The 54,946-nt window shown below is 39.1% G+C and overlaps 1 protein-coding gene across 4 annotated transcripts; it reads right to left on the bottom strand.

The window, feature by feature from the left end:
* Positions 1–8,886: 8,886 nt before the first annotated feature.
* On the bottom strand, positions 8,887–51,328 carry LOC124127637. 4 transcript variants are annotated; one of them, XM_048386283.1, is made up of 6 exons: positions 51,278–51,328; positions 43,776–44,037; positions 43,543–43,570; positions 41,637–41,837; positions 11,298–11,416; positions 8,887–9,168 (listed from the first exon to the last, which is right to left on the bottom strand). In XM_048386283.1, the coding sequence occupies exons 2-6, from the start codon at positions 43,977–43,979 to the stop codon at positions 9,031–9,033; spliced, it is 690 nt and encodes a 229-aa protein (XP_048242240.1). In that variant the 5' UTR covers positions 43,980–44,037; positions 51,278–51,328; the 3' UTR covers positions 8,887–9,030. The 4 variants fall into 4 exon arrangements, with proteins under 4 accessions (XP_048242240.1, XP_048242244.1, XP_048242231.1 ...); XM_048386287.1 differs by having other exon boundaries at positions 51,294–51,325; XM_048386274.1 differs by lacking the exon at positions 51,278–51,328 and adding an exon at positions 47,370–47,468.
* Between the last annotated feature and the right edge of the window lie 3,618 nt (positions 51,329–54,946).

Here is a 54,946-nt window from a genome sequence, read left to right on the forward strand (position 1 = left end):
TTTCAACTATCCAAATTTGCATATCTAGTTGCCATAAATCAAACAGTTACTGACCCAGTTGAATGTTGCCTGCTGTAAGAGCCATGATCTTGTTTGGAATGACACAAATTGTTATTAATGCTATTTACTTCAGTTTCTCTGGCAGCTAAGTGTCATGTTTGTCCAGCTCACATCTTCAAAACATGACAAACCTACGAGATTAATCTTCTTCATCTGAGTCTGTATCACTTTCACTACCAAATTGTGACTCATGCTTGCATCAGCATCTTTTACTTTTAAAGCATCGGGGATGGTTGTCAGTTCCTTTGACATGAGGCAAAGTTTGTTCATTTGATCTTCTCAACCAATGATCTCATGGATGTCGGAAACACACATGGTTCACACTCTCGAATCCTGTCAAGTGGAGCATACCTCTGTTTAAAAATAATACATCGAATGTTATTTATGTTATATATCTCTAGTCTGGAATATAAGGCGCACACAAACTTCTCAGTTCCAGAAACAACGTTTTCTGATAGTACATTTAAATGTTGACTTGAAGTCTTCTGATGACTGGACCATTTACAAGGGTCGACACTTTCCCTTTCTGATGAATGTAGCTGTATAGTTGCACCCTGTGAAAGCGTGTACAGACGGAAGTACTTGACACATGTCCTCACCAATTACAGAAGCAACTGTATTGATGTCGATGTAGCGTCTTGTGTTGTTGCTGCTGTTCCCTGTATCAATCCAAACATGTACCCCTTTCAGGTGTTTATAGTGATGAAGCAGCAAAACAAGTACATCTGTATCTGATGCCCTAACAGATATGTTTGGGGAGTCAAGATCTTCACAGACATTACACAGATGAAAGATAGTTCTGGTGTCAGCTTCTTCACGGGAGGAAGGTAGATGAGGTTCTACAGCTCTAACAATGTTTCCACCTCTTGCTGTGTACACATAACAAAAGGTTTTCAATGGCACCACAGAGTGTGTGATCACCTGGGATAGAACTGAAGTCATCCTTTGCCCATTCATTGGCAAGAAATTTAAGGAATGATGTTTTAAAGGATGGAGATCTTAAAGCCTGATGGAATTCCTTAGGTCTTGTTTGTAGCGATCCAGTCTCAACTGTTTCAATAACAGTTTCACCACGCTTCTATCTTTCAATGTCCTTGATTGTCGGGTTTGTCACACACAAATTCTATGCGTGGAGCATTTTCTACACAGGATACTAAGTACAAGTTTGGCAGGAGAGGGAGGTTTGTCAGAGACTCAACAAAGTATACGTACATCCCATCGATAATTATCACATCAACTCTGTCAGGTGATGAGTGTGATTTAATTTTGCTTTCAAGAAACATGGGCAAATTTGATTTGTCCGTTGATTTGACCCATCTATCTGACCTAGACAAGGTGGAATTGGTGTCAACGGATACCTGAAAACTTCTTTCAAATCCACACTAGTTGATGAGGCCAAGAATAGTAGTTGCCCAAACTGGTCACGAGAGCATTGCAGTTCTCTTATTTTCTTGTCTTTGGTGTGGATTTCCAGAAGAAACACATCAAAGTGTCTGGTGGTTTTGCTGTTCCCTCAGCAATAATGCTTGGTGAAATGGGAGTACATTTGATGATGTTTTGAGCATCGTTGTTTGTGGACTGCTGGTATGTGATCTTTGAAACGTTTGAAAATATTTCATTCTAATGTGTCAGCCCTGTAATTATCTGTCAGAAAAAAAGTAAGTAAGTATTGTGTAATGAGGTGAGCATCTCTGCATCATTCCCCTCAATGATAGTTGTTTGAATATAACCCGAAAGCTGCTTGAAGCCTTTGTCATGCTCTACCTGAAGGTATATTTTTTCTGGATCACTTGAACATGGAGCAACATGATAATTTAATGACAATTCTTCTGCTTTCTTCACATAATGTCGTTTGCATCTGTGATGATATTTTAAATCTTTAGTTGGTTGGTTGGTTTGTTGTTTAACGCCACACTCAGCAATATTCCAGCTATATGACGGTCTGTAAATAATTGAATCTGGACTTGACAGTCCTCCATATTACCAACGATAAATGCATAAGTCTCTAAGTGAATTCAAAATGGGTTATCACCTCAATTGCTCACTATTTTCGTAAAGGAGCAATTGACAAATTTAAGAAATCACCAGTCATCATGAGGCTCATGGAAGCAGACATTACGGTGAGGGAGATAACTCCCATTGACATCTCAAAGAGCCAACCACCAAAAGATACATGACAAGTTGAATGAGTAAATAAAGCATTTGTATCTAGAACAATTCCTATTGATCTATCTAAAGGACATTTAATTTGTAGGCTTAGTACTGCTCGTTTGATTCGTACATCCTCATTGAAAGGTGTAAGTTACCCTAATGGTAAATTATCATAAATTGAAGCTGCTGTAAAATAACTCTTTTGATTGAAATTTAGTGAGAAATGTATTTGTGCTCTCCTTTGTAGAACGGAACTTGTTTAAACTTATAATCCATTCACTAAAAACTCTTATCTTAGGTGTTTTTATTTTTCTTAAGATGTATCCCAATGACAACGTTTATGAAAACCATTGTAAAGAGTTATCTCCCTTGTGTCAACATTATCCCGATCACTTATTTCGTAATAATCTTTTAATTACTTTTAATGGAATGGTACAAAATCTTAATTTCCAACACATTTCTGTTACAGAAAATACAATTTATGCAATGTTACTTTTTAAAGTGAAGGAAGGAACATGAAAGAAAAGTGTCAATAGTGATTATTTTGGCACCTCGTTATGCCAAACAAGCATTATTGCTGTATGCCATCAAGCATAGTTGTATTGAAGTATGACATAGTGGGTTCATAAATTATATGCTGATGATTTCAGCACAAAACGTTGGGCTATAGATGTTGGCTTGCACTTCTACCAAGTGTGTTGTGCCAGTTTGTTAGATTGCCCCCCCACATCATGCTTCTCTCATTTCGCATTATTTGACGCTAATACTAGTAGATGGACACTTAAGCTCGGGTGACTTTGCTCTGTTTCGGCTTACGTGTATTGTTTCACATTAACCCCCTTCATTGGTGGCTTTCAAACTACCAAGCTTATCCCGTTATCGTTCCATTAAAAAGTGTTATATTTTCCTACTTAATTCAGTACCAAGAGCTTTAAATCAGTGCTTACAAATCTAACATTGAAAGGTCTTTTGCCTTTTCCTTGATTGCCAATATGGCGGGCAACTATTTTGTCTTGGGACATAAATAGTTCTGTCGCTTTGACTGTGTCTTTAATACGGTATGTACACACAGTAAATGTTCTGTCTATGACCTCAAAGACACTACGCCTGTATATACTATGTCACGTTGTCCCACCAACTGAAAGCATTCAGCCTATCAACACCTTCCAATTGGCCTTGGATGTTGGATGTCATGTTTGAATGTTAACGCTATGTGAGTCTTTTGCACATTGTTTTGTTGTTTTTTTAAACTGGATCGATGTCCCTGATGGTGGACTGAGGTCCCCGGACTCAATATCATTTATCAATTGTAAAGTACAAAAAAATTGTTTGGGCCGAGACATTAAAACTTTGATAAATAGAAACTGCCATCCACTGAATTGCAAAACGAACACATTTGCTAAACGTTTATCTTTACATACAAGCAGCTGCATGTACACACCAGACATTATTCAAAAACAAATATTATCTTTTTGTTTCAAGAAGTTCAGTAAATGCGCCATCACCTTAGACTTCGTGGGTAGACAGTCTTTAGATATCTTTGTTTGTTTTTTAACTCTACGCACAACAATATTCCAGCTATATGATGGCTACCTGTAAATAATCGAGCAGAAACAAGACGGTCTAGTGATCGATATTGCGAGCAACGATCCCCGCCCTCATCAACTCAGCGAGACTGAACACCTGATCCATTTGGTTGCATGTTACGACCATCATAGGTTGTTGGTGACGTATTCAAACCCAGCATCCTCACGGGTTGTAAGATGTCTCGTCACTATGACAACCACCATGGATATTTCTTGCTCCCTAAACGTGTAGTTTGTTCTTGGCATGCAGAATAGGGATTTTGAAGTTGATATGTGTTTTGAGTTGTTGTTTAGCATGAGTGAGTGAGTGAGTTATTATTTAAGGTCACATGGGCAATATTTCAGCCATATCGTGACGAGTTGTTTAGCATGAATGACAGTACGCTAGAGTTTAAGTGTGTACAATGTGTGAAGCCCATTTCTGGTGTCCCCGCCGTGATATTGCTGGAATATTGCTAAAAGCGGCGTAAAACCAAACTCACTCACTCACTCACTCATGGTGTTTCTAGAAATGTGTCTAAAAATGTGAATATTTTATTGTCTCAATAACTTGGAATGAAAGATATAGGAATTCAAGAAAAGGGGTTTCAATATAAGGGGCCTCAAGATAAGGGGGTTTAAGATAAGGGGATTCGTGATAACAGGGTTCAAGATATGGGGCTCAAGATATAGAAATTCAAGATAAGGGGGTTCAAGATATAGGAATTCAAGAAAAGGGGGTTCAAGATAAGGGGGTTCTAGATAAGGGGGCCCAAGATAAGAGGGTTCAAGATAAGGGGGTTCAAGATAAGGGGGTTCAAGATATAGGAATTCAAGAAAAGGGGGTTCAAGATAAGGGGGTTCTAGATAAGGGGGCTCAAGATAAGGGGGTTCAAGATAAGGGGGTTCAAGATAAGGGGGTTCAAGATAAGGGGGTTCAAGATAAGGGGGTTCAAGATAAGGGGGTTCAAGATAAGGGGGTTCAAGATAAGGGGCTCAAGATAAGGGGCTCAATATAAGGGGGTTCAAGATAAGGGGGTTCAAGATATAGGGGTTCAAGATAAGGGATTTCAAGATAAGGGGGCTCAAGATAAGGGGGCTTAAGATAAGGGGGCTCAAGGTAAGGGGGTTCAAGATAAGGGGGTTCAAGGTAAGGGGGCTCAAGATAAGGGGGTTCAAGATAAGGGGGTTCAAGATAAGGGGGTTCAAGATAAGGGGGTTCAAGATTAGGGGGCTGAAGATAAGGGGGCTGAAGATAAGGGGGCTGAAGACAAGGGGGCTCAAGATAACAGGGTTTAAGATAAGGGGGTTCAAGATAAGGGGGCTCAAGATAAGGGGGACCCAAGATAAGGGGGTTCAAGAGGACTTCAGAAAGCAAGCACCCACAATCTTTAGATCAATAATTTAGCTGTCATTTAAAAACAATGCATAAAATCCTTACATTTTATAATACTCAAAATTAAAAGGTTTAAGAACACAATATTACCCAATAACTCAAAGCCCTTAGAATACATGGTGTCATGTGAAGATTAAGGCAAGGCAATATTATGCTACAGTCCTGAAAGGAATCTGCAAAGACATTTGAAGTTATATTGGCCATATAACTGAAATACCTTTCAAAGCGATATCAAACCCGATCCAGCCCAGCTGACGTCAACACTGAAGTTGAGTAAACATGGTTTCATTGTTAAATGTTGTCATCTATCATGATATAAAATTGAACATTAATTTATTATATTTATGATATTTGTGAATCTTTTTTTCACAAATTTTGAGACAAAGCCTTGTTCAAGGAAGAGTTGGACCAACCGGTTTTAATTTGTTGTACATTGGTAGGTATATTCTTTGACACACTCTCCCTACTTAGGTGAATGCATACAGATGTAACCTATGTTTCGTCTGTAGAAAGCAAGGTGAGGTGAAATGGGGTTTAACGTCGCGTTTTAGATTATAGCATTTCTATAGGGACGTGCATGTACGTGTGTGTGTTTGTGTGGCTGCTTGTACTAGTCCGGACTGATGCCGATTTATAGTGCTAGCTCACTGAGATACCATGCCGCAGTTTAACATGAATCCCCAACACAGACACAGTATACTGACTCCGAGGCAACAAGTCCTTGTTTTAGCCTCTTAATGCCGAGCGCCAGACAGGGTAACAACAAGTACCATCTTTTAACGTTTTTTGGTATGACGCGGCCAGGGATCGAACCCCGGACCTTCTGCTCTCCGGGCGGACGCTCTACCACTAGACCACGGAGGCGGTCCTAGAAAGCAAGAAACGATGACACGAAAAGATGGTTATGATTTATCGGTTATATGTGGGATCAAAGAGTCCAAAGGTTTTTTATGAGCTTCACGGCCCTCATCTGAAAAGAGGATGTTAGCCCCAAAGAATTTATCCCGAGGATGAGGATTTTAAATAAAAAAGAACCCGAGGGAAAGTGATTTATCTTATATAAACCGGGAGACGAATATGAAACAAGGTTTATCAACAATTTCATGTTCCAAACATACTTTCAATGAACCTTTGGAAACAGGCGTAAAATATCTCTTGCTGTTGTACATATCCTTGAAAGAATGGTTCTTAAAAGAGTTTAGATTTGTCAGCGCCTCTTGGAGTTTTACACTCACAGGGCTACAGATATGAATGTTGTAAGTTGCGCCACTGAAGTATGAAGAAGACATTTGTCGTTGGATTTTACATGAGTGAGTATGGTTTTACGCCGCTTTTAGCAATATTCCAGCAATATCACGGCGGGGGACACCAGAAATGGACTTCACACATTGTACCCATGTCGGGAATCGAACCCTGGTCTTCGGCGTGACGAGCGAACACTTTAACCACTAGGCCACCCGACCGCCCCGGATTTTACATGATGTTACCGAGACGTTACAATATCACATCGGAACATAAAATCACAGGGATATTGTAACACACCCACGTATCAGACTTACCCGCTTAAAGAACAATCAGGATGACGTCGCTTAAGGTTTCTAATGATAATATAATGTTATAATAATGTATTATATTAATGCCATGCATTTATATGGTTTAGTCATGACATAGCAAAAGAAAAGCTGAATGTTTTAAGGAAATGGCCTGTTTTCTGAAGTGATTGAGAGATGTTATGATTTTGGTGTACAGATGTGTTTGTTTTGACAATTGTGGATGATGAGTATTTGTGCTACTGATCCTGTTATGACTGTCAATCTGTATGTGAAACGCATATCATTATGTTGTACATTTCATATGCTGGTACACACGTGGATGTTTGTAAATTTGTAATGTATTGTATGATAAATATGTGACTTGAAGCTAGATGTTTGTCTTGATTCTTATTCGAGAAATCTCGGTCGAGTTGGCCACCGGGCTCTTCCAAAGGGGTAGAATAGTTCTTCAGCAACCCATGCTTGCCTTAAAAGGCGACTATGCTTGTTGTTAGAGACGACTAACGGAGTCGGGTGGTCAGCCTCGCTGACTGGTTGATACATGTAATTGTATCCCAATTGCGTGGATAGATGCTCATGATGTCAATCATCGGATTGTCTGGTCCAGATTCGATTATTTACAGACCGCCGTCATATAGCTGGAATATTGCCGAGTGCGGCGTTAAACAACAAACCAACCAACTAGTCCTTTGTTTACTGTTATTAATGAAAAACGGATATACAATAAATTCGATATTCATGTTGCCGTCATATAGCTGGACTATTGCTGAGTGCGGCGTTAAACATAAAACAAACAAACAAACATGTGGAGATTATATCCGATCATGTTAATTAGACGTCTGTCAGTCGTATCGCTGGGTTATAGCTAAAACGGCACCGAGCGAAAAAGGCACCGATTAGCGAAAATGGAAGCTCCCCTAAAGCGAAAACGGCACCTTAATTTTCACCTTGGTTTCTAAAAACAAGAAATAAATTCAAATATGCTCAAATTTTCACTTGCAAGCACAAATAATTAAAAAAAATTAATCGCCTTAATACATGTTTACAATAGCCACTACTCCAACTTTCTCGCCAACTCTGTTTGGGAGACGCTACTAAACTTGTTCACAAAAAGGTGAACCATTGACACTATTGCTTAAGACTTTGGTGAGGCTATTAATTTTGATGATGTAAAGTGTGACAGATACGATACTTCCTTGAGGGACGTCCTGATCCTGATCGAAATGATCAGACAGGGTAGACCCTACACGCACTTGAAATTGTATGTAATTTAATATGAGATATGAAGAGTGGTGATCTGCCCCGCAATACAAATCCATGCACATCGTTTAAAATACCATGTTTCCACGTTGTATCATATGCCTCATCTAGGGCGAAAGAGATTGATACAGTATGTTGTTTGTTGACAATGGAATTTTTAATAAATGGTCTAAACGCACCTAGTGGTAAATGGTCCTCCTGTTTTTTTTTCGGAAACCACATTGGATGTTATACAGGTTATTAGTCTCCAAGTACCAGACTACTCGATTGTTGACCATGCGCGCCATGGTTTTACACAGGTAGTTAATGATATTGGACCGTTAATGGATGTTTGGTTTGTTTGTTGTTTAACGCCGCACTCGGCAATATTCCAGCCATATGACAGCAGTCTGTAAATAATCGAGTACGGACCAGACAATCCAGTGATCGATATCATGATCATCGATCCACGCATTGGGATCGATGACATGCATCAACCAAGTCAGCGAGCCTGACCACCCGATCCCGTTAGTCGCCTTTTACGACAAGCATAGTCGCCTTTTACGACAAGTAAGGGTTGCTGAAGAGCTATTCAACCCCGTCTCTTCACGGGTCGTAACTGGATGTATCCCTGTGGCCCCGGTCAGTCTTTGGTATGGAAATGATAATGGCATTTTGCCATGAAGGTGAGAAATTTCCTGTGTCCATATTTCATCAAATATATAAAGCATTGTTTCCATACATGACTCTGGCAAGCGTTTCAGGAACTGATAATGTATGTTGTCGGCTCCTGCAGTTCAAGCTAGTGATGTGCACTATTGTATGATTTGAAATATCATCGCGATGCATCACGTTTGAATTGTAGCTGTACGTGACGGGAATGTAATATACACATGTACAAAGTACTTGACATTAAATAAAATTCAGATGGAATTAATGTTTTTATTCAGTGAAAGAAATTGCATTTGTTCCGCATCTTAATTTAGGGACAACCCTGTGTCTTTAAATCAATCTAATAATTTTACATTATTATCTGATCAGTTTGACGTGACTTGTTCATATCATTTTAGTCTTCTTGGCACGCTCCTGTGTAGGAATCCAGGTTTTCAATTCGTGTGACAACAAGCTGAACGTGCCTGGGTACATGGAAAAATTGGCCATATCCAGACACACGATGGTTGCTGGCTGGCTCAATGTATATCATCTGAAACGGTTTGAAAAATAATCCTCATGAACAGACAGTGAACATTTTCTTCACACAGTGAACCATGCATATATAGAGAATGAGTGTGGTATTTTATTTATTACCCACGTTAAATATATATTTAAGTGTAAATACATAACAACTTTCTTTCGTTGACAGACCAAACTGAAACCGGTTGCAAAATCTGGTTGAATATTGATATATGACCAAATATGGGCATTGTTGACATGTTTATGCATACGCATTAACAACATGCGCCTGCTGTTCTGTTTGCAAACAAACCAGCACCGACGCTCAAGATCCTTTTGGAAGAAAGTCTTCAACTTATGGTGATTCAAGCGCCATGTTGTTAGTACGCAGGACACCGATAAGAAAATTTGAAATGTCGCATTAGCGCCGCGCTTTGAATATCGGACCAACAGTCGGTCACACTGCCGGGGTCCCGTCTGTGCAATCAAAATGGTTCGTTTTCCTTGATCTATCAGCTGAATTTATATCATGTCCGTACCATTTGGGAAGAGGGAAATCAGACTGTTCGCCAAAGACATTCATGTTAACTGTACCACCCTATATACTGAAGACGTAAAAATCAACAAACTCAAATCTGCTTGCACGTCAATGACAGCTTCGAACGATCGAAGGACAAGGTCGCCACCGGAACAAGAAAAGACAACCGCGATCCACTCACAGCGTTTTACGCTAGAGATAGGGAATGTTATTGTTCACATTTGGGATGTTTGGGGCCACAAAATCAGAAGTCAGGCACACTCAACAGAGTTTTCGAATGATGTATCGGAATTGTGAACTTTAAGTGATCTGGTCGTGCTGTCGTGTTCGTGCATTCATGAACAACACCTCCCGAAATAGCGTCTCAAAATACGCTTCAAAGGGGACACCGATGGCACAACCGGATCATCCCAAGTAAGTCTCGATTTCTGTCCAGATAGTTTAAACAGACTTCATTTCACCACGCTTATCCTTTTACGTTAAATCAAATTGAAAGTTGCGAAATTGGTCGGGTGCGTCACGCTCAAGGGACGCGCTCGATCGGCAGTCGTACATTGTAAATCGATTTATAGATCTAGCTCGATTATATGTCTGTAGAAGCTCTATGCATAACTTATATAGAATGCAAACCGGATTTGACTATCTTGTTTGGTTTAATATATCTCTCGTTCTCATGAATTTCTTCAGTTCTGCCTTGTAATCGCAAAAAGAATGACGTCTCGCAATTCTTTATGAATGAAAAAAGTAGTCCCGGTGTGACAGAGGTCACGGTTATCCAATCAAAATGAATAAAACAAGATCAACCTTGTACGACACACGTGTGACGTACGGATTTAGTATCTTGCCACCTGTATCTTCACCACGTGGGTAATAAATTATTATTCATCATCCAAAACTGGCTCCCACAGGAGATATCGCTTGGATTAGATCAAGCGATATCTACACTGTAGATATCGCTGCAATGAAATCACATCACAATGCTTTGCAGACCATTGTGACGTCACCAGTTACCATGACGTCACAATCAAATGACATCACTAATGGCTCTGCTACCTAAAATGTTAGCAGTACTTTTTACACTGAAAACACTGCTAATTACTGTCTACAAATTGAAAAAGTTGGAAGAATGATGTTGGATGATGAATAAAATCTCACCCTCGTGTCTTTTGAGATCAAATAGATCAACACTCGTTGATAAAAGTGGCAAAAATCCTCGGCAAGCCTCGGAATTTTTCCACTCTTATCAACTCGTGTTGATATATTTGATATCAAAAGACACTCTGGTGAGATTCTCTATGTACAGATATTACAGAACACTACCTGTAATTCCCCAAAATACGAGAATAATCGTCACAACAGTTATTCTTCCGCTTTCCATAAATACGTTGTCTGTTACTGCATTGTCCCAATGTAACACAGCATAAGCCAATTACAACAGAGTAAAAATAAACCAACATAGGAAGGCCAAGACACACTGGTAACTTGAGAACATATGTTCATGGGATAATAACACGTGTGATTTAATTAACGAACTATTGTGGTAGTTCTGGCACACAAGTCAACACTGGTGCTTTAGTTATGTATCATAATAAAACAATGAAATTTCTGGAGGAGGGGCTTACCTGAATCGGATACTCGGCGAGATTTCTGAAAGAAGCTGATGGCTCGCCATCATTAATGATGTCTACTTGTCTCTCGACAATCCACTTTAGCATGTTGTTGTATTCAAGCGTTGACAATCCTGAAAGGAACACGATATGAGATTATTCAGATGGTACTCATAACGTATTATTCCTTTTCAAAAACGCTGATGTAATACCAAGTGCATTTCACGATCATAAAGTTCAGGGATGTGAAATCTCTGCGGAAACGCGGAAAATCCCTTTTTTTAAAACAGTAGTCGTCGGGAAAAATCATCTTCTGTGTAAAAATATAATCAAAGATTTAAAAAAACAACTCCGACAAATATGATCGAAAACCGGACAATCGTCGCGGATTGTCCTGTTTTCGATCAGAGCTTTCAGCAGCATAGGTTTTCGGACATCATACGTTTTCTATCATGAATACTTGCACTATAACGTGGGGTGTGGCGTCAGACAGATATTGTAAATACTCAGAGTCAGATGATGGCTTGTTTTAAAGATAAAGTTGTCTTTAAGCCTGTAAGTGAATGAGATGTTTTACAGTGTCAACAAAATAGGATATCTTCATATTGCAGAAAGCTTTGTTTAGATTTGATCATGTATCGAACTTCACCGTAGTTTAGATCCCGTGAAATATGGTCGAAATATTTCTCGCCAGTAATACGGTACAATTAAAAGGATATTATAAACAGCAAGATATTTTTGTATCCCTTTAGAAACATTTTTACCACAAACTTTAAGGCAATCAGGGCGATTTTACAACAGTATATTTTTACTATTGCTCCAAATTCGGTTATGCCATATTTGTATGTTATGCCCTGTTATTTTCCATGAAGTGTTAAGCTGCATCGTTACAAGCTACGAGGTCATAGTCTTATTCTCCGTTTATATGCCAAATGTAACTTAAGATAACTATTTATCCGATGCGTATATTATCATCACATATTCCAGCATGTATTGGCTGAGCTATATTTCCATCATGGCTAAAGTTTGTATGGCCCTAAAATCATAAATATAACAGGAGGCAAAGTATACACAATTTTTGGATAACAACTTCTTTATTTTCCTGTAAAGGCGACGTTTCGGTGTAGATCCTCATACTGTTGTCAGGCTTCAGGTCCTTATACCATTTTCCAGCAAGGATAAAAAATGAGTGAGTGAATTGGGTTTAACGCTGCTTTTAATAGTATTCCAGTAATACCGCAGTGTGTCAGCTTAATGTGGGAGGAAAGCTCGAAGTGATGCAGGTCTCAGACGTTTACCACTTCGATGAAACCCACGAGCACGGGTATGGTGCTGACAAACCTAAAAACATAATCGGGGCGAACCGGGATTCGAATCCACAATCATTGGTTTCTGGCATGCCCAAGGGACGCAACTCTGCACAGCGAATCGCGGCGCCTTAGACGACTGGGCCACCCGTGTGCCCGGATGAATAATGAACATGGTACAGAATATATATAATATGTGGATGATAAACAGTTACAACAATTGCATGCATGAGAGAGATTAACATGAGTAGGTTACAAAATAACAACAGAATGATAATCAACATGACAGACAGAGAAACACATGATACGGAAGCTAATAAGACAGGAAGACAATTAAACTTCTTTTTTCATTTATCTCCATTACTGCGCTTTAGTATTAGCACATCAGTCTCGTTTTCTTTGTGTTTTCTTTGTAAATGTATTCTGGGCACCTCATGATCAGGCCACCCGAAGTCGATAAATGACATTTTCCTTGATTTTGTACGTCTATTGATCACTTGATCGGACTGTTTACAGGCCGTCGTTTCGTGGTAGTACTACTGATGTGAGGCGCAAGGCAACAAACGCCTACTTTTCTATGCAAATACTCTTGTGCAGGGCATTCTTACCCTTATCGCGAACATCTGTTGTCATCATCGATTTTCACCACTATTTTTCCTTTTATGCCAAATGGAATCTGTTTCGCAAGATAATCGAGATTTGTTGTTCTCTGGTGTTGACGTTTTATACTTATATAACAGTTATTCATTTGATTGACAAGCTCTTCTCACATAATACTCTTAAAAAAGTTTGTGCCTGTAGGTAAGGGGGTGTGGTAACTCATTACAGAGGTCAGCATCTATAATTTGCTTTCCTCGTTGCAAACATGATCATAGACCTAAACAATATTCAGGGGTTTCTCTTAGAAAAGTTCCTACAGTTTTTTACCTTTCACAGGAATTGTCACTTTGCCCATCAAAAGGTCACGATTCCCGAAGGATGACGCAAGCATATCCTTTGTCATGTTGACACCGAGCTCCTAGGCGAAGTCACTGTCGTAGTAGAGGGATGTGACGCTGAACTCATATCCTTTGCTTGATAGAAAGCCTGTCAACTGGGGCCAACTGCATGCTTTCTCAATGTCAAGAACTGAAACATGTGTAGTAAATTCAAAATATAAATAGATAAATAGTCACACATCTCAAATGTTTTACCATCAGGTTTTATTTGGAAGACTTTTATGTCCTGCAACCATGCGAAGTATATACTGGTCTTAGAAAGCCCTATTCACTATCTGAAAGTTTTATGTATTATACAATACCGGTGTATTCCCCATGTTTTACTGAAAAACGATTGCATATGCCTTGCATTGTAGGAAAGAAATGTATCATGCAGGCATTGTGTATTTAAATTTTGAGAAGTCGAATTATAATTCACAGCTTCTTTTATTGAACTTTGGTCTGTCCAAGATGAGGTGTTATTAGGGAATAGCGGATATCTTTGGTTTTGCCTTTCCCCTTGTGTGTATCAGCAAGACGTTGCATGGGCGACAGCTGGTCGTCCACATCAAGCTGCCCAGGCATACCCCCTGGAGAGGTAGCAGTGTCCAGTTCCACAAAGCAATCTTAGAGCTACGACTGTCGTAAGTGTATTTTAAAGTATGGGAATTAGGATCACCTTTGCTTCAATATCTCTGGAACGGGGCTCAGCATTGCCTCACAGTGATGGCACAACCAGGGAAGCAGGTGTCTACCGGTGATAAGTCTTGCTTGATTGGTGTAGAATTTAACACCAAGGGCTGCTTCCGATTGTTGGCGGTATCAATGTGTTTTGATCTGACCAGCCTGTCCAGTGGACAGTGGCCATGCTACAGGAGCTGATCAATCCAGAAAGCACACCGCCGGCCTTGCTGTCAAGAACTCAATGCCCAGACTGATACAACCTTGCAAGAGTGGAGTGGAGAGACTGTACGATCCTACCCTCTGCTCCACACAGAAGGCAAACGAAGAGGTCCAGTTCTACGACCAGCTCCAGACCATCATCAAGGGGATCATCATTCAAGAACAGCTGTAACTGTTGGGCGACTCTAATGAAAGACTACAATTTGGCAAGATGGATCAAAATTTACTTCTCATGCTGTTCTCACAACCACTACCCATGTAGCACCTATCCTTCTTTAGACTAAGCATCAGCACAAGGTGTCCTGGTCCAAGAACTGGCCCTGATCATGACAAGACGGCGCCAACTCAATAACGTGCTTATCGCATCTTTACATCTTTGTACCTCAGCGCCGAGTGTGACACAAACCATTACTGGATCAGATTTCAGCGAAAGAGGATGCACCACACTTAGCTAGAGGGAACGACTCATAAAGATGTCAGCAATACCTCACGCCATCAGGGAGTGGACTTTTTTACTGGTGCCCTGAATGATTATATGGTCACAGTGCCTCCACAGGGAGATTCCAAGCAAAGATGGGGACATCTGAGAGACACCCTCCATGACGCTTCATTCTCAGCCTTTGGGAAGAAGGAGGAGGAGACGCATGGTTCGCTGAAAGCTCCCTCCTGCGAAATGCAGGGTGGATTCAGGGTAGCATGACCAACGGACAACATGAACTTCTCAAACAACAGCTGCAGGAAAAATACAGAAAGCAGAAGAAGCCAATCTATGTCACATTCATAGACCTCACAAAAACCTTCGACCTTGTGTGCCGAGATTGCTCCTCTGTATTTTGATGTAACAAATAAGATAAGAACCTTGTAAAGTAAGTAATACTGCATCTTTTCTTTAAAATATATACCAAACGACCTTGTCATTTATGGTTAATTCCTTAAAACCCACCAAGATGACCATTCAACATTACCAACTTACATATAATGACGGTAGGTATACACTCCTTGTGTGAACATACGTTTATTTTTATTTAATGACAATTAAAGCAAATTATTAAGTCAACTTACCAAGAATAATTCGTGGATTCCCGAGTTCCTGTTCAACAAAAAGCAATTGTTTTGCACAAAAAAGTGATTGAGTGAGTGAGTGGTAATGGAAATCCTGAAGGCGATGCAAATAATAATACAAAGGTAGTTGTGACTAGGCCCAGGGTATTTATGGCAACTATAAGGGATATGTAATTACAATGCATTGGGTTATAGATGACGCTATGCATTATGGTTTGTTGACTGTACAAACCTTAAATGAAAAAAGAACATCGATGTCAGAGAGATGTTTCACTGTCTCCTTAATGTGCAGTATATCCGCTGTCTCATCCCTCCCCTTCTTAGGGGGCAGGAAGATGTCCACTTGGTATAAAAGGGCGTCTCTACCATCATCAGCGCAGAGCACGGACAGGGTGAGACACGACATGGTGATGAGACCAGCGACGAACAGCAGCATTGTTGCAAGTCCTTACGTACAGGCAAACAGGTTGTTCCGTGAGGCAAGTAGTTAAGCCCTGGTGGAAATCAGACGACTTCTCAGTTGAAAAATACCCTGTGATAGGACTGTCAAGCAATTTATATTGTAAACGGTGATGTTGCATAATAGAGTGGCAGTACAATATTCATATATTCACCCAGCGGCGACAGTGGTCAAGCTCAAGGATCATGAACGAGCCTCACATGAAAGGTGGTTCCTATGTGATGAAAATGCGTGAGAGATACGTGAAGAGCTCTTGTCCCCTTATATACTTGTAGTTTAACCAGCTTCTGATAAGTTCCATATTGTGCCCTCATAACTCAGAACATTACAGAAGTTTCGGTAACATACTATCACCGTAAGCGGATTACCGGACCGAAAGTTTACACACCTTACTAGCATCTAAATATAGTACCTTACTGACGACTGATCACCGTCCAAACACAATGACAATGAGTGTCTAGCAAATCCCAACAGAAACAATAGAACACAGCTACAATCACTGTTATACAATATAACACTCTGAACATAGTGAGAACTTACTTTGCTGATAAAAGTACAATCAAATGCTAAGTACTGTTAATAATAATAGACAGTATACATAATTATTAAGAGAAATGTTTACAAAAAATGCAAATCATGTTTGTAGTCACACCAGCATCTAAACATAGTAACTCCCTGACGGTTGATCACTGTCCAAACATAATGCAATGAGCGTCTACCGAATCTCTGTCCAAACATAATGCAATGAGCGTCTACCGAATCTCCACAGGAACAATGTAACACAGTTACAACCACTCTAAAACAATAAAATACACTGCCATATAACAATGCAATGTCGAGGGGGAAATGATTATAACTTAACGTATCCTATCAATCATGTAATCTCAAAGATGACGTCACAACTTGTTATCCTTGTAATGCCTTGGGTCGCGACGAAATGCACTTCCTTGTTTCTCACGGCCAGAAACTCCAAAAGCCGTTGTAAAAATCCGACTATGTCAAACGTGCTGAAGAAACACAATATCATACTCCTATTAACTATTATGAGAATCAAAGGTCGCGGTCTTGCAAAGCAAGGTGTGAAAGATTACAACAATACCACCAGTGTCCAAACAGGTCGTAAAGAGTGAGTGAGTTAAAATCTGACGTTGAATCAGCAATGTTTAGCCTTTAGCGACGAGAAAAGGTTGACATATAGACAAGTGAGTCATGAATACAAATTAACTTTTAAACATATTTGTCAAACATATTTGGACAGAACAATATTATTTATGCAGTTTAAACACGAGCAAATGGCCACCAGTAACCAAAGCTAGGCCACCTGAACCGGGGTCATGGGTACGTATGGTGTCTCTTCCTGCATGATACTCCAGCGGGATTTACGTCATCACCTTAGCTATTGGTGGTTGTGCACAATACAAGCCAATATTAAAAACAGTCAGGGATGAGTTGGCTTAAAACACTGGTTGATGATAGTTACATCGATTATGATAGGAGTTATGTGTCGTACATGGGGACAATCATTTTACGGTACTTTAACCTCCTTGGCAGAGCCTTCTTTAATCTTTGTTGATAACAGTATCACACCAAATTTAAAAACAAGCAATTAATTCACATGCATTTTTCAAATTTATGATACAGGTCAATTTCAAGTAGCTTAAGATGAGATGCCCGCTTACACAGGAAAAGAAATCTTTCAGATTAACTGTTTGATACTGTTAATCCGTTGTGATTGCAAAATATGCTTGTCGATTAGCCTTTCATCACAAGGAATGCACTTAGGAGGTCTGTCATCAAATGTTTCCAGCAGATATTCTAAGACAAAACCGACTGTGACTAAAATGACATCGTCGCAAAACGACACCACCATGTCTTGACTGACAACCAAAATACGTTTGACCGAACGTTGGTTAAATTCCAGTTTATTGATTCCTATCTGTTTTTGCATTAGATCTCGACTATAACTCTTGACGGTTGGCTTGAAATTGCTGTATGGGATACGAAGTCCATATACCGGTTTGTCAAGAGCTGCTTTAGCTGCAGCATCGGCTTTTGAGTTAACTGTTATGCCTACATGACTTGGTAACCAGCAAAAGATATTGTCACATTGGCCAGTAGAAAGATCCTTGCAAAGATTCAGCAAACAATGATAACATAATATCTTCTATTTCTTGAGATACAAATATCCCGCAAGAACTCTTCAACCTTATACTGCTTGATAGTTCATTTAAAAAAAAAAGATAATATGGGACTAAGTATACAACCTTGTCTGACACAGGTACTGGTTGCAAAGTACGGAATCTACCAGATGCTGCTCACTGTCCGACTTCGGTGTATAGACTTTTAAGCAGAACAATTTACCATGACAGTGAAGATGAAGAAACAATATATTTTTCCTATCAACATAATCACAGGCTTTTTAACGTCAATGAATGCGTCCGTGACTCATACATGTCTGTGGGGCGGTGGGGTAGTCTAGTGGCTAAAGCGTTCGCTCGTCACGCTGAAGGCCCTGGTTTGATTCCCCAAATGGGTACAATTTCCCCATTTCTTATGTCCCCCGCCGTGCTATTGCTGGAATATTGCTTAAAGCGTCGTAAAATCCAACTCACTCACTTACTCAAATCTTTGCAGGAAAAATCACTCCTTTGTTAGTATGTTTCCGAATTTTGGGTCATGATGACCAATGAAATCGAAAAGGAACACCGTAATGTGTGAAATCAATATTTAAAAGTAAAAGCACATCAAGTTACGCTGTCTTAAAGAAATGTGAAAGTTTCCAATCAAACAGTGCATACAGTACTGGCTTTTTCTCATTCAAATGTCAGAAACAGCATTCGCAATAAGGGTTATAACATGTTCTATCGTTAAGGTCATACTATGCTCAGTTGCACTAATTGTAAATGCTGAGACAATTTTAGATTTAATTCTTTTAATTAATTCAATAAATATCTTGGACATTTTGGATGCAGCTCTTATAATTTGGAAATAGATCGGATGTTTAACAAACCGAAGAACAAAGGACACAATACCTCTCAGATGACTTTATAACATGTTTGATTTTCAATTAATACCTTTAATAAGTGATATTATATCTAAAACATGAGCTGTACTGGTGCATAGTCAGCACTCAAAGAATACTTGTATATGGTTTGGTTTTTTACAAATGATATCTTTAAAGTAGCAAGTTGTAGAATACATTACGTCCATATCATAACCTGTATTTATGTACACAAAGCTCGTGTCCCAAACGTACCGAAATAGAAGATTACCTTTTCAGTCTGTGGCTGCGTTAAATGGTGTCTGTTGGCAGATACACGTGGGCTGACTTTGAACTGCTTATATATTTGTCAATTATGCAAATATAAAGTTAATCGTCACTATGATCACGTCCAATCTGTTTTAAAACTGTTGTAAAATGAAATATAAAACATACGATGTCTATCATCATAATCACGTGCAGTGGGGCGAATATAGATGCATGATAACATATCGCTAGAAACATACACAAACATCATCACCACGTTTTCATCATCTGTGTTTCACAGAAAGTGGTGTAAATGTTATGTTATTGCAAAAACAGCAGAATATTTGGTTTCTCGTCTGATCAGTGTTTCATCCCAACATATTCGTTGACAGAACTCATACCTGGTAACAGAAGCCAGAGCCGCACACCCTAAAGAGGGAAGGGGTAACAACTAAGTTATCAATGTCGTTATAGGATGTGACCACCATTTGCTTTGATACAGGCGAGGCGGCGGCGCATACCAATAATTGAAAACAGCTTTGGCAATGTTGTTCAAAAATGACAACTAAGATTCTGCAGTACAAATTGAACTGCGCCACCGTCCTTGGATGCTTCTGAGAAAATAGGTTTGTAAGTGTTGTAGGTGCCTCTTAGTTCATTATCTTTTGCTGATAACGTAACTGATTTGTATCTTTAGGTTGGTTAATATCAGATCGATCTTTGGCTTTATAAACTGCCAGAAGAAAAAATCTGAGTGGGAGATATAACTGAAAGGTTACTTTTAGCATCAGAAATGGCAGGTTTTATTCTTTTTCCAAGTGATGGAAGAAGCGCTGCTGTTTTTCATACAAATCCTCATAAGAAGGGTTAAAAACACATTTATATGCAGGATGAGTTGGATTGGAATAAAGTTTGGTAACATATTGCAATGCTTATTTTAAGCGACGGTGTTTCAGGGAGAGTTTGTTATTCTGGTGGCCTTTACAACAAACATCTATTTTGTTGGCAAGTTGTAGAATACATTACATCCATATCGTAACATGTATTTATGTACACAAAGCCAGTGGCCCATACGTACCGAAATAGAAGATTACCTTTTCAGTCTGTGGCTGCGTTAAATGACGTCTGTTGGCAGATACATGTGGGTTGAAGTTTACGTTCTTATATATGTGTCCATTATGCAAATATGAAGTTAATTATCATTTTGATCAAGACACGTCTGAAATACAATTGGAAACAAATTGGGACAAATTAAGATGCATGATAACATGTCGCTTGTAACAAACATCATCACCACGTTCTCATCATCTGTGCTTCACATAAAACAGCATGACATTTGGTTATGATAAGCTATGATATGACAGATACATGTATGTTCTGTGTTTGTGGCTGCCTCAAACAGTATAACACGTGCAATGTGAGGGCGAGTACTATCCTGCTATTCATATTGCCTTTAACAGAGATGGGTTGGGGTATGTGGATTGGCTTTGGTCGCTTTGATTATCGTGTTCTCCAATGAGTTGTAATGCCACACCATAGCATAGGGAATTGCATCGGACATCTTTTTTGTCAATGATGCGTATTAAACCTTAAACCATAAAACGTTTTGAAAGCTTAACCGAGGCCTTGAATGTTGTAACCTTGATCAAACAACGTCTGAGCAAAAGTCGTATGACGCATTTTGAAATCTTGGTAGAAAGAGCATGCTCGAATGTATCTCAAAAGTTGCGAAATGTAAACACCAAAGGCTGGAGCTGCTGGAATATTGCTCGACGTGTCATACAGTCTTGTGTAGAGTGTTTTGTCCCTTTGAATCTTTATTCACAGGTCTAAATATGAAACAGATGAGGCGGTCTCACTGGTCTCCTTTAGTTTTAGTTCAGATGGGTAAATCAGTGGAAGGGAATTGGCTATTTGAGTGTTATTGAACGATATCAGATCATTGATATACCTGAAGCTTGAGTTAAAGTTCTTGGCCAAATTGCCCTGTTTTGACTTTGCCAATCTGATTGCCAGAAGCCCAGTTCTGGTGTCCCCCACTGTGATATTGCTGGACTATTGCTAAAATAGGTGAAAAACCATATTTACACACTCTTAATTCTTCACATAATATTGTCCCTACCTAGTTCAATCATTAATCCATGTGAACTTTATCTAAATAGTGATAATGATGTTCTTAAGTTATTCGGATTTACATCCATTAAATAGCTTTCAGTATACAACAACAGTTTGTATAACGTCTAATAACTACATTTACTTGCTGGAAATTCTCCTTGTAAACTGAATGATTTGTGAAAACGACATGTCTCATAAATTTGCCCATGACACCTGTGACAAATTCCATGACTTGAAAGTGAAAAATGTTTTGGTCAACAACAAAAATGTAACATGTTGTTATATGATCTCAGTAATACAATCTAATGTGTTGAAGTATGATTTGATGCCTGATAATTCCAACAAATTATTCACTGATAGATAGACAGGCTATGCAACACTTAGCTTTCAGTGGAAGCGAATAAAATCTCTTAGATAACTGTTTCTTATACTAATAATTCACATAAATTCAGTAGCAATAACTATATTTCCATCAATAAAATAAATCCTCAGTTCTTGTCTGACTAATATCAAACATAGCGGCATAAATACGAACAGCTTGGTCCCTGCTAATACCGCTTCTATCATATACGTTGTTCTAAAACACTTGGTAATATGATATATGTATCAGAAGGTGTTTTTAAAAACACACACACACCTATCGACACTACCCCACAACATATAGATATCTGATTTAGTCAATCATCTATCTCATTGTAGAGTAGAAGTTATGCAAACATCAATCTCACAGGTCCCACAAAGTCTAACAAAGAACACACATCGCTCTCTAGTCCTGGCTAAAATCGGGTAGGTCGACGATAGCCTTGCGTGAAGACATATACGAACCAGACAACAACATTTTAAACGGGATTTTTAGTACTATTTGATAAAAAAATGTCTAGAATTAGCATTGTATGAATATTTCTTTAAACGATTTTTCTATGAACGTAAAACGACTCTTGCTCAAAAGTTGATTGATCAGGATTACAACATTCAACAATTAGAATGTGTTTTTACTTATACAAACATATGTCTTCCCCCTTTCTTTTGGATACATTAGTTCAAGTTATTACCATAAATGTGTTTACAAATCTGAAAAAAACAATAATAGGAAATCATGACCTGGACAGATAATGGCTTCATGCAGAAATATTCATTAGCTAAAGAGTTATGGCGTGAAATAAACGCCACTTGTTTGAAACTTCAAGTTGTTTCCGTGGAATCACACAAAAAATAAAAACAAGAAAAATTAAATTGTTGAGAATGTGCTCATTGCATCTATATAGTTTTATGCCAAAAAGTCCTTGGTTTGAGAGTTATTCCTCGGAAACGAAGTTTGAGACAAAAAACTTGTTTCCATGGAAACATAGTAAGTAATATTCAGAAAATTTTCAAAATAGCAAAAGGCACGCCGATGAGCAATGCATGTGCCAAGTTTCATTGAAAAATGTTGAAAGGTTTTCAAGTTTACCCGATAACAAACCCTACCCTTGTTTGAGACTAAGTCGAAATTGTTTTTGTGAATCATAAGAAAATATTATTTAGAACAAAATCTAAGATAGCAAATGACACCAGTTAAGCTGATGAGCAATGCATCTGCAAAGTTTCATTGAAAGACATTGAACAGTTTTCAAGTTATGGCTCGGAAAAGAATGGAAACGCCGACGGGAACAGAGCCAAAAACAATTTGTCTCACTTCCCTATGGCGGGGAGACATACATGTAACTCAGCAGAGCTTTCAAACCGTTTTGGTACACGTTAAGATGACGTTTCCAAATTTGACGAATCAGTGACAGAAATGATGTCCGATGCAATCCCATTTGGGCTTGTAGCATATGTTCCCGTTTTTTATCGCGTGAACGATTCAGTTACCTTTGCATGCCATATGCTCACCCTTTTCGCGAATACCTCGTATCATTATTCGACAGGATTCATTAACACATACTTACGGTGCATTGGATTTCAGCAGGGATTCCACTGCTATTTCTTTAAGCAACAGAGTCTATATGCATAACAGACGTAATGTAAAGTAACATATCGTTTTTAGTTTCAACAAAATCAGTTATTTTAATTTACAGTTTCTTCCCATAGGCGTGTGAATGCGGGCTAACATGATTGACTTAATAATCTGACATTTTCTTAGTGTATCTTTCTACTTTAGTTCAATCATGTCGTTCAATATTAAATTTTATCCCAAGTAATTCCAATGTGCTCATATCCTAGTTTGAGACTCATTCTGACACACCTTCATTCTCAAACGGGGTCACGGGTGGCCCAGTCGTCTCAGGCGCCGCAAGTCTCTGTGCTGAGTTGCGTCCCTTGGGCGCGCCAGAAACCTCGAATCCCGATTCCCTCGATTATGTGTCTAGGTTTGTCAGCAGTATACCCGTCCTCATGGGTTTTATCAAAGTGGTAACATCACTTCGGGCTTTCCTCTCACATTAAGCTGACATGCCGTGATTTAACTGGAATACTGTTCAAAGCGGCGTTAAACCCAACTTACTCACTCATTCTCAAACATGTTTTTTTTCGAATCTGTCAACGTAATTCTAGTTTTATCAATATTTACTTTCAATCGCAAGAAACCGACAAAGAATGTTGTAAAACAGTTTGTAGACAGCGCTCTGAACGATCTGGTGTACATATAATAGTATCTTTAGCAAACTGAAAATATCAAACCCTGAAAATATCCAACCTCCATTTACAAGGCTACTTGATTGAATACCTTCATAAAATACATTTATCCATGTAACAGGGTTTTTTTCCCTTAAAGGTCCAAAATTGTTTTTTTTCAACATGGCCAAGAACTTGGTACGTGTGAGGATATTCTATCAAATCATAAATGATTTGACACGTTTGGAAAATGTTTTTATTATTTAATGGCACATGGACTTTTCACGCATTTGCCTTCATTATGATGTTATCTTGCCGAAGAAGGCTAAAATGTTTCATGTGTTTTTCCAAGTGACAGGTTTGGATGTTATCTAGTTTACTGGTCCAGTTGCCGACGATTCTGACGATAGCCCAGAAGGTAATGCAACAGCTTTCATGTTTATGTGTTACGATCATGGTAAAGATTAACTTAAAATGCACATACTATACATGTATAAATAAGCGCACAACCTTCAGTCAAACTATTAGCCAGCAGATATCTTTCAACAATCCCAGATACTGAAAAAGTAATTTGAACTGTTTCTTCTTAATCGATCCATCTTATAATTTCTTTTATGTGCCACAACTCATTCGTACAGGTGTTCAATAGACGATATAGACGATATATGTGTTTTACAAGTTGGATTCATGGTTCACAATATTGTACATTGTTTTACAGGCCCACACAATTTAGAAGACCAACAATAGAGATCAAACACACTTTCTTTATTTGAATAAGTTCATGTTTCTTTTATTGACATTTATGTTCTTTTAACATTGATCTTTGTGAAAGCATTGTATATGGGACGTACTAACACTATATTCTCGTCATTCAATTTAGTTCAGATTCTGAGAGATGACTTATATTTCTGGCACTTCCAGAGAATAACTAGTGTCATTGTGACTTTATAGATGTTTTGACCCGTGAAGATCCGGGGTAGAATAGGTCTTCAGCAACCCTTGCCTGTCATAAAAGGTGACTATGCTTGTCGTAAGAGGCGATTTACGGGAGCGGGTGGTCAAGCTCGCTGACTTGGTTGATGCTTGTCACCATATCCCAATTGCGTGGATCAATGCTCATGATGTCATTCACTGGATTGTCTGGTTCAGACTCGCTTATTTACAGACCGTCGTCCTGTAGCTGGACTATTGCTGGGTGCGCCATTAAAACAACAAACAAACAAACACACAAATAATATGCTTTGTACAAAATAATCTCATTTGTGGACTCGTTACATAATTGTAAATAAAAGCGACAAATTCATTCCATAATGACAAGAAATCTCTGCTAAAAGCAAATTCGATTGAAGAATTCCAACTATATGAAAGCACTGGAATATTGTGGCTGACAAAGTAACATAAATGTATGTATGTCTATGCATGACAGGTGTCACAGAGCTGAGCTCGTGGGACTAGTGTGTTAACAAATGTAGATGAAGTTATCATCGACAGTGTGGTAAAAGTTCACAGTTTTATTATTACCATCTAGATATAGTCATAGAGAGACAATCTAAAGTGACTGGACCCCAATTGTCACAGGCAAAGATAACAAAATAAACATTGAACGTATATGCAAGTTTCGTCAACTAAAGCAACACCCCGATAAGGCAATCAGCAAGACCCATAGTCAACTAATTACACCGTCTGAGTAGTATAGACGATGGGGGTACTGGCTCATCCAGCCTGGACCAGGCCCAGGCCCTGACAATGCTTCCATGGTGGTCTTAAGTTTTATAAATTATTATTATTAATTTATATTTTTTTAATTTGACGTTTACACAATATATAGCTTTTCCATTTGACGAGAGGTCGGTCACATGACCGCGAAATGGACGTTCATAAGTGTATGAATGACACAATTTGACGTTCATTCGTTTTGGACGAGACTGTGTTCTTGAAATGAAATGGGGAAACACCTGGGAATTCCTTTGCACGTAAGCTCCGGCATTCATACAGTTTGGCCCTCAGTCTATGAAGCTTCATACTCCAATAGGGGTGGTCGGCTAGCCTAGTGGTTAAAGCGTTCGCTCGTCACGCCGGAGACCCGGGTTTGAATTCCCAACATGGGTACAATGTGTGAAGCCCATTTCTGGTGTCCCCCGCCGTGATATTGTTGGAATATTGCTAAAAGCTGCGTAAAACAATATTCACTCACTCGCTCATACTCCAATGAACTCACACAAAGTGAAAGTCAATTCTTAAATAAATTAGAGTGAGTGAGTGAGTGAGTGAGCGAGTGAGTGAGTGAGTTTGGTTTAACGCCGCTTTTAACAGTATTCCAGTTATATCACGGCGTGTCAGCTTAAAGTGGGAGGAAAGCCCGAAGTGATGCAGGTCTCAGACATTTACCACTTCGGTGAAACCCACGAGCACGGGTATGGTGCTGACAAACCTAGAAACATAACTGGGACGAATCGGGATTCGAACCCACAATCATAGGTTTCTGGCGTGCCCAAGGGACGCAACTCTGCACAGAGAATCGCGGCGCCTTGGACGACTGGGCCACCCGTGCCCCCCTAAATAAATTAGACAATCAGCAAGATACATAGACAGCGGCAGCAACCAAAAAACACCTAGGAGTTAATTAACTCCACTCACTAATGATAACCCTGGCTTGGCTAGATGGGGGAAAATGGGCACAGTGGACCTATCCCTAGATATGTCTCTTTGACACTAAAAGATAGACGAATTCGCCTAAATGAGTATTTAGTCTTATTGACTGATGTCTCTTGAGTCAAACGGAAATACTTGACTTCCTTTGTATACAAGTACTTGCCCTAAAGAAGGCTTTGACATCCAACAAGAAAACAGTACTTGACCAAAGCTAGATAATCCTGAGAAAATTTGTTTTTCTTGGGTGAAAAGAATTGTGCTTTCTAAAGTAGGGAAAACACGAATAGCAAAGTCACTACCAAACCAATATTGGGGATGTAAATATCAAAATAGAGGTATTTTACAGCAGCTTCATTTTACAATAAGTATTCTTCAGCGTACGTTATATCACTTGCAATGAGGATATCTGCTGAAGAAGTTCCATATCTTACTTGGTCTACACAATACATGTTTATTATATATGTAACTAGGATAATTAATTCATATGCATCATATTTTGAAATTCTTCTCATCAATCTAAATGACGACATGATTGTAAGTATTTCAGGTATATTTCAACTATCCAAATTTGCATATCTAGTTGCCATAAATCAAACAGTTACTGACCCAGTTGAATGTTGCCTGCTGTAAGAGCCATGATCTTGTTTGGAATGACACAAATTGTTATTAATGCTATTTACTTCAGTTTCTCTGGCAGCTAAGTGTCATGTTTGTCCAGCTCACATCTTCAAAACATGACAAACCTACCAGATTAATCTTCTTCATCTGAGTCTGTATCACTTTCACTACCAAATTGTGACTCATGCTTGCATCAGCATCTTTTACTTTTAAAGCATCGGGGATGGTTGTCAGTTCCTTTGACATGAGGCAAAGTTTGTTCGTTTGATCTTCTCAACCAATGATCTCATGGATGTCGGAAACACACATGGTTCACACTCTCGAATCCTGTCAAGTGGAGCATACCTCTGTTTAAAAATAATACATCGAATGTTATTTATGTTATATATCTCTAGTCTGGAATATAAGGCGCACACAAACTTCTCAGTTCCAGAAACAACGTTTTCTGATAGTACATTTAAATGTTGACTTGAAGTCTTCTGATGACTGGACCATTTACAAGGGTCGACACTTTCCCTTTCTGATGAATGTAGCTGTATAGTTGCACCCTGTGAATGCGTGTACAGACGGAAGTACTTGACACATGTCCTCACCAATTACAGAAGCAACTGTATTGATGTCGATGTAGCGTCTTGTGTTGTTGCTGCTGTTCCCTGTATCAATCCAAACATGTACCCCTTTCAGGTGTTTATAGTGATGAAGCAGCAAAACAAGTACATCTGTATCTGATGCCCTAACAGATATGTTTGGGGAGTCAAGATCTTCACAGACATTACACAGATGAAAGATAGTTCTGGTGTCAGCTTCTTCACGGGAGGAAGGTAGATGAGGTTCTACAGCTCTAACAATGTTTCCACCTCTTGCTGTGTACACATAACAAATGTTTTCAATGGCACCACAGAGTGTGTGATCACCTGGGATAGAACTGAAGTCATCCTTTGCCCATTCATTGGCAAGAAATTTAAGGAATGATGTTTTAAAGGATGGAGATCTTAAAGCCTGATGGAATTCCTTAGGTCTTGTTTGTAGCGATCCAGTCTCAACTGTTTCAATAACAGTTTCACCACGCTTCTATCTTTCAATGTCCTTGATTGTCGGGTTTGTCACACACAAATTCTATGCGTGGAGCATTTTCTACACAGGATGCTAAGTACAAGTTTGGCAGGAGAGGGAGGTTTGTCAGAGACTCAACAAAGTATACGTACATCCCATCGATAATTATCACATCAACTCTGTCAGGTGATGAGTGTGATTTAATTTTGCTTTCAAGAAACATGGGCAAATTTGATTTGTCCGTTGATTTGACCCATCTATCTGACCTAGACAAGGTGGAACTGGTGTCAACGGATACCTGAAAACTTCTTTCAAATCCACACTAGTTGATGAGGCCAAGAATAGTAGTTGCCCAAACTGGTCACGAGAGCATTGCAGTTCTCTTATTTTCTTGTCTTTGGTGTGGATTTCCAGAAGAAACACATCAAAGTGTCTGGTGGTTTTGCTGTTCCCTCAGCAATAATGCTTGGTGAAATGGGAGTACATTTGATGATGTTTTGAGCATCGTTGTTTGTGGACTGCTGGTATGTGATCTTTGAAACGTTTGAAAATATTTCATTCTAATGTGTCAGCCCTGTAATTATCTGTCAGAAAAAAAGTAAGTAAGTATTGTGTAATGAGGTGAGCATCTCTGCATCATTCCCCTCAATGATAGTTGTTTGAATATAACCCGAAAGCTGCTTGAAGCCTTTGTCATGCTCTACCTGAAGGTATATTTTTTCTGGATCACTTGAACATGGAGCAACATGATAATTTAATGACAATTCTTCTGCTTTCTTCACATAATGTCGTTTGCATCTGTGATGATATTTTAAATCTTTAGTTGGTTGGTTGGTTTGTTGTTTAACGCCACACTCAGCAATATTCCAGCTATATGACGGTCTGTAAATAATTGAATCTGGACTTGACAGTCCTCCATATTACCAACGATAAATGCATAAGTCTCTAAGTGAATTCAAAATGGGTTATCACCTCAATTGCTCACTATTTTCGTAAAGGAGCAATTGACAAATTTAAGAAATCACCAGTCATCATGAGGCTCATGGAAGCAGACATTACGGTGAGGGAGATAACTCCCATTGACATCTCAAAGAGCCAACCACCAAAAGATACATGACAAGTTGAATGAGTAAATAAAGCATTTGTATCTAGAACAATTCCTATTGATCTATCTAAAGGACATTTAATTTGTAGGCTTAGTACTGCTCGTTTGATTCGTACATCCTCATTGAAAGGTGTAAGTTACCCTAATGGTAAATTATCATAAATTGAAGCTGCTGTAAAATAACTCTTTTGATTGAAATTTAGTGAGAAATGTATTTGTGCTCTCCTTTGTAGAACGGAACTTGTTTAAACTTATAATCCATTCACTAAAAACTCTTATCTTAGGTGTTTTTATTTTTCTTAAGATGTATCCCAATGACAACGTTTATGAAAACCATTGTAAAGAGTTATCTCCCTTGTGTCAACATTATCCCGATCACTTATTTCGTAATAATCTTTTAATTACTTTTAATGGAATGGTACAAAATCTTAATTTCCAACACATTTCTGTTACAGAAAATACAATTTATGCAATGTTACTTTTTAAAGTGAAGGAAGGAACATGAAAGAAAAGTGTCAATAGTGATAATTTTGGCACCTCGTTATGCCAAACAAGCATTATTGCTGTATGCCATCAAGCATAGTTGTATTGAAGTATGACATAGTGGGTTCATAAATTATATGCTGATGATTTCAGCACAAAACGTTGGGCTATAGATGTTGGCTTGCACTTCTACCAAGTGTGTTGTACCAGTTTGTTAGATTGCCCCCCCCCCACATCATGCTTCTCTCATTTCGCATTATTTGACGCTAATACTAGTAGATGGACACTTAAGCTCGGGTGACTTTGCTCTGTTTCGGCTTACGGGTATTGTTTCACATTAACCCCCTTCATTGGTGGCTTTCAAACTACCAAGCTTATCCCGTTATCGTTCCATTAAAAAGTGTTATATTTTCCTACTTAATTCAGTACCAAGAGCTTTAAATCAGTGCTTACAAATCTAACATTGAAAGGTCTTTTGCCTTTTCCTTGATTGCCAATATGGCGGGCAACTATTTTGTCTTGGGACATAAATAGTTCTGTCGCTTTGACTGTGTCTTTAATACGGTATGTACACACAGTAAATGTTCTGTCTATGACCTCAAAGACACTACGCCTGTATATACTATGTCACGTTGTCCCACCAACTGAAAGCATTCAGCCTATCAACACCTTCCAATTGGCCTTGGATGTTGGATGTCATGTTTGAATGTTAACGCTATGTGAGTCTTTTGCACATTGTTTTGTTGTTTTTTTAAACTGGATCGATGTCCCTGATGGTGGACTGAGGTCCCCGGACTCAATATCATTTATCAATTGTAAAGTACAAAAAAATTGTTTGGGCCGAGACATTAAAACTTTGATAAATAGAAACTGCCATCCACTGAATTGCAAAACGAACACATTTGCTAAACGTTTATCTTTACATACAAGCAGCTGCATGTACACACCAGACATTATTCAAAAACAAATATTATCTTTTTGTTTCAAGAAGTTCAGTCAATGCGCCATCACCTTAGACTTCGTGGGTAGACAGTCTTTAGATATCTTTGTTTGTTTTTTAACTCTACGCACAGCAATATTCCAGCTATATGATGGCTACCTGTAAATAATCGAGCAGAAACCAGACGGTCTAGTGATCGATATTGCGAGCAACGATCCCCGCCCTCATCAACTCAGCGAGACTGAACACCTGATCCATTTGGTTGCATGTTACGACCATCATAGGTTGTTGGTGACGTATTCAAACCAAGCATCCTCACGGGTTGTAAGATGTCTCGTCACTATGACAACCACCATGGATATTTCTTGCTCCCTAAACGTGTAGTTTGTTCTTGGCATGCAGAATAGGGATTTTGAAGTTGATATGTGTTTTGAGTTGTTGTTTAGCATGAGTGAGTGAGTGAGTTATTATTTAAGGTCACATGGGCAATATTTCAGCCATATCGTGACGAGTTGTTTAGCATGAATGACAGTACGCTAGAGTTTAAGTGTGTACAATGTGTGAAGCCCATTTCTGGTGTCCCCGCCGTGATATTGCTGGAATATTGCTAAAAGCGGCGTAAAACCAAACTCACTCACTCACTCACTCATGGTGTTTCTAGAAATGTTTCTAAAAATGTGAATATTTTATTGTCTCAATAACTTGGAATGAAAGATATAGGAATTCAAGAAAAGGGGTTTCAATATAAGGGGCCTCAAGATAAGGGGGTTTAAGATAAGGGGATTCGTGATAACAGGGTTCAAGATATGGGGCTCAAGATATAGAAATTCAAGATAAGGGGGTTCAAGATACAGGAATTCAAGAAAAGGGGGTTCAAGATAAGGGGGTTCTAGATAAGGGGGTTCAAGATAAGGGGGTTCAAGATATAGGAATTCAAGAAAAGGGGGTTCAAGATAAGGGGGTTCTAGATAAGGGGGCTCAAGATAAGGGGGTTCAAGATAAGGGGGTTCAAGATAAGGGGGTTCAAGATAAGGGGGTTCAAGATTAGGGGGTTCAAGATAAGGGGGTTCAAGATAAGGGGCTCAAGATAAGGGGCTCAATATAAGGGGGTTCAAGATAAGGGGGTTCAAGATAAGGGGGTTCAAGATATAGGGGTTCAAGATAAGGGATTTCAAGATAAGGGGGCTCAAGATAAGGGGGCTTAAGATAAGGGGGCTCAAGATAAGGGGGTTCAAGATAAGGGGGTTCAAGGTAAGGGGGCTCAAGATAAGGGGGTTCAAGATAAGGGGGTTCAAGATAAGGGGGTTCAAGATTAGGGGGCTGAAGATAAGGGGGCTGAAGATAAGGGGGCTGAAGACAAGGGGGCTCAAGATAACAGGGTTTAAGATAAGGGGGTTCAAGATAAGGGGGCTCAAGATAAGGGGGACCCAAGATAAGGGGGTTCAAGGGGACTTCAGAAAGCAAGCACCCACAATCTTTAGATCAATAATTTAGCTGCCATTTAAAAACAATGCATAAAATCCTTACATTTTATAATACTCAAAATTAAAAGGTTTAAGAACACAATATTACCCAATAACTCAAAGCCCTTAGAATACATGGTGTCATGTGAAGATTAAGGCAAGGCAATATTATGCTACAGTCCTGAAAGGAATCTGCAAAGACACTTGAAGTTATATTGGCCATATAACTGAAATACCTTTCAAAGCGATATCAAACCCGATCCAGCCCAGCTGACGTCAACACTGAAGTTGAGTAAACATGGTTTCATTGTTAAATGTTGTCATCTATCATGATATAAAATTGAACATTAATTTATTATATTTATGATATTTGTGAATCTGTTTTTCACAAATTTTGAGACAAAGCCTTGTTCAAGGAAGAGTTGGACCAACCGGTTTGAATTTGTTGTACATTGGTAGGTATATTCTTTGACACACTCTCCCTACTTAGGTGAATGCATACAGATGTAACCTATGTTTCGTCTGTAGAAAGCAAGGTGAGGTGAAATGGGGTTTAACGTCGCGTTTTAGATTATAGCATTTCTATAGGGACGTGCATGTACGTGTGTGTGTTTGTGTGGCTGCTTGTACTAGTCCGGACTGATGCCGATTTATAGTGCTAGCTCACTGAGATACCATGCCGCAGTTTAACATGAATCCCCAACACAGACACAGTATACTGACTCCGAGGCAACCAGTCCTTGTTTTAGCCTCTTAATGCCGAGCGCCAGACAGGGTAACAACAAATACCATCTTTTAACGTCTTTTGGTATGACGCGGCCAGGGATCGAACCCCGGACCTTCTGCTCTCCGGGCGGACGCTCTACCACTAGACCACGGAGGCGGTCCTAGAAAGCAAGAAACGATGACACGAAAAGATGGTTATGATTTATCGGTTATATGTGGGATCAAAGAGTCCAAAGGTTTTTTATGAGCTTCACGGCCCTCATCTGAAAAGAGGATGTTAGCCCCAAAGAATTTATCCCGAGGATGAGGATTTTAAATAAAAAAGAACCCGAGGGAAAGTGATTTATCTTATATAAACCGGGAGACAAATATGAAACAAGGTTTATCAACAATTTCATGTTCCAAACATACTTTCCATGAACCTTTGGAAACAGGCGTAAAATATCTCTTGCTGGTGTACATATCCTTGAAAGAATGGTTCTTAAAAGAGTTTAGATTTGTCAGCGCCTCTTGGAGTTTTACACTCACAGGGCTACAGATATGAATGTTGTAAGTTGCGCCACTGAAGTATGAAGAAGACATTTGTCGTTGGATTTTACATGAGTGAGTATGGTTTTACGCCGCTTTTAGCAATATTCCAGCAATATCACGGCGGGGGACACCAGAAATGGACTTCACACATTGTACCCATGTCGGGAATCGAACCCTGGTCTTCGGCGTGACGAGCGAACACTTTAACCACTAGGCCACCCGACCGCCCCGGATTTTACATGATGTTACCGAGACGTTACAATATCACATCGGAACATAAAATCACCGGGATATTGTAACACACCCACGTATCAGACTTACCCGCTTAAAGAACAATCAGGATGACGTCGCTTAAGGTTTCTAATGATAATATAATGTTATAATAATGTATTATATTAATGCCATGCATTTATATGGTTTAGTCATGACATAGCAAAAGAAAAGCTGAATGTTTTAAGGAAATGGCCTGTTTTCTGAAGTGATTGAGAGATGTTATGATTTTGGTGTACAGATGTGTTTGTTTTGACAATTGTGGATGATGAGTATTTGTGCTACTGATCCTGTTATAACTGTCAATCTGTATGTGAAACGCGTATCATTATGTTGTACATTTCATATGCTGGTACACACGTGGATGTTTGTAAATTTGTAATGTATTGTATGATAAATATGTGACTTGAAGCTAGATGTTTGTCTTGATTCTTATTCGAGAAATCTCGGTCGAGTTGGCCACCGGGCTCTTCCGAAGGGTAGAATAGGTCTTCAGCAACCCATGCTTGCCTTAAAAGGCGACTATGCTTGTTGTTAGAGGCGACTAACGGAGTCGGGTGGTCAGCCTCGCTGACTGGTTGATACATGTCATTGTATCCCAATTGCGTGGATAGATGCTCATGATGTCAATCATCGGATTGTCTGGTCCAGACTCGATTATTTACAGACCGCCGTCATATAGCTTGAATATTGCTGAGTGCAAAAAAAATTAATCGCTTTATTACATGTTTACAATAGCCACTACTCCAACTTTCTCGCCAACTCTGATTGGGAGACGCAACTAAACTTGTTGGGAAAACATTACATGTTTTGAAGTTTTAAAGGGGAAGTGCACATGCCAACAAAAATATTCTTTCTTGTTAGAAACAAAACGCAATTTTAGAATTAGTAAATATCATACGAAAGCCCATTAGGACCATATTGGTATTTTGTTTTTTCTCTTTTAAACGTCGTAATTACGACTTTTCAAAAATCGTAATTACGAGAAAAAATAGTTTATAATAAGACCCTATTTATTTCTTTATTATATCATGGTGATTTTCATCATCATTGTAAAAGTCGTAATTACTACTTTTTCTTTCGTAATTACGACTTAATTCTCGTAAGTACGAGGTTTTAAGACCCGTGAAGATTCCGGGGTAGAACAGGTCTTCAGCAACCCATATACTTGCCGTAAAAGGCGACTATGCTTGTCGTAAAAGGCGACTAACGGGATCGGGTGGTCAGGCTCGCTGACTTGGTTGATGCATGTCATCGAATCAAATTGCGTTGATCGATGCTTATGATGTCAATCACTCGATTGTCTGGTCCAGACTCGATTATTTTACAGACCGCCGTCAATATAGCTGGAATATTGCTGAGTGCGGCGTTAAACAACAAACAAACGAGTTTTAAAAATTCGTAATTACGATTTTTAGAAGAGAAAAAACAACAAAATTACCAATATGGTCCTAATGGGCTTTCGTAGAAGACACAACTGGGTTTGATGGGAATGCAATTTAGTGATGTATTGCAGTGACAGTGGCTTTGTTTAGAGGGAAGGTTCATCAGCTTCCACATACAAACTGTCCGCAGTAGAGGTCCTGAGAGCTCAAGTTTAAAGACAGAGCCTAAGGCCTCAGTGGTTTATAGTGTCTTATTTGTGCAGGGTCCACGATAGTTTAGACCAAGTGATTTGTACAAGTGTAGGAGGGTTGTCTGATTCCCACCTCACCCGGAATTGGAAACGACTTTCACCAAGTCGAGATCTATAAGGCAATTTGCCTTTAGATATCTGATGTGTGGTAAGAATGTGAGATGGCGGTCAAATATGAGTGAGTGAGTACGGCGGGGGACACCAGAAATGGGCTTAACACATTGTACCCATGTCGGGAATCGAACCCGGGTCTTCGGCGTGACGAGCGAACGCTTTAACCACTAGGTATCCGACCGCCCCGGTCAAATATGAGGCCCAGGAATTTGTCCTACATTGATGGGAATACCATCTGGATCCCTGTGTTGTTTATATTTACCACAAAAGTGAACACAGTTTGTTTTGGATCCAGAAAACTTGAAACCTTTTTCTTTTGCTTATTTTTGAATTCACAAAAAGGTGAACCATTGACACTATTGCTTAAGACTTTGTTGAGGCTATTAATTTTGATGATGTAAAGTGTGACAGATACGATGCTTCCTTGAGGGACGTCCTGATCCTGATCGAAATGATCAGACAGGGTAGACCCTACTCGCACTTGAAATTGTATGTCATTTAATATGAGATATGAAGTGTGGTAATCTGCCCCTCAATCCAAATTCATGCAAATCGTTTAAAATACCATGTTTCCACGTTGTATCATATGCCTCCTCTAGGGCGAAAGAGATTGATACAGTATGTTGTTTCTTGACAATGGAATTTTTAATAAATGGTCTAAACGCACCTAGTGGTAAATGGTCCTTCTGGGTTTTTTTTCGGAAACCACATTGGATGTTATACAGGTTATTAGTCACAAAGTACCAGACTACTCGATTGTTGACTATGCGCGCCATGGTTTTACACAGGTAGTTAATGATATTGGACCGTAACTGGATGTTTGGTTTGTTTGTTGTTTAACGCCGCACTCAGCAATATTCCAGCCATATGACGGCGGTCTGTAAATAATCGAGTCTGGACCAGACAATCCAGTGATCGATATCATGATCATCGATCCACGCAATTGGGATCGATGACATGCATCAACCAAGTCATCCAGCCTGACCACCCGATCCCGTTAGTCGCCTTTTACGACAAGCATAGTCGCCTTTTAATGCAAGCATGGGTTGCTGAAGACCTATTCTACCCCGTCTTACACGGGTCGTAACTGGGTGTATCACTGTGGCCCCGGTCAGTCTTTGGTATGGAAATGATAATGGCATTTTGCCATGAAGGTGAGAAATTTCCTGTGTCCATATTTCATCTAATATATAAAGCAGCGTTTCCATACATGACTCTGGCAAGCGTTTCAGGAGCTGATAATGTATGTTGTCGGCTCCTGCAGTTCAAGCTAGTGATGTGCACTATTGTAGAATTTGAAATATCATCACGATGCATCACGTTTGAATTGTAGCTGAACGTCACGGGAGTGTAACATACACATGTACAATGTACTTGACATTAAATAAAATTCAGATGGAATTAATGTTTTTATTCAGTGAGAGAAATTGCATTTGTTCCGCATCTTCATCAGGGACAATCCTGTGTCTTTAAATCAATCTAATAATTTTAAATTATTATCTGATCAGTTTGATGTAACATGTTCGTATGATTTTAGTCTCCTTGGCACACTCCTGTGTAGGAATCCAGGTTTTCCATTCGTGTGACAACAAGCTGACAGTCCCTGGCGACATCGAAAAATTGGGTATATCCAGACATACGATGGTTGCTGGCTGGTTCAATGTATATCATCTGAAATGGTTTGAAAAATAATCCTCATGAACAGACAGTGAACATTTTCTTCACACAGGGAACCATGCATATATAGAGAATGAGTATGGTATTTTATTTATTACCCACGTTAAATATATATTTAAGTGTAAATACATAACATCTTTCGTTCGTTGACAGACCAAACTGAAACCGGTTGCAAAATCTGGTTGCGCATCAATATTGATATATGACCAAATATGGGCATTGTTGACATGTTTATGCATACGCATTAACAACATGCGCCTGCTGTTCTGTTTGCAAACAAACCAGCACCGACGCTCAAATCCTTTTGGAAGAAAGTCTTCAACTTATGGTGATTCAAGCGCCATGTTGTTAGTACGCAGGACACCGATAAGAACATTTGAAATGTCACATTAGCGCCGCGCTTATGAATATCGGACCAACAGTCGGTCACACTGCCGGGGTCCCGTCTGTGCAATCAAAATGGTTCGGTTTCCTTGATCTATCAGCTGAATTTATATCATGTCCGTACCATTTTGGAAGAGGGAAATCAGACTGTTCGCCAAATACATTCATGTTAACTGTACCACCCTATATACTGAAGACGTAAAAATCAACAAACTCAAATCTGCTTGCATGTCAGTGCCAGCTTCGAACGATCGAAGGGCAAGGTCGCCACCGGAACAAGAAAATACAACCGCGATCCACTCACAGCGTTTTACGCTAGAGATAGGGAATGTTATTGTTCACATTTGGGATGTTTGGGGCAACAAAATCAGAAGTCAGGCACACTCAACGGAGTTTTCGAATGATGTATCGGAACTGTGAACTTTAAGTGATCTGGTCGTGCTGTCGTGTTCGTTCATTCATGAACAACACCTCCCGAAATAGCGTCACAAAATACGCTTCAAAGAGGACACCGATGGCACAACCGGATCATCCCAAGTAAGTCTCGATATCTGTCCAGATAGTTTAAACAGACTTCATTTCAACACGCTTATCCTTTTACGTTAAATCAAATTGAAAGTTGCGAAATTGGTCGGGTGCGTAACGCTCAAGGGACGCGCTCGATCGGCAGTCGTACATTGTAAATCGATTCATAGATCTAGCTCGATTATATGTCTGTAGAAGCTCTATGCATAACTTATATAGAATGCAAACCGGATTTGATGCGTGTGACTATCTTGTTTGGTTTAATATATCTCTCGTTCTCATGAATTTCTTCAGTTCTGCCTTGTAATCGCAAAATGAATGACGTCTCGCGATTCTTTATGAATGAAAAAAGTAGTCCCGGTGTGACAGAGGTCACGGTTATCCAATCAAAACGAATAAAACAAGGTCAACCTTGTACGACACACGTGTGACGTACGGATTTAGTATCTTACCACCTGTATCTTCACCACGTGGGTAATAAATTATTATTCCTCATCCAAAACTGGCTCCAACAGGAGATATCGCTTGGATTAGATCAAGCGATATCTATACTGTAGATATCGCTGCAATGAAATCACATCACAATGCTTTGCAGACCATTCTGACGTCACCAGTTATCATGACGTCACAATCAAATGACATCACTAATGGCTCTGCTACTGAAGCTGTTAGCAGTACTTTTTACACTGAAAACACTGCTAATTACTGTCTACAAATTGAAAAGGTTGGAAGAATGATGTTGGATGATGAATAAAATCTCACCCTCGTGTCTTTTGATATCAAATAGATCAACACTCGTTGATAAAAGGGGCAAAAATCTTCGGCAAGCCTCGGAATTTTTCCACTCTTATCAACTCGTGTTGATATATTTGATATTAAAAGACACTCTGGTGAGATTCTCTATGTACAGATATTAAAGAACACTACCTGTAATTCCCCAAAATACGAGAATAATCGTCTATTAAACAGTTATTCTTCCGCTTTCCATAAATACGTTGTCTGTTACTGCATGGTCCAAATGTAACACAGCATAAGCCAATTACAACAGAGTAAAAATAAACCAACATAGGAAGGCCAAGACAAACTGGTAACTTGAGAACATATGTTCATGGGATAATAACACGTGTGTTTTAATTAACGAACTATTGCGGTAGTTCTGGCACACAAGTCAACACTGGTGCTTTAGTTATGTATCATAATAAAACAATGAAATTGCTTGAGGAGGGGCTTACCTGAACCGGACACTCGGCGAGATTTCTGAAAGAAGCTAATGGCTCGCCATCATTTATGATGTCTACTTGTCTCTCGATAAACCACTTTAGCATGTTGTTGTATTCAAGCGTTGGCAATCCTGAAAGGAACACGATATGAGATTATTCAGATGGTACTCATAACGTATTATTCCTTTTAAAAAACGCTGATGTAATACCAACTGCATTTCACGATCATAAAGTTCAGGGATGTGAAATCTCTGCGGAAATGCGGAAAATCGCGTTTTTTAAAACAGTAGTCCTCGGGAAAAATCATCTTCCGCGTAAAAATATAATCAAAGATTAAAAAAAACAACTCCGACAAATGTGATCGAAAACCGGACAATCGTCGCGGATTGTCCTGTTTTCGATCAGAGCTTTCAGCAGCATAGGTTTTCGGACATCATACGTTTTCTATCATGAATACTTGCACTATAACGTGGGGTGTGGCGTCAGACAGAAATTGTAAATACTGAGTCAGATGATGGCTTGTTTTAAAGATAAAGTTGTCTTTAAGCCTGTAAGTGAATGAGATATTTTACAGTGTCAACAAAATAGGATATCTTCATATTGCAGAAAGGTTTGTATTGATTTGATCATGTATCTAACTTCACCGTAGTTTAGATCCCGTGAAATATGGTCGAAATATTTCTCGCCAGTAATGCGGTACAATTAAAAGGATATTATAAACAGCAAGATATTTTTGTATCCCTTTAGAAACATTTTTACCACAAACTTTAAGGCAATCAGGGCGATTTTACAACAGTATATTTTTACTATTGCTCCAAATTCGGTTATGCCATATTTGTATGTTATGCCCTGTTATTTTCCATGAAGTGTTAAGCTGCATCGTTATAAGCTACGAGGTCATAGTCTTATTCTCCGTTTATATGCCAAATGTAACTTAAGATAACCATTTACCCGATGTGTATATTATCATCACATGTTCCAGCATGTATTGGCTGAGCTATATTTCCATCATGGCTAAAGTTTGTATGGCCCTAAAATCATAAATATAACAGGAGGCAAAGTATACACAATTTTGGATAAAAACTTCTTTATTTTCCTGTAAAGACGACGTTTCGGTGTAGATCCTCATACCGTTGTCAGGCTTCAGGTCCTTATACCATTTTCCAGCAAGGATAAAAAATGAATGAGTGAGTGAATTGGGTTTAACACTGCTTTTAATAGTATTCCAGTAATACCGCAGCGTGTCAGCTTAATGTGGGAGGAAAGCTCGAAGTGATGCAGGACTCAGACGTTTACCACTTCGATGAAACCCACGAGCACGGGTATGGTGCTGACAAACCTAAAAACATAATCGGGGCGAACCGGGATTCGAATCCACAACCATTGGTTTCTGGCATGCCCAAGGGACGCAACTCTGCACCGCGAATCGCGGCGCCTTAGACGATTGGGCCACCCGTGCGCCCGGATGAATAATGAACATGGTACAGAATATATATAATATGTGGATGATAAACAGTTACAACAATTGCATGCATGAGAGAGATTAATATGAGTAGGTTACAAAATAACAACAGAATGATAATCAACATGACAGACAGAGAAACACATGATACGGAAGCCAATAAGACAGGAAGACAATTAAAACTTCTTTTTTCATTTATCTCCATTACTGCGCTTTAGTATTAGCACATCAGTCTCGTTTCCTTTGTGTATTCTTTGTAAATGTATTCTGGGCACATCATGATCAGGCCACCCGAAGTCGACAAATGACATTTTCCTTGATTTTGTACGTCCATTGATCACTTGATTGGACTGTTTACAGTCCGTCGTTCCGTGGTAGTAGTACTGATGTGAGGCGCAAGGCAACAGACACTTACTTTTCTATGCAAATACTCGGGTGCAGGGCATTCCTACCCTCATCGCGAATATCTGGTGTCATCATTGATTTTCACCACTATTTTTCCTTTTATGCCAAATGGAATCTGTTTCGCAAGATAATCGAGGCTTGTTGTTCTCTGGTGTTGACGTTTTATACTTATATAACAGATATTCATTTGATTGACAAGCTTAGCGCCATCCACTCACACAATACTCTCACAGAAGTATGTGCCTGTAAGTAAGGGGTGGGGGGGTGGGGGGGGGGGGGGGGGGGGGGGTGGGGGTGGGGGTGGGGTGGTAACTCATTATATAACTCATCTATAATTTGCTTTCCTCGTTGCTTGCAATGCAAACATGATCATAGACCTAAACAATATTCAGGGGTTTCTCTTAGAAAAGTTCCTACAGTTTTTTACCTTTCATAGGAAATGTCATTTTTCCCATCAAAAGGTCACGATTCCTGAAGGATGACGCAAGCATATCCTTTGTCATGTTGACACCGAGCTCCTGGGCGAAGTCACTGTCGTAGTAGAGGGATGTGACGCTGAACTCATATCCTTTGCTTGATAGAAAGCCTGTCAACTGGGGCCAACTGCATGCTTTCTCAACGTCAAGAACTGAAACATGTGCAGAAAACTCAAAATCCAAATAAATAAATAATAAATAGTCACACATCTCAAATGTCTTACCATCAGGTTTTATTTGGAAGATTTATATGTCCTGCAACCATGCGAAGTATATACTGGTCTTCGAAAGCCCTATTCACTTTCTGAAAGTTTGATGTATAATACAATACCTGTGTATTTTCCATGTTTTACTGTAAAACGATTGCATATGCCTTGCATTGTAGGAGAGAAATGTACCATGCAGGCATTGTGTATTTAAATATTGAGAAGTCAAATTATAATTTACAGCTTCCTAGCGGCTATCTGGCATCTCTTTTGATTTTGCCGTTCCCTTGTGTGTATCAGCAAGACGTTGCATGGGCAACAGCTGGTCGTCCACATCAAGCTGCCCAGGCATACCCCCTGGAGAGGTAGCAGTGTCCAGTTCCACAAAGCAATCTTAGAGCTACGACTGTCGTAACTGTATGTTAAAGTATGGGAGTTACAATCACCTTTAGCTTCAAGATCTCTTTGTGGAACGGGGTCCAGCATTGCCTCACAGTGATGGCACAACCTGGGAAGCAGGTGTCTACCGGTGATAAGTCTTGCTTGATTGGCGTAGAATGTAACACCAAGGGCTGCTTCCGATCGTGGGTGGTATCAATGTGTTGTGATCTGACCAGCCTGACCAGTGGACATCGCCATGCTGCAGGAGCTGATCAAGCCAAAAAGCACACCACGGGCTTTGCTGACAAGAACTCAATGCCCAGAATGATACAACCTGGCAAGAGTGGAGTGGAGAGACCTATGACCCTCCGACTCGTCACGTCCGACTGGCCTCATAAGGCTGTACGATACCACCCGCTGTTCCACACAGAAGGCAAAACAACGAGATCCAGTTCTGCGACCTGCTCCAGACCATCATCAAGGGGATCACCATTCAAGAACAGCTATAACTGTTTGGCGACTCTAATGAAAGAATACAATTTGGCAAGATGGATAAAATTTACTTCTCATGCTGTTCTCACAACCACTACCTGTGTAGCACCTATCCTTCTTTAGACTAAGCCTCAGCACAAGGTGACCTGGTCCAAGTACCACACTAAGCTAGAGGGAACGACTCATAAAGATGTCGGCAATACCTCACGCCATCAGGGAGTGGACTCTTTTACTGGTGCCCTGAATGATTATATGGTCACAGAGCCTCCACAGGGAGATTCCAAGCAAAGATGGGGCCATCTGAGAGACACCCTCCATGACGCTTCATTTTCAGCCTTTGGGAAGACGCAGAGGGAGATGCATGATTGGCTGAAAGCTCACGCCTGCGAAATGCAGGGTCGATTCAGGGTAGCATGACCAACGGACAACATTAACTTCTCAAACAACAGCTGCAGGAAAAGTACAGAAAGCAGAAGAAGCCAATCTATGTCACATTCATAGACCTCACAAAAACCTTCGACCTTGTGTGCCGAGATTGCTCCTAAGTATTTTGGTGAAACAAATAAGATAAGAACCATGTAAAGTACGACAAATCCATCGTTTCTTTAAAATATATACCAAATGACCTTGTCATTTATGGTTAATTACTTAAAACCTACCAAGATGACCATTCAGCATTACCAACTTACATATAATTACGGTAGGTATACACTCCTAGTGTAAACATACGTTTATTTTTATTTAATGACAATTAAAGCAAATTGTAAAGTCAACTTACCAAGAATAATTCGTGGATTCCCGAGTTCCTGTTCAACAAAAAGCAATTGTTTTGCACAAAAAAAGTGAGTGAGTGAGTGAGTGGTAACGGGAATCCTGAAGGTGATGCAAATAATAATACCAAGGTAGTTGTGCCTAGGCCAAGGGTATTTATGGTAATTATCAGGGAGATGTAATTACAATGCACTGGGTTATCGATGACGCTATGCATTATGGTTTGTTGACTGTACAAACCTTAAATGAAAAAAGAACATCGATGTCAGATAGATGTTTCACTGTCTCCTTAATGTGCAGTATATCCGCTGTCTCATCCCTCCCCTCCTTAGGGGGCAGGAAGATGTCCACTTGGTATAGAAGGGCGTCTCTACCATCATCAGCGCAGAGCACGGACAGGGTGAGACACGACATGGTGATGAGACCAGCGACGAACAGCAGCATTGTTGCAAGCCCTTATGTACAGGCAAACAGGTGGTTCCGTGAGGCAAGTAGTTAAGCCCTGGTGGAAATCAGACGACTTCGCAGTTGAAAAATACCCTATGATAGGACTGTCAAGCAATTTATATTGTAAACGGTGATGTTGCATAATAGAGTGGCAGTACAATATTCATATATTCACCCAGCGGCGACAGTGGTCAAGCTCAAGGATCATGAACGAGCCTCACATGAAAGGTGGTTCCTATGTGATGAAAATGCGTGAGAGATACGTGAAGAGCTCTTGTCCCCTTATATACTAGTAGTTTAACCAGCTTCTGATAAGTTCCATATTGTGCCCTCATAACACAGAACATTACAGAAGTTTCGGTAACATACTATCACCGTAAGCGGTATACCGGACCGAAAGTTTACACACCTTACTAGCATCTAAATATAGTACCTTACTGACGACTGATCACCGTCCAAACACAATGCAATGCGTGTCTAGCAAATCCCAACAGAAACAATAGAACACAGCTACAATCACTGTTATACAATAAAATATGCTTCAATATAACACTCTCCCGTTTTGGAGAAAGAAAGTCTGAACATAGTGAGAACTTACTTTGCTGATAAAAGTACAATCAAATGCTAAGTACTGTTAATAATAATAGACAGTATACATAATTATTAAGAGAAATGTTTACCAAAAATGCAAATCATGTTTGTAGTCAGACCAGCATCTAAACATAGTAACTCCCTGACGGTTGATCACTGTCCAAACATAATGCAATGAGCGTCTACCGAATCTCCACAGGAACAATGTAACACAGTTACAACCACTCTAAAACAATAAAATACACTGCCATATAACAATGCAATGTCGAGGTGGAAATGATTATAACTAAACGTATCCTATCAATCATGTAATCTCAAAGATGACGTCACAACTTGTTATCCTTGTAATGCCTTAGGTCGCGACAAAATACACTTCCTTGATTCTCACGGCCAGAAACACCAAAAGCCGTTGTACAAATTCGACTATGTCAAACGTGCTGAAGAAACACAATATCATACTCCTATTAATTTTATTCAAATCAAAGGACGCGGTCTTGCACAGCAAGGTGTGAAAGATTACAACAAGACCACCAGTGTCCAAACAGGTCGTAAAGAGTGAGTGAGTGAAAATCTAACGTTGCATCAGCAATTTGACAGCCTTTAGCGACGAGAACAAGTTGACAAATAGACAAGAGAGTCATGAATACAAATTAAACTTTTAAACATATTTGTCAAACATTTTTGGACATAACAATATTATTTATGCAGTTTAAACACGAGCAAATGGCCACCAGTAACCAAAGCTAGGCCACCTGAACCGGGGTCATGGGGACGTATGGTGTCTCTTCCTGCATGATACTCCAGCGGGATTTACTTCATCACCTTAGCTACTGGTGGTTGTGCACAATACAAGCCAATATTAAAAACAGTCAGGGATGAGTTGGCTTAAAACACTGGTTGATGATAGTTATATCGATTATGATAGGAGTTATGTGTCGTACAAGGGGACAATCATTTTACGGTACTTTAACCTCCTTGGCAGCTGCACAGCCTTCTTTAATCTTTGTTGATAACAGCATCACACCAAATTTAAAAACAAGCAATTAATTCACATGCATTTTTCAAATTTATGATACAGGTGAATTTATTTCAAGTAGCTTAAGATGAGATGCCCGCTTACACAGGAAAAGAAATCTTTCAGATTTACTGTTTGATACTGTGAATCCGTTGTGATTGCAAAATATGCTTGTCGATTAGCCTTTCATCACAAGGAATACACTTAGGAGGTCTGTCATCAAATGTTTTCAGCAGATATTCTAAGACAAACCGACTGTGGCTAAAATGACATCGTCGCAAAACGACATCACCATGTCTTGACTGACAACCGAAATACGTATGACTGAACGTTGGTTTAAATTCCAGTTTATTGATTCCTACTTGTTTTTGCATTAGATCTCGAGTATAACTCTTGGCGGTCGGCTTGAAATTGCTATATGGGATAAGAAGTCTATATACCGGTTTGTAAAGAGCTGCTTTAGCTGCAGCATCGGCTTTTGAGTTAACTGTTATGCCTACATGACTTGGTAACCAGCAAAAGATGATGTCACATTGGCCAGTAGAAAGATCCTTGCAAAGATTCAGCAAACAATAATAACATAAAATCTTCTATTTCTTGAGATACAAATATCCCGCAAGAACTCTCCAACCTTATACTGCTTGATAGTTCATTTAAAAAAAAAAGATAATATGGGACTAAGTATACAACCTTGTCTGACACAGGTACTGGTTGCAAAGTACGGAATCTACCAGATGCTGCTCACTGTCCGACTTCGGTGTATAGACTTTTAAGCAGAACAATTTACCATGACAGCGAAGATGAAGAAACAATATATTTTTCCTATCAACATAATCAAAGGCTTTTTAACGTCAATGAATGCGTCCGTGACTCATAAATGTCCGTGGGGCGGTGGGGTAGTCTAGTGGCTAAAGCGTTCGATCGTCATGCTGAAGGCCGTGGTTTGATTCCCCAAATGGGTACAATGTGTGAAGGCCATTTCTTGTGTCCCCCGCCGTGATATTGCTGGAATATTGCTTAAAGCGTCGTAAAATCCAACTCACTCACTTACTCAAATCTTTGCAGGAAAAATCACTCCTTTGTTAGTATGTTTCCGAATTTTGGGTCATGATGACCAGTGAAATCGAAAAGGAACACCGTAATGTGTGAAATCTATATTTGAAAGTAAAAGCACATCAAGTTACGCTGTCTTAAAGAAATGTGAAAGTTTCCAATCAAACAGTGCATACAGTACTGGCTCTTTCTCATTCAAATGTCAGAAACAGCATTCGCAATAAGTGTTATAACATGTTCTATCTTTAAGGTCAATTTAAAGATCATGCTTTAGCTGTGCATGGGTATTTCTAACATGTGGTTATAAAGCCAATTTTTATCCACAGGTTCCATACTATGCTCAGTTGGACAAATTGTAAATGCTGAGACAATTTTAGATTTAATTCTATTAATTAATTCAAAAAATATCTTGGACATTTTGAATGTAGCTCTTATAATTTGGAAATAGATCGGATGTTTAACAAACCGAAGAACAAAGGACACTATACCTCTCAGATGACTTTATAACATGTTTGATTTTCAATTTATACCTTTAATTAGTGATATTATATCTAAAACATGAGCTGTACTGGTGCATAGTCAGCACTCAAAGAATACTTGTATATGGTTTGGTTTTTTACAAATGATATCTTTAAAGTGGCAAGTTGTAGAATACATTACGTCCATATCATAACCTGTATTTATGTACACAAAGCTCGTGTCCCAAACGTACCGAAATAGAAGATTACCTTTTCAGTCTGTGGCTGCGTTAAATGGCGTCTGTTGGCAGATACACGTGGGCTGACTTTGAACTGCTTATATATTTGTCAATTATGCAAATATAAAGTTAATCGTCACTATGATCACGTCCAATCTGTTTTAAAACTGTTGTAAAATGAAATATAAAACATACGATGTCTATCATCATAATCACGTGCAGTGGGACGAATATAGATGCATGATATGTTCCTATCAACATAATCAAAGGCTTTTTAACGTCAATGAATGCGCGGAAGAATACCCAGCATTAATAGAGCTATATAACTGCAGCCTATAAATAAAAGTGACAGAATCCTTACCATAATTATAAGAACCTGCCATAAGAGCAGTGTCTATTGTACGATTCCGACTATACGTTAAGCATGTGACCTGTTAGGATCAGGGTTAGAACTGTTTTGTAGCAACCCTTGAGGCGGCCAAGCGGGTCGGGTTGTCGGGGTTGTCAGACTTGGTTGATGCCAGTCAATGCATCTCAATGGATGTCAATCACTGGATTGTCCGGTCCAGTTTCGATTACTTTACATACCGCTGTCATAAAGCTGGAATGTTGCTGAGTGTGGCAGGTGTTTATGAATCACTATCAGATATCGAAACTGGACCGGACAATCCAGTGGGTGATAATATGAGCAAAGCTCCACGCCAGCAAATCACCTCTTAAGGCCAGCATTCTGAACTCAGAATTCCCACGGGTAGAAAATGTAGAGGTAAGTCTAAATGTGCAAATAACATATGATATCACCTTTAGCACCAGGACAAATTTATAGAAACATATCATGAATGGACAGACATACCAACACTACTCTTACTATAGATAGTATAATGCTCCCCCAAAAGCTCAAAAGTGTGTGGTTGATATAATTAAATACCTCGAATCTGTCAAACAATATATCCTTTTGTATTTTCGTTTTCTGATATTCGCTAAAAACTACACAAGGCTCAATAAAAGATCGAATGTGGTCATCCCATCAACCTCCTCTGGCAATACTATACTAAATAACTGGCATTATTATACTATTATAAGCGTTTCTAGGTCTACTTCTTTCGGCTGGATACGAAGGACCTATTCTTTATAATGTGGTTCATTTGTCAAAAACGTTTCAAAACGAAAGGGAAAGGAGTGGCCTGTATCTGTCATATTTATAAGGGTACGAATAACCGTGACATAACTGATAATGAAATAAGGCATCAACAGTGTAACTGAGCTTCATAAACTGAAACTGAAACAATTATGTGACCATAATTAGTTTTGTGCAAATTCGTCATGATGTCACACAGCAAGCGACTTACGCCTCCAGCAGTGAATGAGTACCTGGCGTGACATAGCACAGACACCTTGGGTGTATTCTCCCGAAGACACTGGTCCAATCACCGGGTAATAATGCGCTTTCAGCATGATATTGAGCATAGAAAAAGCACCATACAAATGGACTATTATTAATTTTAGCAGTGTGTTTGAAAACAGGGATAATAATTTCACTTCATGAAAGTTCAGTGCGTATTTCCTTGATAGACTGCCACGTTGGTGTGCGGCTCAGTCCATTTAGTTCCACTCTTTTATCAATAAATTAGCAGCGGAGCTTAAGCAGGGTCGTTCTGCGAGTGCAACTGCATCTTTGTAGTGTACATACATATACTGTTATTTGCTGGTGTCATCGACTTGTTTTCTGAGCTAACCAACAAATACTGAGGTGGAACATTACTGTTTTCATTGGACGATTGCAGAAAATATAAGGCGAAGAATGTTTCATTGAAGAAATTGGAAGGGTCATGATGTTGTAAGAAATGGCTTCATAAAGGTACCAAAGTTGAGGTAGTTAAGGTTATAATTACATGAGGTTGTCTTTCCGTAACAGATTAAAATGGCGAAAACCTTTGATCATAAAGAGGTCTAGGTTCATGTGGGAAGGCTTTCATTGCTATTCTGGGGCGGTGAGGTAGTCTAGTGGCTAAAGCATTCGCTCGTCACGCTGAAGGCCCTGGTTTGATTCCCCAAAGGGGTACAATGTGTGGAGGCCATTTCTGGTGTCCTCCGCCGTGATATTGCTGGAATATTGCTTAAAGCGTCGTAAAATCCAACTCACTCACTTAAATCAAATCTTTGCAGGAAAAATCACTCTTTTGTTGGTATGTTTCCGAATTTTGGGTCATGATGACCAATGAAATCGAAAAGGAACACCGTAATGTGTGAAATCAATATTTAAAAGTAAAAGCATCCACATCAAGTTACGCTGTCTTAAGGAAATGTGAAAGTTTCCAATCAAACAGTGCATACAGTACTGGCTTTTTCTCATTCAAATGTCAGAAACAGCATTCGCAATAAGTGTTATAACATGTTCTATCGTTAAGGTCAATTAAAGATCATGCTTTGGTTGTGCATGGGTATTTCTAACATGTGGTTATAAAGCCAATTTTTATCCACAGGTTCCATACTATGCTCAGTTGCACTAATTGTAAATGCTGAGACAATTTTAGATTTATTTCTATTAAATAATTCAAAAAATATCTTGGACATTTTGGATGCAGCTCTTATAATTTGGAAATAGATCGGATGTTTAACAAACCGAAGAACAAAGGACACTATACCTCTCAGATGACTTTATAACATGTTTGATTTTCAATTTATACCTTTAATTAGTGATATTATATCTAAAACATGAGCTGTACTGGTGCATAGTCAGCACTCAAAGAATACTTGTATATGGTTTGGTTTTTTACAAATGATATCTTTAAAGTGGCAAGTTGTAGAATACATTACGTCCATATCATAACCTGTATTTATGTACACAAAGCTTGTGTCCCAAACGTACCGAAATAGAAGATTACCTTTTCAGTCTGTGGCTGCGTTAAATGGCGTCTGTTGGCAGATACATGTGGACTGACTTTGAACTGCTTATATATTTGTCAATTATGCAAATATAAAGTTAATCATCACTATGATCACGTCCCATCTGTTATAAAACTGTTGTAAAATGAAATATAAAACATACGATGTCTATAATCATAATCACGTGCAGTGGGGCGAATATAGATGCATGATAACATATCGCTAGAAACATACACAAACATCATCACCACGTTTTCATCATCTGTGTTTCACAGAAAGTGGTGTAAATGTTATGTTATTGCAAAAACAGCAGAATATTTGGTTTCTCGTCTGATCAGTGTTTCATCACAACAGATTCGTTGACAGAACGCATACCTGGTAACAGAAGCCAGAGCCACACACCCTAAAGAGGGAAGGGGTAACAACTAAGTTATCAATGTCGTTATAGGATGTGACCACCATTTGCTTTGATACAGGCGAGGCGGCGGCGCATACCAATAATTGAAAACAGCTTTGGCAATGTTGTTCAAAAATGACAACTAAGATTCTGCAGTACAAATTGAACTGCACCACCGTCCTTGGATCCTTCTGAGAAAATAGCTTTGTAAGTGTTGTAGGTGCCTCTTAGTTCATTATATTTTTGCTGATAACGTAACTGATTTGTATCTTTAGGTTGGTTAACATCAGATCGATCTTTGGCTTTATAAACTGCCAGAAGAAAAAATCTGAGTGGGAGATATAACTGAAAGGTTACTTTTAGCATCAGAAATGGCAGGTTTTATTCTTTTTCCAAGTGATGGAAGAAGCGCTGCTGTTTTCAATACAAATCCTCATAAGAAGGGTTAAAAACACATTTATATGCAGGATGAGTTGGATTGGAATAAAGTTTTGTAACATATTGCAATGCTTATTTTAAGCGACGGTGTTTCAGGGAGAGTTTGTTATTCTGGTGGCCTTTACAACAAACATCTATTTTGTTGGCAAGTTGTAGAATACATTACATCCATATCGTAACATGTATTTATGTACGCAAAGCCAGTGGCCCATACGTACCGAAATAGAAGATTACCTTTTCAGTCTGTGGCTGCGTTAAATGACGTCTGATGGCGGATACATGTGGGTTGAAGTTTACGTTCTTATATATGTGTCCATTATGCAAATATGAAGTTAATTATCATTTTGATCAAGACACGTCTGAAATACAATTGGAATCAAATTGGGACAAATTAAGATGCATGATAACATGTCGCTTGTAACAAACATCATCACCACGTTCTCATCATCTGTGCTTCACATAAAACAGCATGACATTTGGTTATGATAAGACATGATATGACAAATACATGTATGTTCTGTGTGTGTGGCTGCCTCAAACAGTATAACACGTGCAATGTGAGGGCGAGTACTATCCTGCTATTCATATTGCCTTTAACAGAGATGGGTTGGGGTATGTGGATTGGCTTTGGTCGCTTTGATTATCGTGTTCTCCAATGAGTTGTAATGCCACACCATAGCATAGGGAATTGCATCGGACATCTTTTTTGTCAATGATGCGTATTAAACCTTAAACCATAAAACGTTTTGAAAGCTTAACCGAGGCCTTGAATGTTGTAACCTTGATCAAACAACGTCTGAGCAAAAGTCGTATGACGGATTTTGAAATCTTGGTAGAAAGAGCATGCTCGAAATGTAAACACCGAAGGCTGGAGCTGCTGGAATATTGCTCGACGTGTTATACAGTCTTGTGTAGAGTGTTTTGTCCCTTTGAATCTTTATTCACAGGTCTAAATATGAAACAGATGAGGCGGTCTCACTGGTCTTCTTTAGTTTTAGTTCAGATGGGTAAATCAGTGGAAGGGAATTGGCTATTTGAGTGTTATTGAACGATATCAGATCATTGATATACCTGAAGCTTGAGTTAAAGTTCTTGGCCAAATTGCCTTGTTTTGACTTTGCCAATCTGATTGCCAGAAGCCCAGTTCTGGTGTCCCCCACTGTGATATTGCTGGACTATTGCTAAAATAGGCGTAAAACCATATTCACACACTCTTAATTCTTCACATAATATTGTCCCTACCTAGTTCAATCATTAATCCATGTGAACTTTATCTAAATAGTGATAATGATGTTCTTAAGTTATTCAGATTTACATCCATTAAATAGCTTTCAGTATACAACAGTTTGTATAACGTCTAATAACTACATTTACTTGCTGGAAATTCTCCTTGTAAACTGAATGATTTGTGAAAACGACATGTCTCATAAATTTGCCCATGACACCTGTGACAAATTCCATGATTTGAAAGTGAAAAATGTTTTGGTCATAAAAATGTAACATGTTGTTATATGATCTCAGTAATACTATTTAATGTGTTGAAGTATGATTTGATGCCTGATAATTCCAACAAATTATTCACTGATAGATAGACAGGCTATGCAACACTTAGCTAACTGTTAGATAACTGTTTATAATACTAATAATTCACATAAATTCAGTAGCAATAACTATATTTCCATCAATAAAAAGAATCCTCAGTTCTTGTTTGACTATTATCAAACATAGCGGCATAAATACGAACAGCTTGGTCCCTGCTAATACCGCTTCTGTCATATACGTTGTTCTATAACACTTGGTTATGATATATGTATCAGAAGGTGTTTTTAAAAAAACACACACACCTATCGACATTACCCCACAACATATAGATATCTGATTTAGTCAATCATCTATCTCATTGTAGAGTAGAAGTTATGCAAACATCAATCTCACAGGTCCCACAAAGTCTAACAAAGAACACACATCGCTCTCTAGTCCTGGCTAAAATCGGGTAGGTCGACGATAGCCTTGCGTGAAGACATATACGAACCAGACAACAACATTTTAAACGGGATTTTTAGTACTATTTGATAAAAAAATGTCTAGAATTAGCATTGTATGAATATTTCTTTAAACGATTTTTCTATGAACGTAAAACGACTCTTGCTCAAAAGTTGATTGATCAGGATTACAACATTCAACAATTAGAATGTGTTTTTACTTATACAAACATATGTCTTCCCCCCTTCTTTTGGATACATTAGTTCAAGTTATTACCATAAATGTGTTTACAAATCTGAAAAAAAACAATAATAGGAAATCATGACCTGGACAGATAATGGCTTCATGCAGAAATATTCATTAGGTAAAGAGTTATGGCGTGAAATAAACGCCACTTGTTTGAAACTTCAAGTTGTTTCCGTGGAATCACACAAAAAATAAAAACAATAAAAATTAAATTGTTGAGAATGTGCTCATTGCACCTGTATAGTTTTATGCCCAAAAGTCCTTGGTTTGAGAGTTATTCCTCGGAAACGAAGTTTGAGACAAAAAACTTGTTTCCATGCAAACATAGTAAGTAATATTCAGAAAATTTTCAAAATAGCAAAAGGCACGCCGATGAGCAATGCATGTGCCAAGTTTCATTGAAAAATGTTGAAAGGTTTTCAAGTTTACCCGATAACAAACCCTACCCTTGTTTGAGAATAAGTCGAAATTGTTTTTGTGAATCATAAGAAAATATTATTTAGAACAAAATCTAAGATAGCAAATGACACCATGCCAGTTAAGCTGATGAGCAATGCATCTGCAAAGTTTCATTGAAAGACATTGAACAGTTTTCAAGTTATGGCTCGGAAAAGAATGGAAACGCCGACGCCAACGGGAACAGAGCCAAAAACAATTTGTCTCACTTCCCTATTGCGGGGAGACATACATGTAACACAGCAGAGCTTTCAAACCGTTTTGGTACACGTTTAGATGACGTTTCCAAATTTGACGAATCAGTGACAGAAATGATGTCCGATGCAATCCCATTTGGGCTTGTAGCATATGTTCCCGTTTTTTATCGCGTGAACGATTCAGTTACCTTTGCATGCCATATGCTCACCCTTTTCGCGAATACCTCGTATCATTATTCGACAGGATTCATTAACACATACTTACGGTGCAATGGATTTCTGCTATTTCTTTAAGCAACAGAGTCTATATGCATAACAGACGTAATGTAACATATCGTTTTTAGCTTCAACAAAATCAGTTATTTTAATTTACAATTTCTTCCCACAGGCGTGTGAATGCGGGCTAACATGATTGACTTAATAATCTGACATTTTCTTAGTGTATCTTTCTACTTTAGTTCAATCATGTCGTTCAATATTAAATTTTATCCCAAGTAATTCCAATGTGCTCATATCCTAGTTTGAGACTCATTCTGACACACCTTCATTCTCAAACGGGGTCACGGGTGGCCCAGTCGTCTCAGGCGCCGCAAGTCTCTGTGCTGAGTTGCGTCCCTTGGGCGCGCCAGAAACCTCGAATCCCGATTCCCTCGATTATGTGTCTAGGTTTGTCAGCAGTATACCCGTCCTCATGGGTTTTATCAAAGTGGTAACATCACTTCGGGCTTTCCTCTCACATTAAGCTGACATGCCGTGATTTAACTGGAATACTGTTCAAAGCGGCGTTAAACCCAACTTACTCACTCATTCTCAAACATGTTTTTTTTCGAATCTGTCAACGTAATTCTAGTTTTATCAATATTTACTTTCAATCGCAAGAAACCGACAAAGAATGTTGTAAAACAGTTTGTAGACAGCGCTCTGAACGATCTGGTGTACATATAATAGTATCCTTAGCAAACTGAAAATATCAAACCCTGAAAATATCCAACAGCCATTTACAAG

The sequence above is a fragment of the Haliotis rufescens genome, unplaced genomic scaffold (assembly GCF_023055435.1).
Source record: "Haliotis rufescens isolate VD_foot unplaced genomic scaffold, xgHalRufe1.0.p SCAF_10, whole genome shotgun sequence".
NCBI lineage: Eukaryota > Metazoa > Mollusca > Gastropoda > Lepetellida > Haliotidae > Haliotis > Haliotis rufescens.

What these genes read in the sequence shown, in the direction of transcription:
- LOC124127637 (XM_048386283.1), bottom strand. Translation starts at nt 43,979, where the DNA reads ATGCTGCTGTTCGTCGCTGGTCTCATCACCATGTCGTGTCTCACCCTG. An exon ending in ATGTTCTTTTTTCATTTAAG is followed by an intron (nt 43,571 to 43,775) that starts GTTTGTACAGTC and finishes TTTGTTGAACAG; the next exon opens with GAACTCGGGAATCCACGAAT. An exon ending in TCGCCGAGTATCCGATTCAG is followed by an intron (nt 9,169 to 11,297) that starts GTAAGCCCCTCC and finishes AAACCGTTTCAG; the next exon opens with ATGATATACATTGAGCCAGC.